General features: G+C 45.3%; 2 protein-coding genes across 3 annotated transcripts in view; both read right to left on the minus strand.

The window, feature by feature from the left end:
* Window positions 1-7785: 7785 nt before the first annotated feature.
* On the minus strand, window positions 7786-27831 carry oprk1 (opioid receptor, kappa 1). The gene is made up of 4 exons (XM_031810442.1): window positions 27562-27831; window positions 23581-23707; window positions 21093-21318; window positions 7786-8790 (listed from the first exon to the last, which is right to left on the minus strand). Exons 1-4 carry the CDS (start codon window positions 27825-27827, stop codon window positions 8192-8194), a joined length of 1218 nt encoding a protein of 405 aa, XP_031666302.1. The 5' UTR covers window positions 27828-27831; the 3' UTR covers window positions 7786-8191.
* Window positions 27832-58295: 30464 nt separating this feature from the next.
* Window positions 58296-72089, minus strand: part of LOC109880601 (V-type proton ATPase subunit H) — a 76973-nt gene continuing 63179 nt past the window's right edge. For both annotated transcript variants that reach the window (XM_031810441.1, XM_031810439.1), the window contains 2 exons: window positions 70953-71066; window positions 58296-58641 (listed from right to left, as the gene is read on the minus strand). In XM_031810441.1, coding sequence (XP_031666301.1) covers window positions 58572-58641; window positions 70953-71066 — 184 coding nt within the window. In that variant the 3' untranslated portion in view covers window positions 58296-58571. The remainder of the gene's footprint in view (window positions 58642-70952; window positions 71067-72089) is intronic.

A 72089-nucleotide genomic window follows, 5' to 3' on the forward strand; every position in this document is an offset into this window, starting at 1 on the left:
CACGAAGTTAAATGACTCTGAATTCCTTAATTTAGGAGATTTGAACTGGGACATGCTTACATCTGTATCGGACTCTTTTATAGAACCGTGTGACTCTCTGAATCTCACTCAATTAATGCGCCTACAAGACCGAATCCCAGAGCACCTAACAAATTAACGCTATTGGACATTATTCTAAGGAATACCCCTCACAAATACACATGGACTGGGATATTCTGTAATGATGTCAGTGATGAAATACACATGGACTGGGATATTCTGTAGTGATGAAATACACATGGACTGGAATATTCTGTAGTGATGAAATACACATGGACTGGGATATTCTGTAATGATGCCAGTGATGAAATACACATGGACTGGGATATTCTGTAATGATGTCAGTGATGAAATACACATGGACTGGGATATTCTGTAATGATGTCAGTGATGAAATACACATGGACTGGGATATTCTGTAATGATCTCAGTGATGAAATACACATGGACTGGGATATTCCGTAATGATGTCAGTCATGAAATACACATGGACTGGGATATTCTGTAATGATGTCAGTGATGAAATACACATGGACTGGGATATTCTGTAATGATCTCAGTGATGAAATACACATGGACTGGGATATTCTGTAGTGATGAAATACACATGGACTGGGATATTCTGTAATGATGTCAGTGATGAAATACACATGGACTGGGATATTCTGTAATGATCTCAGTGATGAAATACACATGGACTGGGATATTCTGTAATGATGTCAGTGATGAAATACACATGGACTGGGATATTCTGTAATGATCTCAGTGATGAAATACACATGGACTGGGATATTCTGTAGTGATGAAATACACATGGACTGGGATATTCTGTAATGATCTCAGTGATGAAATACACATGGACTGGGATATTCTGTAATGATCTCAGTGATGAAATACACATGGACTGGGATATTCTGTAGTGATGAAATACACATGGACTGGGATATTCTGTAATGATGTCAGTGATGAAATACACATGGACTGGGATATTCTGTAATGATGTCAGTGATGAAATACACATGGACTGGGATATTCTGTAATGATGTCAGTGATGAAATACACATGGACTGGGATATTCTGTAATGATCTCAGTGATGAAATACACATGGACTGGGATATTCCGTAATGATGTCAGTCATGAAATACACATGGACTGGGATATTCTGTCATGATGTCAGTGATGAAATACACATGGACTGGGATATTCTGTAATGATCTCAGTGATGAAATACACATGGACTGGGATATTCTGTAGTGATGAAATACACATGGACTGGGATATTCTGTAATGATGTCAGTGATGAAATACACATGGACTGGGATATTCTGTAATGATCTCAGTGATGAAATACACATGGACTGGGATATTCTGTAATGATCTCAGTGATGAAATACACATGGACTGGGATATTCTGTAATGATCTCAGTGATGAAATACACATGGACTGGGATATTCTGTAGTGATGAAATACACATGGACTGGGATATTCTGTAATGATCTCAGTGATGAAATACACATGGACTGGGATATTCTGTAGTGATGAAATACACATGGACTGGGATATTCTGTAATGATGTCAGTGATGAAATACAACAGTTTGGGGAAGGCCCTTTCCTGTTTCAGCATGACAATGCCCCGTGCACAAAGTGAGGTCCATACAGAAAATGTTCATCAAGATCAGTGTTGAAGAACTTGACTGGCCTGACCTCAACTCCAGGGAAGTTGAGGTCAGGGTCTTGGAGTGGCCTAGCCAGTCTCCAGACCTGAACCCAATAGAAAATCTTTGGAGGGAGCTGAAAGTCCGTATTGTCCAGCAACAGCCCCGAAACCTGAAGGATCTGGAGAAGGTCTGTATGGAGGAGTGGGCCAAAATCCCTGCTGCAGTGTGTGTAAACCTGGTCAAGAACTACAGGAAACGTATGATCTCTGTAATTGCAAACAAAGGTTTCTGTACCAAATATTAAGTTCAGCTTTTCTGATGTATCAAATACTTATGTCATGCAATAAAATGCAAATTAATTACTTAAATATCATACAATGTGATTTTCTGGATTTTTGTTTTAGATTCCGTCTCTCATAGTTGAAGTGTACCTATGATAAAAATTACAGACCTCTACATGCTTTGTAAGTAGGAAAACCTGCTAAATCGGCAGTGTAACAAATGCTTGTTCTCCCCACTGTATGTGTCAATTTTAGGGACAGATCAACATATTTATCCCTGTTACTATAGCAATGCTGGTGCAGGTGCAAAGCTCCTGGATGTCCTCTTCTAATACAGAACAAAGAGAACACATGGACAATATCATCACACATGGTGTTTATTGTATCTGTGTGGAAACAGGTCCAGTACAACATAGATAGTAAACATGACAATACACAGCGTTGCTGTTTCTGGACATCCACTTTGTATATTGGACCACAGGAACCATGTGGAAAGACAACTAGTTGTATCCCAAATAGCTGCGTATTCCCTATATAGTGACAGCTAGTTGTATTCCAAATAGCTGCCTCTTCCCCATATAGTGGCAACTAGTTGTATCCCAAATAGCTGCCTATTCCCTATATAGTGACAACTAGTTGTATCCCAAATAGCTGCCTATTCCCTATATAATGACAACTAGTTGTATTCCAAATAACTGCCTATTCCCTATATAGTGACAACTAGTTGTATTCCAAATAGCTGCCTATTCCCTATATAATGACAACTATTCCCTATATAGTGCACTACTTTAGACCAGAGCCCTATATAGTGCACTACTTCTGAACAGAGTGTTTTGGGGCCTGGTCAAAAGTGGTACTATAAAGTCCTATAAAGGGAATGAAGTGCAACTTGGATGCAAAACTAGTGTAGGACACAGTGGTTCCCCAGGTTCAGGACTGAGCCATGATAACACACATACACTGGTTCAAATTCAATAACTTCACTAATATTGAATATGTTAATAGTAGAAACATTCAATGTATTCACCAATATTGACTGAAAGAAATGCATCATATTATTATCATAAAGAGCAGGAACAGAACTAGACAGTATAACCTCTACGGGATCTGTGTCCCTCCACCGAGACATGTCTTATATGGGCAGAAAGCTTAACTTCTTGTTAATCTAACTGCACTGTCCAATTTACAGTAGCTATTACAGTGAAAGAATACCATGGTATTGTTTGAGGAGAGTCCACAACAACACACCCTTTGTCACGGCAGATGGTTTGATACATTCACCTCTGAAGGTAAATCATGTACTTACATTCAGGAATCTGGCTCTGATTTGTCATCCTGAGAGTGCCAGAGATAAAAATTTAGCATAGTTTTGTTTGATAAAATACATTTCTATGTTCAAATGTAGTAACTGGGTTCTCCAGTTTGAACCCCTGCTGTCTCTGGCTCCACACCCACCCCGCGCGGCCATCTAGATGTGTGAATGTTAGCGTATACGCTAATGATCCATCATGTATGACATTCCTGGTAGTGTGTAAACTTACATTTTGTATTACCATATCATTTTGTATGTTCTCTATAGTTATGTACTTTATAGTTCTGTTCACCGGATGTGCTACCTTGTCCCGGACCTGCTGTTTTCGACTCTCTCTCTCTCTCTCTACTGAACCTGTTGTCTCTAACTCTGAATGCTCGGCTATCAAAAGCCAACTGACATTTACTCCTGAGGTGCTGACCTGTTGCACCCTCTACAACCACTGTGATTATTATTATTATTTGACCCTGCTGGTCATCTATGAACGTTTGGACATCTTGAAGAACGATCTGGCTTTAATGGCCATGTTCTGTTATAATCTCCACCTGGCACAGCCAGAAGAGGACTGGCCAACCCTCAGAGTCTGGTTCCTCTCTAGGTTTCTTCCTAGGTTCCTGCCTTTCTAGGGAGTTTTTCCTAGCCACTCCTCATAGCCTGGTTCCTCTCTAGGTTTCTTCCTAGGTTCTGGCCTTTCTAAGGAGTTTTTCCTAGCCACCCCTCATATCCTGGTTTCTCTCTAGGTTTCTTCCTAGGTTCTGGCCTTTCTAGGGAGTTTTTCCTAACCGCCGTGCATCTACATCTGCATTGCTTGCTGTTTGGGGTTTTAGGCTGGATTTTTGTAAAGCCCTTTGTGACAAAGGCTGATGTAAAAAGGGCTTTGTAAATATATTTGATTGATTGATTGAAAAGGTATCAATTGACCAATTCTGCACATTTGGGCAGGCTTGATACAAAATATTGTCCAGGATTGAAATGCTTCACTGGATCAATCTGAAACTTTGCATACACACTGCTGCCATCTAGTGGGCAAAATCTAAATTGCACCTGACCTGCAATAATACATTATGGCCTTTCTCCTGCATTTCAAAAATGCATGTTTTTTTCTTTGTATTATCTTTTGCCAGATCTAATGTGTTATATTCTCCTACATTAATTTCACATTTCCACAAACTTCAAAGTGTTTCTTTCAAATGGTATCAAGAATATGCATATTCTTGCTTCAGGTCCTGAGCTTCAGGCAGTTAGATTTGGATATGTCATTTTAGGCGAAAATTGGAGAGAAAAAAAGGGTCCGATTCTTAAGAAGCTACGTAGTTCATAGTTCTGGTCCGTTAGGCTCTCAGAATTTATAAAAATTGTAATATCAAAAAAATATATATATCAGATAGAACTTCTACACATATTAATATAGACAGTCAAAACAAACATATCTGCTTTCTGTTCATACAATATGTTATATGTAAGGTTGTCTTTTCCTGGTGGGTTAACAGTGGAAACTACGATGGTACACAAGTGAATGATGAGATAGGCAATAATAATTGTTCATGTTCTTAAAAACACCTAATTTTCAGACATCACTGACTGACAACACAACGGGTAGAAACACCAAATATGTTGATTGAAACAAATTTTTAGATGAACAGAAATGTCAATTTAGTTTTTTTTAAGAAACACATTTTCTGTTTACTAAATCCTGTAAGTGTATGTTACATCAAACAGAAACACCTTTATACACTGAATAAAAGATAAGCTCACACTAAATCCTTGTAGTTATCTCAAATGAATGTTTACATTCTGTTACGATTTTAATTAGAATTTCAACAGAAGCTAACAAATACAACTGATCGATCCCATCTAAACTTACAGTTTACAATCCATAGCAGAGCATTACAGTAATGCAAACCCACTGAACGTTGACAACATGAGTATAGATCAGGGCTCCCCATCCCTGTTCCTGGAGAGATACCCTCCTGTGTATCTAGATCAGGGTTCCCCATCCCTGTTCCTGGAGAGATACCCTCCTGTTGGTTTTAACTTCAGCCCTGTTCCTGGAGAGATACCCTGCTGTAGGTTTTCACTCCAACCCCAGTTGTAACTAACCTGATTGAGTTTATCAACCAGCTAATTATTAGAATCAGATGCGCTAGATCAGGGTTGGAGTGAAAAGTTACAGGACGGTATCTCTCCAGGAACAGGGTTGGAGAGCCCTGGTCTAGATGCACAGGATGGTATCTCTCCAGGAACAGGGTTGGAGAGCCCTGGTCTGAATACACAGGATGGTATCTCTCCAGGAACAGGGTTGGAGAGCCCTGGTCTGAATACACAGGATGGTATCTCTCCAGGAACAGGGTTGGAATTCCTTGGTCTGAATACACAGGACGGGCTCTTTCCAGGAACAAGGTTGGAGAGCCCTGGTCTAGATACACAGGATGGTTCCACATTGACCTTGAAATAAAGAATGATCCTTAGAGACTACATTACTTCAACTGGTCAAGGGCTCCCGAGTGGCGCAGTGGTCTAAGGCACTGCATCTCACTATGAGACTCCCAATCACGGCCGGTTGTGATACTCACCGCTTGAGGCATCACTACAGACACCCTGGTTCGAATGTAGGCTGTATCACAACCGGCCGTGATTGGGAGTCCCATAGGGCGGCGCATAATTGGCCCAGCGACGTCCGGGTTCGGCCAGGGTAGGCCGTCATTGTAAATAATAATTTGTTCTTATTAACTGACTAGTTAAATAAAGGTTGCACAAGCGGCCAAACCTTAGAGAGTACAGTATTTCAACTGGTCAAACGCTGTGCTTTTCCCCCCAATGCGGTGTTAGTATCATCACTTCATCAAGCTGGAGAGATTATGCTCTTGGTTGAAGGGGAGTAGAGTCTCTTTCAGAACCCTTCAGATCTAAGGACTAGTAAAGGAACAGAAGACTGGTCTGAACACATTGACTAGTGAAAAACGAATGGTTGACTTTGTCTGCTTTTCACTCTATACTAGCAGGAAGAGAACTAATGTTTAGTCTCAGTTAATAGAGGTGACCTACTCAGATGGCTGTAGAAAATGAGCAGGTTTTCCAGAGATCCCGGTTGGAGATTCTCCGGAATCAGGAGGAAATAAGCAAGAAATGCGAAATCTTCCATCCAGGATTTCTGGAAAACCTGCTAAGTTTCTACAGCCATCTGAGTAGGTCACCTCTATTAAAACCTGTTTGGGATAGGGGGCAGCATTTTCACGTTTGGATGAAAAGCGTGCCCAGAGTAAACTGCCTCCTACTCAGATGCTAATATATGCATATTATTCGTAGTATTGGATAGAAAACAAAACTGTTTGAATGATGTCTGTGAGTATAACAGAACTCATATGGCAGGCAAAAACCTGAGAAAAAACCCAACCCGGAAGTGGGAAATCTGAGGTTTGTAGTTTTTCAACTCAGCCCCTATTGAAGACACAGTGGGATACTGGTCATCTTGCACTTCCTAAGGCTTCCACTAGATGTCAACAGTCTCTAGAACATTGTTTCAGGCTTCTACTGTGAAGGAGGGGGGAATGTCATGGGATTGAGTCAGAGGTCTGGGGCTCGTGACGCGCGGTCATGAGAAAGTTACCTCTCGTTCCATTGCTTTTCTACAGACAATGGAATTCTCCGGTTAGGACATTATTGAACATTTATGATAAAAACATCCTGAAGATTGATTCTATACATTGTTTGATATGTTTCTACGACCAGTAATATAACTTTTTGGAATTTTCATCCGACATTTCCGCTGGACTTGCCCGCGCCTTGTGAGTTTCGATTTGTTTACTAAACGCCCTAACAAAAGGAGGTGTTTGGACATAAATAATGAACTTTATCGAACAAATCAAACATTTATTGTGGAACTGGGATTCCTGGGAGTGCATTCTGATGAAGATCATCAAAGGTAAGTGAATATTTATAATGCTATTTCTGACTAATGTTGACTGCACAATATGGCGGATATTTCTTTGGCTGTTTTGGGCTCTGAGCGCCGTACTCAGATTATGCTTTTTCTGTTAAGTTTCTCAAAAATCTGACACAGCGGTTGCATTAAGGAGAAGTTTATATAAAGTTCCATGTATAATAGTTGTATCTATTATCAATGTTTATTATGGTATTTCTGTGAATTGATGTGGCTCTCTGTAAAATCCCCGCATGTTTTGGAACTACTGAACATAACACGCCAATGTAAAATGAGATTTTTGGATATAAATATTCACTTTATCGAACAAAACATACATGTATTGTGTAACATGAAGTCCTATGAGTGTCATCTGATGAAGATCATCAAAGGTTAGTGATTAATTTTATCTATATTTCTGCGTTTTGTGACAACTCTCTCTGTGTTTTTCTGTGACTTAGTGGTGACCTAACATAATCGTTTGTGGAGCTTTCACTGTAAAGCCTTTTTGAAATCAGACACTGTGGCTGGATTAACGAGAATCTTATCTTTAAAATGGTGCCTAATACTTGTATGTTTGAGAAATTTGATTTATAAGATTTATGTTGATTGAATTTGGCGCCCTGCAATTTCATTGGCTTTTGGCCATTTGAACCCCGTTCCCAGACAGGTTAACTGAGACTGAACATTTGTTAGCAATTGGTGAGGTGAAGGATGTACTGCTGTCCCTCAGTTAGAAGAGAAGACCTGGGTCTCTTTAGGACTGGGTCAGGTTAAGAGAGCGGTGGTGAGGTGAAGGATGTACTGCTGTCCCTCAGTTAGAAGAGAAGACCTGGGTCTCTTTAGGACTGGGTCAGGCTAAGAGAGAGGTGGTGAGGTGAAGGATGTACTGCTCTAGAACACATCAGAAAACGGTGCTGTAATACTCTCCCGGAGATAGACGATGCAATCGGAGTCAACCCGTTCACTGCTGTGGGAGTTAAGGGAGGACTGGTCCAGCTCCACCGCTAGTCATACCGACCTCCCCCTCCCTCTGTCCCCCTTGGCCTCCCCCCTGCCCCCGAGCCCTAGGTGGACAGGTGTAGCTCCTCAACGTGCTCCTCACTCGACTCCCCCCCTGGCTGTCCCCCCCTGCCCCCCTCCCCCCCGGACAGCAGAAGTCCCTGAAGCAGCGTTTGAAGTTCTCATCCAGGAAGGCGTAGAGAATGGGGTTGAGGCTGCTGTTAGTGTAACCCAGGGCAACGCAGAAGAAGTAGGCTGCCATGACGGGCGTGGTCTCGAGGATGCCCCCGGGGGGCGCCAGCATCTTAACCAGGATAAAGATGTGGATAGGCGTCCAGCAGACTATGAACACTGCTACCACCACCAGAACCAGCCGGGTGATCCGCCGCAGGTTCCGGTCCTTCTCCCGGGAGCCAGAGAGCAGCCGCACGCTCTTCAGACGCAGAACCATGAGGGTATAACACACACTGACGATGAGGAGGGGGGCCACGAAGCCGAAGATGAACACACAGATCTTCATCACTGTGTCCCAGTAGAGATAGGGGTCAGGGAACTGGAGGGCACACTCTGTGGTACCTAGAGACATAACAATAACATTATCTCTAACTAACCCTAACCTAGAGATATAGCAATAACATTATCTCTAACTAACCCTAACCTAGAGATATAACAATAACATTATCTCTAACTAACCCTAACCTAGAGATATAACAATAACATTATCTCTAACTAACCCTAACCTAGAGATATAACAATAACATTATCTCTAACTAACCCTAACCTAGAGATATAACAATAACATTATCCATAACTAACCCCAAATAACACAAACTAACCCTAAATCTAACTGGTGTATCAGTTAGACAGTGTTCTGGTGTATAGACAGTGATCTGATGTATAGACAGTGGTCTGGTGTATAGACAGTGGTCTGGTGTATAGACAGTGGTCTGGTGTATAGACAGTGGTCTGGTGTATAGACAGTGATCTGGTGTATAGACAGTGGTCTGGTGTATAGACAGTGGTCTGATGTATAGACAGTGTTCTGGTGTATAGACAGTGTTCTGGTGTATAGACAGTGGTCTGGTGTATAGACAGTGGTCTGGTGTATAGACAGTGGTCTGGTGTATAGACAGTGGTCTGGTGTATAGACAGTGGTCTGGTGTATAGACAGTGATCTGGTGTTTAGACAGTGGTCTGGTGTTTAGACAGTGGTCTGGTGTATAGACAGTGTTCTGGTGTATAGACAGTGGTCTGGTGTATAGACAGTGGTCTGGTGTATAGACAGTGGTCTGGTGTATAGACAGTGGTCGGGTGTATAGACAGTGGTCGGGTGTATAGACAGTGGTCTGATGTATAGACAGTGTTCTGGTGTATAGACAGTGTTCTGGTGTATAGACAGTGGTCTGGTGTATAGACAGTGGTCTGGTGTATAGACAGTGGTCTGGTGTATAGACAGTGGTCTGATGTATAGACAGTGGTCGGGTGTATAGACAATGTTCTGGTGTTTAGACAGTGGTCTGGTGTATAGACAGTGGTCTGGTGTATAGACAGTGGTCTGGTGTATAGACAGTGGTCTGGTGTATAGACAGTGGTCTGATTTATAGACAAGCAACAACCTTGGGATTCATTTTCTTTTAACCATTGTAAACTCTAAAATCGAAATAACTGAACTATCTCTCACTACTGTCTCCTCATTTCAATACATTGTTTGCAAATCATCTTGCTCCATGACCACTCTACTTGTGTACCGTCCTCCTAAAGCTAATGAACCATTCTGTCTGAAATACTCCCACTGTCTGTCCCACTCTCCTCCCGCTGTCTGTTGCTTGGTGATATGAATATTCACATGGACTTATCAAACCCAAAACTTGCCTCTGATTTCAATGTTCACAGTCACATCAAGGGACACATACTAGACCTCATCTGCTCTGTCTGACCTCAACCTAACTCATATTACCCCTCCCTGTTCCCACTGTCTGACCCCTCCCTGTTCCCACTGTCTGACCCCTCCCTGTTCCCACTGTCTGACCCCTCCCTGTTCCCACTATCTGACCCATCCCTGTTCCCACTGTCTGACCCCTCCCTGTTCCCACTGTCTGACCCCTCCCTGTTCCCACTATCTGACCCCTCCCTGTTCCCACTGTCTGACCCCTCCCTGTTCCCACTGTCTGACCCCTCCCTGTTCCCACTGTCTGACCCCTCCCTGTTCCCACTATCTGACCCCTCCCTGTTCCCACTGTCTGACCCCTCCCTGTTCCCACTGTCTGACCCCTCCCTGTTCCCACTGTCTGACCCCTCCCTGTTCCCACTATCTGACCCCTCCCTGTTCCCACTGTCTGACCTCAACCTAACTCATATTACCCCTCCCTGTTCCCACTGTCTGACCTCAACCTAACTCATATTACCCCTCCCTGTTCCCACTGTCTGATCTCAACCTAACTCATATTACTGAAGCCCAACACCTCACCCACACCAAGTTCTGGCACCACTTCCTGACGGGCCGCCCACAGGTGGTGAAGGTAGGAAACATCATCTCCACTCTGCTGATCCTCATCCTGATACTCACATCACTGACAAACTGAAATGGACCACTAACACAGACAGTGTGGTGAAGAAGGAGCAACAGAGGAGGCTGAAGAAATTTGTCTTGTCACCTAAAACCATCACAAACTTTTACAGGTGCACAATTGAAATCATCCTGTCGGGCTATATCACCACCTGGTATGGCAAATGCACCACCTGCAACCTCAAGGCTCTCCAGAGGGTGGTGCGGTCTGCCCAACGCATTACCGGGGGCAAACTACCTGCCCTCCAGGACACCTACAACACCCAATGTCACAGGCAGGCTAGAAAGATTATCAAGGACAACAACCACCCGAGCCACTGCCTGTTTACCCCGCTATCATCCAGAAGGTGAGGTCAGTACAGGTGCATCAAAGCTGTGACTGAGAGACTGAAAAACAGCATCTATCTCAAGGCCATCAGACTGTTAAACAGACATGTCCAGCACATTAGAGTCTGCTGCCTACAGACTCAGACTAGAAATCACTGGCCACTTTAAGGAAGGAAACACAAGTCACTTTAATAATGTTTACATATCTGGCATTACTCATCTCATATGTATATACTGTATTATTCTACGTATCTTAGTCCGCTCTGACATCGCTTGTCCATATGTACAGTGGGGCAAAAATGTATTTAGTCAGCCACCAATTGTGCAGGTTCTCCCATTTAAAAATATGAGAGAGGCCTGTAATTTTCATCATAGGTACACTTCAACTATGATAGACAAAATGAGAGAAAAAAAAATCCAGAAAATCAGTAGGATTTTTAATGAATTTATTTGCAAATTATGGTGGAAAATAAGTATTTGGTCACCTACAAACAAGAAAGATTTCTGGCTCTCACAGACCTGTAACTTCCTCTTTAAGAGGCTCCTCTGTCCTCCACTCGTTACCTGTATTAATGGCACCTGTTTGAACTTGTTATCAGTATAAAAGACACCTGTCCACAACCTCAAACAGTCACACTCCAAACTCCACTATGGCCAAGACCAAAGAGCTGTCAAAGGACACCAGAAACAAAATTGTAGACCTGCACCAGGCTGGGAAGACTGAATCTGCAATAGGTAAGCAGCTTGGTTTGAAGAAATCAACTGTGGGAGCAATTATTAGGAAATGGAAGACATACAAGACCACTGATAATCTCCACGCAAGATCTCACCCCGTGGGGTCAAAATGATCACAAGAACGGTGAGCAAAACTCCCAGAACCACACAGGGGGACCTAGTGAATGACCTGCAGAGAGCTGGGACCAAAGTAACAAAGCCTACCATCAGTAACACACTACGCTGCCAGGGACTCAAATCCTGCAGTGCCAGACGTTTCCCCCGTGCCAGTACATGTCCAGGCCTGTCTGAAATTTGCTAGAGAGAATTTGGATGATCCAGAAGAAGATTGGGACAATGTGATATGGTCAGATGAAACCAAAATATAACTTTTTTGTAAAAACTCAACTCGTCGTGTTTGGAGGACAAAGAATGCTGAGTTGCATCCAAAGAACACCATACCTACTGTGAAGCATGGGGGTGGAAACATCATGCTTTGGGGCTGTTTTTCTGCAAAGGGACCAGGACGGCTGATCCGTGTAAAGGAAAGAATGAATGGGGCCATGTATCATGAGATTTTGAGTGAAAACCTCCTTCCATCAGCAAGGGCATTGAAGATGAAACGTGGATGGGTCTTTCAGCATGACAATGATCCCAAACACACCGCCCGGGCAACGAAGGAGTGGCTTCGTAAGAAGCATTTCAAGGTCCTGGAGTGGCCTAGCCAGTCTCTAGATCTCAACCCCATAGAAAATCTTTGGAGGGAGTTGAAAGTCCGTGTTGCCCAGCAACAGCCCCAAAAGATCACTGCTCTAGAGGAGATCTGCATGGAGGAATGGGATAAAATACCAGCAACACTGTGTGAAAACCTGTGAAGACTTACAGAAAACGTTTGACCTCTGTCATTGCCAACAAAGGGTATATAACAAAGTATTGAGATACACTTTTTGTTATTGACCAAATACTTATTTTCCACCATCTTTTCCAAATTAATTCATAAAAAATCCTACAGATTTTCTGGATTTTTTTTCTCATTTTGTCTGTCATAGTTGAAGTGTACCTATGATGAAAATTACATGCCTCTCTCATCTTTTTAAGTGGGAGAACTTGCACAATTGGTGGCTGACGAAATACTTTTTTGCCCCACTGTATATAGTCTTAATTCATTCCTACATTGTGTGTATTGGGTTTGCTTTGTAATTTGTTAGATATTACTGCACTGTCAGAGCTAGAATCATAAGCATTTTGCTACACCTGCAAAAATATCTGCTAATCACGTTTATGTGAAAATTAAATTTGATTTGACATCGCCCCTGTCCTCCATGAATTACTCCCTGTCTCCTAACGCATTGATTACAAGATCCTTCTTCTGCCCTACAAAGCCCCCCCCTACCTCTCAGACCTTCACCACCTTGCCCCCCCCCCTACCTCTCAGAACTTCACCACCTTGCCCCCCCCCCTACCTCTCAGACCTTCTTCTTCCATATCAACCCTCACTCCGTACCACCACGTCATCCCCAGGTCCAAATCAAATCAAATTGTATTTGTCACATGCGCCGAATACCTCACAGTGAAATGCTGAATACACATGTGCTGAATACAGTGAAATGCTTACAAGCCCTTAACCAACAATGCAGTTTTAAGAAAAATAAGTGTTAAGTAAAAAAAATAGATACATAAAAAATAAAAGTAACAAATAGTTAAAGAGCAAAGAGTAAAATAACAATAGCGAGGCTATATACAGGGGGTACCGGTACAGAGTCAATGTGGAGGCTATATACAGGGGGTACCGGTACAGAGTCAATGTGGAGGCTATATACAGAGGGTACCGGTACAGAGTCAATGTGGAGGCTATATACAGAGGGTACCGGTACAGAGTCAATGTGGAGGCTATATGCAGGGGTACCGGTACAGAGTCAATGTGGAGGCTATATACAGAGGGTACCGGTACAGAGTCAATGTGGAGGCTATATGCAGGGGGTACCGGTACAGAGTCAATGTGGAGGCTATATACAGGGGGTACCGGTACAGAGTCAATGTGGAGGCTATATACAGGGGGTACCGGTACCAGAGTCCAATGTGGAGGCTATATACAGGGGGTACCGGTACAGATTCAATGTGGAGGCTATATACAGGGGGTACCGGTACAGAGTCAATGTGGAGGCTATATGCAGGGGGTACCGGTACAGAGTCAATGTGGAGGCTATATACAGGGGGTACCGGTACAGAGTCAATGTGGAGGCTATATACAGGGGGTACCAGTACAGAGTCAATGTGGAGGCTATATACAGGGGGTACCGGTACAGAGTCAATGTGGAGGCTATATACAGGGGGTACCGGTACAGAGTCAATGTGGAGGCTATATACAGGGGGTACCGGTACAGAGTCAATGTGGAGGCTATATACAGGGTGTACCGGTACAGAGTCAATGTGGAGGCTATATACAGGGGGTACCAGTACAGAGTCAATGTGGAGGCTATATACAGGGGGTACCGGTACAGAGTCAATGTGGAGGCTATATACAGGGTGTACCGGTACAGAGTCAATGTGGAGGCTATATACAGGGGGTACCAGTACAGAGTCAATGTGGAGGCTATATACAGGGGGTACCGGTACAGAGTCAATGTGGAGGCTATATACAGGGTGTTACGGTACAGAGTCAATGTGGAGGCTATATACAGGGGGTACCGGTACAGAGTCAATGTGGAGGCTATATACAGGGGGTACCAATACAGAGTCAATGTGGAGGCTATATACAGGGTATTACGGTACAGAGTCAATGTGGAGGCTATATACAGGGTGTTACGGTACAGAGTCAATGTGGAGGCTATATGCAGGGGGTACTGGTACAGAGTCAATGTGGAGGCTATATACAGGGGGTACTGGTACAGAGTCAATGTGGAGGCTATATACAGGGTATTACGGTACAGAGTCAATGTGGAGGCTATATACAGGGTGTTACGGTACAGAGTCAATGTGGAGGCTATATGCAGGGGGTACTGGTACAGAGTCAATGTGGAGGCTATATACAGGGGGTACCGGTACAGAGTCAATGTGGAGGCTATATACAGGGGGTACCGGTACAGAGTCAATGTGGAGGCTATATACAGGGGGTACTGGTACAGAGTCAATGTGGAGGCTATATACAGGGTATTACGGTACAGAGTCAATGTGGAGGCTATATGCAGGGGGTACTGGTACAGAGTCAATGTGGAGGCTATATGCAGGGGGGTACCGGTACAGAGTCAATGTGGAGGCTATATACAGGGTATTACGGTACAGAGTCAATGTGGAGGCTATATACAGGGGGTACCGGTACAGAGTCAATGTGGAGGCTATATACAGGGGGGTACCGGTACAGAGTCAATGTGGAGGCTATATACAGGGGGTACCGGTACAGAGTCAATGTGGAGGCTATATACAGGGGGTACCGGTACAGAGTCAATGTGGAGGCTATATACAGGGGGTACCGGTACAGAGTCAATGTGGAGGCTATATACAGGGGGTACTGGTACAGAGTCAATGTGGAGGCTATATACAGGGGGTACTGGTACAGAGTCAATGTGGAGGCTATATACAGGGGTACCGGTACAGAGTCAATGTGGAGGCTATATACAGGGGGTACCGGTACAGAGTCAATGTGGAGGCTATATACAGGGGGTACCGGTACAGAGTCAATGTGGAGGCTATATACAGGGGGTACCGGTACAGAGTCAATGTGGAGGCTATATACAGGGGGTACCGGTACAGAGTCAATGTGGAGGCTATATACAGGGGGTACCGGTACAGAGTCAATGTGGAGGCTATATACAGGGGGTGCCGGTACAGAGTCAATGTGGAGGCTATATACAGGGGGTACCGGTACAGAGTCAATGTGGAGGCTATATACAGGGGGTACCGGTACAGAGTCAATGTGGAGGCTATATACAGGGGGTACCGGTACAGAGTCAATGTGGAGGCTATATACAGGGGATACCGGTACAGAGTCAATGTGGAGGCTATATACAGGGGTACCGGTACAGAGTCAATGTGGAGGCTATATACAGGGGGTACCGGTACAGAGTCAATGTGGAGGCTATATACAGGGGATACCGGTACAGAGTCAATGTGGAGGCTATATACAGGGGGTACCGGTACAGAGTCAATGTGGAGGCTATATGCAGGGGGTACCGGTACAGAGTCAATGTGGAGGCTATATACAGGGGGTACTGGTACAGAGTCAATGTGGAGGCTATATACAGGGGTACCGGTACAGAGTCAATGTGGAGGCTATATACAGGGGGTACCGGTACAGAGTCAATGTGGAGGCTATATACAGGTGGTACCGGTACCGAGGCAATGTGGAGGCTATATACAGGGGGTACCGGTACCGAGTCAATGTGGAGACTATATACAGGGGGTACCGGTACAGAGTCAATGTGGAGGCTATATACAGGGGGTACCGGTACAGAGTCAATGTGGAGGCTATATGCAGGGGGTACCGGTACAGAGTCAATGTGGAGGCTATATGCAGGGGGTACCGGTACAGAGTCAATGTGGAGGCTATATACAGGGGGTACCGGTACAGAGTCAATGTGGAGGCTATATACAGGGGGTACCGGTACAGAGTCAATGTGTAGGCTATATGCAGGGGGTACCGGTACAGAGTCAATGTGGAGGCTATATGCAGGGGGTACCGGTACAGAGTCAATGTGGAGGCTATATACAGGGGGTACCGGTACAGAGTCAATGTGGAGGCTATATACAGGGGGTACCGGTACAGAGTCAATGTGGAGGCTATATACAGGGGGTACCGGTACAGAGTCAATGTGGAGGCTATATACAGGGGGTACTGGTACAGAGTCAATGTGGAGGCTATATACAGGGTATTACGGTACAGAGTCAATGTGGAGGCTATATGCAGGGGGTACTGGTACAGAGTCAATGTGGAGGCTATATGCAGGGGGTACCGGTACAGAGTCAATGTGGAGGCTATATACAGGGTATTACGGTACAGAGTCAATGTGGAGGCTATATACAGGGGGTACCGGTACAGAGTCAATGTGGAGGCTATATACAGGGGGTACCGGTACAGAGTCAATGTGGAGGCTATATACAGGGGGTACCGGTACAGAGTCAATGTGGAGGCTATATACAGGGGGTACCGGTACAGAGTCAATGTGGAGGCTATATACAGGGGGTACCGGTACAGAGTCAATGTGGAGGCTATATACAGGGGGTACTGGTACAGAGTCAATGTGGAGGCTATATACAGGGGGTACCGGTACAGAGTCAATGTGGAGGCTATATGCAGGGGGTACCGGTACAGAGTCAATGTGGAGGCTATATGCAGGGGGTACCGGTACAGAGTCAATGTGGAGGCTATATGCAGGGGGTACCGGTACAGAGTCAATGTGGAGGCTATATGCAGGGGGTACCGGTACCGAGTCAATGTGTAGGCTATATGCAGGGGGTACCGGTACAGAGTCAATGTGTAGGCTATATGCAGGGGGTACCGGTACAGAGTCAATGTGTAGGCTATATACAGGGGGTACCGGTACAGAGTCAATGTGGAGGCTATATACAGGGGGTACCGGTACAGAGTCAATGTGGAGGCTATATGCAGGGGGTACCGGTACAGAGTCAATGTGGAGGCTATATACAGGGGGTACCGGTACAGAGTCAATGTGGAGGCTATATACAGGGGGTACCGGTACAGAGTAAATGTGGAGGCTATATGCAGGGGGTACCGGTACAGAGTCAATGTGGAGGCTATATACAGGGGTACCGGTACAGAGTCAATGTGGAGGCTATATACAGGGGGTACCGGTACAGAGTCAATGTGGAGGCTATATACAAGGGGTACCAGTACAGAGTCAATGTGGAGTCTATATACAGGGGTACCGGTACAGAGTCAATGTGGAGGCTATATGCAGGGGGTACCGGTACAGAGTCAATGTGGAGGCTATATACAAGGGGTACCAGTACAGAGTCAATGTGGAGTCTATATACAGGGGTACTGGTACAGAGTCAATGTGGAGGCTATATACAGGGTGTTAGGGTACAGAGTCAATGTGGAGGCTATATACAGGGGGCACCGGTACAGAGTCAATGCGGAGGCTATATACAGGGGGTACTGGTACAGAGTCATTGTGGAGGCTATATACAGGGTGTTACAGTACAGAGTCAATGTGGAGGCTATATACAGGGGGCACCGGTACAGAGTCAATGTGGAGGCTATATACAGGGGGTACTGGTACAGAGTCATTGTGGAGGCTATATACAGGGTGTTACGGTACAGAGTCAATGTGGAGGCTATATACAGGGTGTTATGGTACAGAGTCAATGTGGAGACTATATACAGGGGGTACCGGTACAGAGTCAATGTGGAGGCTATATACAGGGGGTACCGGTACAGAGTCAATGTGCGTGGGCACCGGTTAGTCAAAATAATTGAGGTAATATGTAGCTGTAGGTAGGGTTAAAGTGACTATGCATAGATAATAAACAGAGACTAACAGCAGCGTAAAAGAGGGGGAAGGGGGTAATGCAGATAGTCTGGGTAGCCATTTGATTAGCTGTTCAGGAGTCTTATGGCTTGGGGGTAGAAGCTGTTACGCCTTTTGGACCTAGACTTGGTGCTCCGGTACCGCTTTCTGTGCGGTAGTAGAGAACAATCTATGACTAGGGTGGCTGGGGTCTTTGACCATTTTTTAGGGCCTTCCTCTGATACCGCCAGGTATACAGGTCCTGAATGGCAGGAAACCTGGCCCCAGTGATGTACTAGGCCCAGTGATGTACTACCCTCTAGTGCCTTGCGGTCGGAGACCGAGCTGTTGCCATACCAGGCAGTGATGCAACCAGTCAGGAAGCTCTCGATGGTGCAGTCATATAACGTTTTGAGGATCTGAGGACCCCATGCCAAATCTTTTCAGTCTCTTGAGGGGGAATAGGCTTTGTTGTGCCCTCTTCACAACTATCTTGGTCTGCTTCGACCATGATAGTTTGTTAGTGATGTGGACACCAAGGAACTTGAAGCTCTCAACCTGCTACACTACAGCCCCGTCGATGAGAATGGGGGCATGCTTGGTCCTTATTTTCCTGTAGTCCACAATCATCTCCTTTGTCTTGATCATGTTGAGGGAGAAGTTGTTGTCCTGGCACCACACGGCCAGGTCTCTGACCTCCTCCCTATATACTGTCTAATCATCGTCGGTGGTCACTGTTGTGTCATCGGAAAACTTAATGATGGTGTTGGAGTCGTGCCTGGCCGTGCAGTCATGAGTGCACAGGGAGTACAGGAGGGGACTGAGCACGCACCCCTGAGGGGCCCCCGTGTTGAGTATCAGTGTGGCGGATGTGTTGTTGCCTACCGTTACCACCTGGGGGCGGCCCGTCAGGAAGTCAAGGATCCAGTTGCAGAGGGAAGTGTTTAGTCCCAGGAACCTTAGCTTAGTGATGAGCTTTGAGGGTACTATGGTGTTGAACACTGAGCTGTAGTCAATGAATAGCATTGTCACATAGGTGATCCAGGTGGGAAAGGGCAGTGTGGAGTGATTGAGATTGGATCATCTGTGGATCTATTAGGGCGGTATGCTAATTGGAGTGGGTCTAGGGTTTCTGGGATAATGGTGTTGATGTGAGCTATGATCAGCCTTTCAAAGCACTTCATGGCTACAGACTTGAGTGCCATGGGTCCGTAGTCATCTAGGCAGGAGACTCTTCAAAGTAGCCACCCTTTGCCTTGATGACAGCTTCGCACATTCTTGGCATTCTCTCAACCAGCTTCATGAGGTAGGCACCTGGAATGCATTTCAATTAACGGGTGTGCCTTGTTAAAAGTTCGTTTGTGGAATTTCTTTCCTTCTTAATGCGTTTGAGCCAATCAGTTAAGTTGTGACAAGGTAGGTGTCATGTCTACTCCCTCTCCTCCTCTCTGGCTCTCGTTGTCGCCAGTTTACTTATTATTACACACACCTGCCACCATTGTTACGCGCACTGCACCTCATGAGACTCACCTGGACTCCATCACTTCTATGATTACCTTCCCTATATCTGTCACTCCCTTTGGTTCATTTCACAGGCAGTATTAGTTATGTTTCTCATGTCCAGATGCTACTCATGTTTTGTGTTGTTGCAGGTTTTTTGTACTATTAAATTCACCTCCTGTACTTTTATAAAGGACATCAATAATAAGAAGACACTTGCTTGGGCCAAGAAACACAAGCAATGGACACTAGACTGGTGGAAATTTCCTATGGTCTGATGAGTCCAGATTTGAGTGTAAACTTCTGACCCACTGGGAATGTGTTGAAAGAAAGAAAAGCTGAAATAAATCATTCTCTGTCACGACTCCTACCGAAAGTGGCTCCCCCTCCTGTTCGGGTGGCGCTCGGCGGTCGTCGTCACCGGCCTACTAGCTGCCACTGATCCCTTTTCCCCCTTTTCTGTTTATTAGTTGCACCTGTGTTTAGTTTAGGCTAATTGGTTGGGCTTTATTTACCAGCCGGTCCGCCTGCTGGTTGTGCAGGATTGTTTTCAGTGTACATGTTGTACACGGCTGAAGGTCACGTTGTCTGTGTATTTTGTATTTTGCTGGACTGTTTAAGTTCCCCGTGTTTGGGGCATTTGTTTGGGTTGGCGTCGTTTCAGCATTGTGGTGCAAATAAAGTAGCGCTACCCTGAACTCTCTGCTTCCTGCGCCTGACTTCTTCCTCCACTACACCCCGGGCGTTACATTCTCTTGATTATCATTCTGACATTTCACATTCTTAAAATAAAGTGGTAATCCTAACTGACCTAAGACAGGGAATTTCTACTAGGATTAAATGTCAGGAATGGTGAAAAACTGAGTTTAAATGTATTTGGCAAGGTGTATGTAAACTTCCGACTTCAACTGTATGTACCATGTTATATTATAACAGATGGAAAGAGCTATATAAGTCCCATGTACTTTTATGATCATTTATCAGATTCTGTCTGTCCTGCCTGTGTTCCAGAGCGCAGATTTACCAATCAGAAAGCTTTATACATCTTACTGACCAATCAGCAGCTTTCAGCGGATGAGGTGAACAGATCCATTATATGTATTTGTCTCCCTGAAACTCAAATAACCAATAATGCACTTTTCCTTCTCATACAAAGCCTCTACTCCTCGACAGACATAATCCCACATCGACCCCTAAATCCTAAACCATACACACTGACCGGATTCAATAGGTAATCAATATGACTGTGTGTGTGTGTGTGCTCGTGCGTGTGTCAGTGCATGTGTGTGAGCGGGTGTGTGTACCGTTGTTGTTCTGTGTGCTGCCCAGCACTAGAGCAGGGATGCCGGCAGCGGAGGATGAAACCCAGATGAGAACGTTGATGATCTTCGCTTTCACGGGAGTTCTAAAGTCCAGAGCCTTGACCGGGTGACACACAGCTACATATCGATCCACTGACATCATGGTCAGAGTGAAGATACTGGTGAACATGTTGTAGTAGTCTATACTGATGAACACCTTACACACCACCTGAAGGAGAGAAATATGCTTAATGCCTTTTCAAATCATCTCACCACAGGACAGACAGAGTAGGTAATCTGCCAAACATTATGCTACTGAGGTACAGTAATCTGACAAACATTATGCTACTGAGGTACAGTAATCTGACAAACATTATGCTACTGAGGTACAGTAATCTGACAAACATTATGCTACTGAGGTACAGTAATCTGACAAACATTATGCTACTGAGGTACAGTAATCTGCCAAACATTATGCTACTGAGGTACAGTAATCTGACAAACATTATGCTACTGAGGTACAGTAATCTGCCAAACATTATGCTACTGAGGTACAGTAATCTGCCAAACATTATGCTACTGAGGTACAGTAATCTGACAAACATTATGCTACTGAGGTACAGTAATCTGACAAACATTATGCTACTGAGGAACAGTAATCTGACAAACATTATGCTACTGAGGTACAGTAATCTGACAAACATTATGCTACTGAGGTACAGTAATCTGACAAACATTATGCTACTGAGGTACAGTAATCTGACAAACATTATGCTACTGAGGTACAGTAATCTGACAAACATTATGCTACTGAGGTACAGTAATCTGACAAACATTATGCTACTGAGGTACAGTAATCTGACAAACATTATGCTACTGAGGTATAGTAAACTGACAAACATTATGCTACTGAGGTACAGTAATCTGACAAACATTATGCTACTGAGGTACAGTAATCTGACAAACATTATGCTACTGAGGAACAGTAATCTGACAAACATTATGCTACTGAGGTACAGTAATCTGCCAAACATTATGCTACTGAGGTACAGTAATCTGCCAAACATTATGCTACTGAGGTACAGTAATCTGCCAAACATTATGCTACTGAGGTACAGTAATCTGACAAACATTATGCTACTGAGGTACAGTAATCTGCCAAACATTATGCTACTGAGGAACAGTAATCTGACAAACATTATGCTACTGAGGTACAGTAATCTGACAAACATTATGCTACTGAGGTACAGTAATCTGACAAACATTATGCTACTGAGGTACAGTAATCTGACAAACATTATGCTACTGAGGTACAGTAATCTGCCAAACATTATGCTACTGAGGTACAGTAATCTGACAAACATTATGCTACTGAGGTACAGTAATCTGACAAACATTATGCTACTGAGGTACAGTAATCTGACAAACATTATGCTACTGAGGTACAGTAATCTGACAAACATTATGCTACTGAGGTACAGTAATCTGACAAACATTATGCTACTGAGGAACAGTAATCTGCCACCTCTCCGACAGGCCAAGAGTTCAGCAGGTAGTCAGTACTCTGGAAGGGTTAGGGGTTAGAGGTTAGGGGTTACCTCTCCGACAGACCAAAGGTTCAGCAGGTAGTCAGTACTCTGGAAGTGTTAGGGGTTATAGGTCAGGGGTTAGGGGTTACCTCTCCGACGGGCCAGGAGTTCAGCAGGTAGTCAGTACTCTGGAAGGGTTAGGGGTTAGAGGTTAGGGGTTTCCTCTCCGACGGACCAAGAGTTCAGCAGGTAGTCAGTACTCTGGAAGGGTTAGGGGTTAGAGGTCAGGGGTTAGGGGTTACCTCTCCGATGGGCCAGGAGTTCAGCAGGTAGTCAGTACTCTGGAAGGGTTAGGGGTTAGAGGTCAAGGTTTAGGGTTACCTCTCCGACGGGCCAGGAGTTCAGCAGGTAGTCAGTACTCTGGAAAGGTTAGGGGTTAGAGGTCAGGGGTTACCTCTCCGACGGGCCAGGAGATCAGCAGGTAGTCAGTATTCTGGAAGGGTTAGGGGTTACCTCTCCGACGGGCCAGAAGTTCAGCAGGTAGTCAGTATTCTGGAAGGGTTAGGGGTTAGAGGTCAGGGGTTAGGGGTTACCTCTCCGACGGGCCAGAAGTTCAGCAGGTAGTCAGTACTCTGGAAGGGTTAGGGGTTAGAGGTCAGGGGTTAGGGTTACCTCTCCGACAGGCCAGGAGTTGATCAGGTAGTCAGTACTCTGGAAGGGTTAGGGGTTAGAGGTCAGGGGTTAGGGTTACCTCTCCGACAGGCCAGGAGTTGATCAGGTAGTCAGTACTCTGGAAGGGTTAGGGGTTAGAGGTGAGGGGTTACCTCTCCGACGGACCAAGAGTTCAGCAGGTAGTCAGTATTCTGGAAGGGTTAGGGGTTACCTCTCCGATGGGCCAGGAGTTGATCAGGTAGTCAGTACTCTGGAAGGGTTAGGGGTTAGAGGTCAGGGGTTAGGGTTACCTCTCCGAAGGGCCAGGAGTTGATCAGGTAGTCAGTACTCTGGAAAGGCATTGTGGTGGTCACTAAGGCGTCGCCTACAGCCAGATTAAAGATGTAGATGTTGGTGGCTGTATTCATCTTAGTGTACCTGGAAAGACAGAGATAATAGGACTTTATTAGCCATATACCTGACCAGACAGAGATAGTAGGACTGTATTAGTCATATACTGGACCAGACAGAGATAATAGGACTGTATTAGTCATATACCTGACCAGACAGAGATAGTAGGACTGTATTAGTCATATACCTGACCAGACAGAGATAATAGGACTGTATTAGTCATATACCGGACCAGACAGAGATAATAGGACTGTATTAGTCATATACCTGACCAGACAGAGATAGTAGGACTGTATTAGTCATATACCTGACCAGACAGAGATAATAGGACTGTATTAGTCATATACCGGACCAGACAGAGATAATAGGACTGTATTAGTCATATACCTGACCAGACAGAGATAGTAGGACTGTATTAGTCATATACCTGACCAGACAGAGATATTAGGACTGTATTAGTCATATACCGGACCAGACAGAGATAATAGGACTGTATTAGTCATATACCTGACCAGACAGAGATAGTAGGACTGTATTAGTCATATACCTGACCAGACAGAGATAGTAGGACTGTATTAGTCATATACCTGACCAGACAGAGATAATAGGACTGTATTAGTCATATACCTGACCAGACAGAGATAGTAGGACTGTATTAGTCATATACCTGACCAGACAGAGATAACAGGACCTTATTAGTGGTATACCTGGTCAGACAGAGATAACAGGACCTTATTAGTGGTATACCTGGTCAGAAAGAGATAATTTGACTTTATTACATGGGCATTCAACCTGCAGGGGTCTGTGAAAATTTGAATAAAATAAAAAAGTGGAAAAAATATTGTGTTTTTTAGGAATATCGCTAGCAACAACAGAACACATTAATTACATACCCACGGAAAAGAGGAGAATATCTTATTTCTAATGATTTCAAATGCACATTATTTCTCAACTTCTAATATTGAGCAAATTACACTAATTGGAGCTGATTATACTCACTGTCTGACATAGGCTTTGAAAAAAGCATCTGCTAATAGGCTACCAGCCTCACTCACTGGAGAGACCTTCTTGGCCTTCCTATGACACCGGACTGGAGGGCAGGTCGTGTGCCGCTGGTGATGCGTTGGGGTAGACCGCACTAACCTCTGGCGAGCCCTGTGGATGCGGACGGTGCAGTTGGCGTACCAGGCGGTGATACAGTCCGACAGGATGCTCTCAACCGTGCATCTGTAAAGGTTTGTGAGGGTCTTATGGACCAAGCCAAATTTCTTCAGCCTCCTGAGGTTAAAGAGGTGCTGTTGTGCCTTCTTCACCACATTATCTGTGTGGATGGACCATTTCAGATTGTCAGTGATGCGTATGGAGGAACTTTAAGCTTTTCACATTCTCCACTGCGGTCCCGTCGATGTGGATGGGGTTGTACTCCCTCTGTCTCCTGAAGTCCACGATTAGCTCCTTCGTTTTGTTGACATTGAGGGAGAGATTATGTGGCACCACTCTGACAGGGCCCTCACCACCTCTCTGTAGTCTGGCTCATCGTTGTTGGTAATCAGGCCTTTGTTGTGTCATCTGCAAACTGGATGATTGAGCTGTAGACGTGTGTGGCAATGCAGTCATGGGTAAACAGGGAGTAGAGAAGGGGGCTGAGTATGCACCCTTGTGGGGGGAGCGTAGTGGAGGTGTTGTTGCCTACCTTTACCACCTGGGGGCGGCCCATCAGGAAGTCCAGGGACCAGTTGCACAGGTTGGGGTTCAGACCCCCTTGCGAGGGTTAACACGTTTGAAATGTTTTAATCACATTGGCTACAGTGAAGGAGAGCCCGCATGTTTTGGTAGTGGCCCGTGTCAGTGGCACTGTATTGTCCTCAAAGCGAGCAAAAGGTTTTTCTAAAAAAAAGGCATCAAGGATCCAGAGAACCACATTATCATAGCCATTTCACACACACACACAAGCTCGCACCCCACACATGCACATGCACACATACTGACAGTGAACAATTATTACATTTGAAATTAATCGGAATCTAAATCTGTATTTTGACAAAGGAACGTCCACAATGTTCACTGGTCACGATGGCAACACCCACCCGTAGCACGCGCTCCAGCAGGTGTATCTCACTGATCATCCCTAAAGCCAACACCTCATTTGGCCGCCTTTCGTTCCAGTACTCTGCTGCCTGTGACTGGAACGAATTGCAAAAATCGCTGAAGTTGGAGACTTTTATCTCCCTCACCAACTTCAAACATCTGCTATCTGAGCAGCTAACCGATCGCTGCAGCTGTACATAGTCTATCGGTAAATAGCCCACCCATTTTTACCTACCTCATCCCCATACTGTTTTTATTTATTTACTTTTCTGCTCTTTTGCACACCAATATCTCTACCTGTACATGTCCATCTGATCATTTATCACTCCAGTGTTAATCTGCAAAATTGTAATTATTCGCCTACCTCCTCATGCCTTTTGCACACAATGTATATAGACTCCCCTTTTTTTTCTACTGTGTTATTGACTTGTTAATTGTTTACTCCATGTGTAACTCTGTGTTGTCTGTTCACACTGCTATGCTTTATCTTGGCCAGGTCGCAGTTGCAAATTAGAACTTGTTCTCAACTAGCCTACCTAGTTAAATAAAGGTGTTCTCAACTAGCCTACCTGGTTAAATAAAGGTGAAAAAAAAAACTTCTGTGTTGCGCACGAAACTCAGACAACTCCCTGGCATGTCATCGAATCACTGGAGCAGTTGAAAGTTAAACCAGAACAAACAGTCATAATCCTCACAATAATGCAGCATAGTAGGGTCCTAGTCGTTTATTTATGAATTGTTTCAATAGTTGATCGATTCCTAGAGATTACACCTAACCACGGTCTAGATTACACCTAACCACAGTCTAGATTACACCTAACCACAGTCTAGATTACACCTAACCACAGTCTAGATTACACCTAACCACAGTCTAGATTACACCTAACCACGGTCTAGATTACACCTAACCACAGTCCAGATTACACCTAACCACGGTCTAGATTACACCTAACCACGGTCTAGATTACACCTAACCACGGTCTAGATTACACCTAACCACAGTCTAGATTACACCTAACCACAGTCTAGATTACACCTAACCACAGTCTAGATTACATCTAACCACAGTCTAGATTACACCTAACCACAGTCTAGATTACACCTAACCACAGTCTAGATTACACCTAACCACAGTCTAGATTACACCTAACCACAGTCTAGATTACACCTAACCACGGTCTAGATTACACCTAACCACGGTCTAGATTACACCTAACCACGGTCTAGATTACACCTAACCACAGTCTAGATTACACCGAACCACAGTCCAGATTACACCTAACCACGGTCCAGATTACACCTAAACACAGTCTATATTACACCATAACCACAGTCTAGATTACACCTAACCACAGTCTAGATTACACCTAACCACAGTCTAGATTACACCTAACCATGGTCCAGATTACACCTAACCATAGTCCAGATTACACCTAACCACAGGCTTGATTACACCTAAATACGGTCTAGATTACACCGAACCACAGTCTAGATTACACCTAACCACGGTCTAGATTACACCGAACCACAGTCTAGATTACACCTAACCACGGTCTAGATTACACCGAACCACAGTCTAGATTACACCTAACCACAGTCTAGATTACACCTAACCATGGTCCAGCGCTGGGGAAAAAAACTCCCAAGGCTGCATGCTTGGATCTTTGCTAAAGTAGTGATGCCTTCATCTATGCATCACATAGCCTACAACCCCTAGTTTACTCCCCATGGACCATACGGACAAGGGACAGGAGTAGACTAACCTAGTCAGAACATGACTATCCCAGACTCACCTGATGATGACAAACATGACCAGACAGTTTCCAACCAGTCCGACCACAAACACTACGGAGTACATCGCTGCTATGATAAGGATGATTGGCGACATGGGCTCCGGTTCCCCCAGCCAGCTGCCATTAGCTGTGTAGTTGAACAGCTCTGGGAAACCTGGCTGCCAGGTGAAGTTGAGGAGGCAGTCCTCGAGCCTACCGGATGGGCACCGGTCCTCCTTGAAGATCTGCACAACGCCGTTACTGTCCCGGGAACCGGCGCTGGCCATAGTGCTGAAACCAACTGGGCCAGCGGAGAGACACGAACTGAATGTTACACTGACGATTATAGTGTTACTCTCAAACGGTGCGTTGTTGCAATAATTAACATGACATTTGCATGTTGAGGTGTTTGTACAAGTTTCAATATAGGCTATAGGATAAATATCTGAAGATAATATTTTAAACAGAACAATAACATTCACATAACCTTTGATAACTGCCTCTTTTAAAGTTGACTGGAGTGAAAAGTGTCCACAGTTAAACAGGATATTTTACCATCAACAAACCTTGATCATCCATCCTTTCCAGAAAGTAACTACCCTTGTAGTGCGAGCTATCACGGTTTCACGCGCTCTCAATCAGATTTCCCCGCATGAACTAGCCACTGACTTCCCTGGTGGCGCACGCTCCAAGCCTAAGGCGCTTGCAGTGAGTGACATCAGAGCTGAGAGAAGACCGAGCCCACCTACACACAGAAACACACGGCTATATGCAGCAAGCAAAACTGAAAAGATGGTCGTTTCCAATATGTAGTCTAAATCTGCATTCCTTCTTTCCCAATGCAATTTTTTTGTATGAGTTATTAATACTTCCTCAATTAAATGTATATTAATTCCAAGCCATAAGTAGACGGCAAGCAGAATAACATATCTCTTTTCTATACCCAATTAAACTATGTAGCTATACTGTTTTGTCATTGATAATAGCCTACACGTCTGTATACTTCTCCAGTGATATTTAATGACTAATTCAATATTCCGTAATCTTCTCATCAACCAACCAGCCTGTGTTTGCAAACTAAGGCTGAGTAAAGACAGAGAAAGAGTACATATTCAGGTTGCCAGGCTTTCCTCACCATGCAGCCCCACACTTTCTGTAACATATAACGTGTGTCTTTACCATGTGGGCCTCACTCAGTAACTAAGCAACTATGTGATATCTAGATACTAGAAGACTGTATGGAGGAGTGGATTAGTTGATTCTAGAAGACAGTATGGAGGAGTGGGGGTGTTGATTCGAGTCAACAGTATGTAGGAGTGAAGGAGTGGAGGTGTTGATTCTAGAAGACAGTATGGAGGAGTGGATTAGTTGATTCTAGAAGACAGTATGGAGGAGTGGAGGTGTTGATTCTAGAAGACAGTATGGAGGAGTGGAGGTGTTGATTATAGAAGACAGTATGGAGGAGTGGAGGTGATGATTATAGAAGACAGTATGGAGGAGTGGAGGTGTTGATTATAGAAGACAGTATGGAGGAGTGGAGGTGTTGATTCTAGACGACAGTATGGAGGAGTGGAGGTGTTGATTCTAGAAGACAGTATGGAGGAGTAGAGGTGTTGATTCTGAAGACAGTATGGAGGAGTGGAGAAGATGATTCTAGATGACAGTATGGAGGAGTGGAGGTGTTGATTATAGAAGACAGTATGGAGGAGTGGAGGTGATGATTATAGAAGACAGTATGGAGGAGTGGAGGTGATGATTCTAGATGACAGTATGGAGGAGTGGAGGTGTTGATTCTAGAAGACAGTATGGAGGAGTGGCGGTGATGATTATAGAAGACAGTATGGAAGAGTGGAGGTGTTGATTATAGAAGACAGTATGGAGGAGTGGAGGTGATGATTCTAGATGACAGTATGGAGGAGTGGTGTTGATTCGGAAGACAGTATGGAGGTGTGGAGGTGATGATTCTAGATGACAGTATGGAGGAGTGGAGGTGATGATTCTAGATGACAGTATGGAGGAGTGGAGGTGTTGATTCTAGAAGACAGTATGGAGGAGTGGAGGTGATGATTCTAGAAGACAGTATGGAGGAGTGGAGGTGATGATTATAGAAGACAGTATGGAGGAGTGGAGGTGTTGATTATAGAAGACAGTATGGAGGAGTGGAGGTGATGATTCTAGATGACAGTATGGAGGAGTGGTGGTGTTGATTCTAGAAGACAGTATTGTTAAGTGGAGGTGTTGATTCTAGAAGACAGTATGGAGGAGTGGAGGTGTTGATTCTAGAAGACAGTATGGAGGAGTGGAGGTGTTGATTATAGAAGACAGTATGGAGGAGTGGAGGTGTTGATTATAGAAGACAGTATGGAGGAGTGGAGGTGTTGATTATAGAAGACAGTATGGAGGAGTGGAGGTGATGATTCTAGATGACAGTATGGAGGAGTGGTGGTGTTGATTCTGAAGACAGTATGGAGGAGTGGAGGTGTTGATTCTGAAGACAGTATGGAGGAGTGGAGGTGATGATTCTAGATGACAGTATGGAGGAGTGGAGGTGTTGATTATAGAAGACAGTATGGAGGAGTGGAGGTGTTGATTATAGAAGACAGTATGGAGGAGTGGAGGTGTTGATTATAGAAGACAGTATGGAGGAGTGGAGGTGTTGATTATAGAAGACAGTATGGAGGAGTGGAGGTGATGATTCTAGATGACAGTATGGAGGAGTGGTGGTGTTGATTCTGAAGACAGTATGGAGGAGTGGAGGTGTTGATTCTGAAGACAGTATGGAGGAGTGGAGGTGATGATTATAGAAGACAGTATGGAGGAGTGGAGGTGATGATTCTAGATGACAGTATGGAGGAGTGGAGGTGTTGATTCTAGAAGACAGTATGGAGGAGTGGAGGTGTTGATTCTAGAAGACAGTATGGAGGAGTGGAGGTGTTGATTCTAGAAGACAGTATGGAGGAGTGGAGGTAATGATTCTAGATGACAGTATGGAGGAGTGGAGGTGATGATTCTGAAGACAGTATGGAGAAGGGGAAATGTTGATTCTAGTCAACAGTATTGTTAAGTGGAGATGTTGATTCCAACAGACCAGATGGAGTAGTGAAAAGTGGAAAGGAGGATTTTAGAAGACAGTATGGAGGAGTGTAGGAGTCGACATTTCCATTAAGAAGGTGGCATATCTATGAGAAAAAATAGTATAGGTTTTACGTTCTGAGATCTTTTGTATCTCAATAGTGAAACCTCTTCGCTTTTTAGTCGTAGATATGGCTAGCTACTAAACAGCAAGCTACAACGTTACAAAAAGACCCCTAAAGCTAGGTTTACTAGCAAAAGTTAGCACAAGACATGAGTTGGCTATGTAGTTAGCCTAGCAAATGCTAACTTGTTATACGCAACACCTAGCTATCGTAACTTGTTAGCAAATGTGTTACATCAGCAACTGTAAATAATTTTACTAGCGCGCTATGTAGCATAATTGACAAGGGTTGACATTGTGTAACGGCTGTTGGAAGGAGAGGACCAAGGTGCAGCGTGGTATGTGTCCATATTTATTTATTTAATGAACACTGAAATCACAAAAATAACAAAGCGAATGACCGAAACAGTTCTGGCTGGTGCAGACACACAACAGAAAATAACTACCCACAACTCAAGGGCGAAACCAGGTTACCTAAGTATGGTTCTCAGTCAGAGACAACGATTGCCAGCTGCCTCTGATTGGGAACCATACCAGGACAAACACATAGAAATACAAGATAAGATTCCAAACAGATGTAAATCACAAGTATTACATATCCAGCTAGCTTGCAAAGTTTACTAGCAAACAGTAAATCTCCACAACTGAAGCTGGTTAGTAACATTATGAATTGGGATTAACTAACTACATGTCTAAACTGAAGACTCCACTATGCAGGTAACCATTTCAATAGAATGTTCATGATGCCACTGCGAAAACTGACAATAGACGTAGCTGGTAAATTTGCTCTGGCTAGCTACTCTGATTTCAGAACACTCGTCTGAGTGTTTCAGAGTGCAGAATAATTTATGAATTTACAAACGTGCAACACATGCTGTATATGGCCAGTGTCAGTAAACGCTGGCAAAAAAATCCCAGTTGCAGTCACCAACGCTCTGGACAACATAAAAACGTTAAACGCTAACGTTAAACGTTAGCCAATTAGCAAGCTAGCCAACATTAGCCAGTTAGCTTTGGTGCTTGACTGTTAAGTCAGAACACTCGGATCAACACTACTCCTCGCACAGAGCGTCCAGTGTCCGCTCCGAGAGAATCTGACAACTCTGAGTTTACAAATGCCCAGAGCTCACTCTGAGCACACTCTGGCACTCCAGATTGAATTTATTAACACACCTGCAGTATAAACCAGCCTTTAGTCTTGAATTCTTTGGTTGTTTAGTACATGGCCTCAAATGTGAATCCTTAAAGAGCTGGGTGGGGCTAAAGCATATGAGAGGGTGTGAACGATGCTGAATGGGTGTAGACAAAAAAGAGCTCTCCAGTTGGTGTACCAAACATTCAAGGGACATTTTCTCAAAAGTGAGATTACAAGTTTACTTTCAAAGCAGAATTACTTTCCCATTGTTCCTCACTTGTAGTGTATGATATTGTTCCTCACATGCAGTGTATGATATTGTTCCTCACCTGTAGTGTATGATATTGTTCCTCACCTGTAGTGTATGATATTGTTCCTCACCTGTAGTGTATGATATTGTTCCTCATCTGTAGTGTATGATATACAATCTACTTTTAACCAATGTAAAAAACACAATTTAAAATTTTGCTACACAAGACCGATTCGAGCCGGTCGGTCACATTTTGAGAAAAATAAGTCCTGGATGCTTTGCTAGCAATAGACAGCAAGAAATCCATAGGGACCGACTAGACAGCAAGAAATCCATAGGGACTGACTAGACAGCAAGAAATCCATAGGGACTAGACAGCAAGAAATCCATAGGGACTGACTAGACAGCAAGAAATCCATAGGGACTGGACTAGACAGCAAGAAATCCATAGGGACCGACTAGACAGCAAGAAATCCATAGGGACCGACTAGACAGCAAGAAATCCATAGGGACTAATTGGTTCCTGGTCTGCTTAAGTATGCAGCCCCCATCATTGTTGGCACAATAACGCACGTTTTTTTACTCAACATTGTTCCCAGGAAATATTCCAAAAGTCTGGAAATCATCTCTTGTGCTGCCGCTCCATAAGGACAGGGAAGTGCTGCCGCTCCATAAGGACAGGGAGGTGCTGCCGCTCCCTCGGGGTGGGGAGGTGCTGCCGCTCCTTCAGGGTGGGGAGGTGCTGCCGCTCCATCAGGACAGGGAGGTGCTGCCGCTCCATAAGGTGGGGAGGTGCTGCCGCTCCATAAGGTGGGGAGGTGCTGCCGCTCAATCAGGACAGGGAGGTGCTGCCGCTCCATAAGGTGGGGAGGTGCTGCCGCTCCATAAGGACAGGGAGGTGCTGCTGGTCCATAAGGTGGGGAGGTGCTGCCGCTCCATCAGGACAGGGAGGTGCTGCCACTCCATAAGGACGGGGAGGTGCTGCCGCTCCATCAGGATGGGGAGGTGCTGCCGCTTCATCAGGACGTGGAGGTGCTGCCGCTCCATAAGGACAGGGAGGTGCTGCCTCTCCATAAGGACAGGGAGGTGCTGCCTCACCATTAAGGTGGGGAGGTGCTGCCGCTCCATCATGATGTGGAGGTGCTGCCGCTCCATAAGGACAGGGAGGTGCTGCCGCTCCATCAGGATGTGGAGGTGCTGCCGCTCCATAAGGACAGGGAGGTGCTGCCTCTCCATTAAGGTGGGGAGGTGCTGCCGCTCCATCAGGGTGGGGAGGTGCTGCCGCTCCATAAGATCAGGGAGGTGCTGCCGCTCCATTAAGGTGGGGAGGTGCTGCCACTCCATCAGGACGGGGAGGTGCTGCCGCTCCATCAGGACGGGGAGGTGCTGCCGCTCCATCAGGACGGGGAGGTGCTGCCGCTCCATTAAGGTGGGGAGGTGCTGCCGCTCCATAAGGACAGGGAGGTGCTGCCGCTCCATAAGGTGGGGAGGTGCTGCCGCTCCATAAGGTGGGGAGGTGCTGCCGCTCCATCAGGACGGGGATGTGCTGCTGCTCCTTCAGGGTGGGGAGGTGCTGCCGCTCTATTAAGGTGGGGAGGTGCTGCCGCTCCATCATGATGTGGAGGTGCTGCCGCTCCATAAGGACAGGGAGGTGCTGCCGCTCCATCAGGACGTGGAGGTGCTGCCGCTCCATAAGGTGGGGAGGTGCTGCCGCTCCATAAGGTGGGGAGGTGCTGCCGCTCCATCAGGACGGGGATGTGCTGCTGCTCCTTCAGGGTGGGGAGGTGCTGCCGCTCTATTAAGGTGGGGAGGTGCTGCCGCTCCATTAAGGTGGGGAGGTGCTGCCGCTCCATTAAGGTGGGGAGGTGCTGCCGCTCCATTAAGGTGGGGAGGTGCTGCCGCTCCATTAAGGTGGGGAGGTGCTGCCGCTCCATCAGGGTGGGAGGTGCTGCCGCTCTATCAGGAGAGGGAGGTGCTGCCGCTCCTTCAGGGTGGGGAGGTGCTGCCGCTCCATCAGGACGGGGAGGTGCTGCCGCTCCATAAGGACGGGGAGGTGCTGCCGCTCCATAAGGACAGGGAGGTGCTGCCGCTCCATCAGGACAGGGAGGTGCTGCCGCTCCATCAGGACAGGGAGGTGCTGCCGCTCCATCAGGACGGGGAGGTGCTGCCACTCCATCAGGATGGTGAGGTGCTGCCGCTCCATCAGGACGTGGAGGTGCTGCCGCTCCATTAAGGTGGGGAGGTGCTGCCGCTCCATTAAGGTGGGGAGGTGCTGCCGCTCCATTAAGGTGGGGAGGTGCTGCCGCTCCTTTCAGGGTGGGGAGGTGTTGCCGCTCAATCAGGGCAGGGAGGTGCTGCAGCTCTATCAGGACAGGGAGGTGCTGCCGCTCCTTCAGGGTGGGGAGGTGCTGCCGCTCCATCAGGACAGGGAGGTGCTGCCGCTCCATAAGGTGGGGAGGTGCTGCCGCTCCATAAGGTGGGGAGGTGCTGGCCGCTCCATAAGGACAGGGAGGTGCTGCCGCTCCATCAGGACGTGGAGGTGCTGCCGCTCCATAAGGTGGGGAGGTGCTGCCGCTCCATAAGGTGGGGAGGTGCTGCCGCTCCATCAGGACGGGGATGTGCTGCTGCTCCTTCAGGGTGGGGAGGTGCTGCCGCTCTATTAAGGTGGGGAGGTGCTGCCGCTCCATTAAGGTGGGGAGGTGCTGCCGCTCCATCAGGGTGGGAGGTGCTGCCGCTCTATCAGGACAGGGAGGTGCTGCCGCTCCTTCAGGGTGGGGAGGTGCTGCCGCTCCATCAGGACGGGGAGGTGCTGCCGCTCCATAAGGACGGGGAGGTGCTGCCGCTCCATAAGGACAGGGAGGTGCTGCCGCTCCATCAGGACGGGGAGGTGCTGCCGCTCCATCAGGACAGGGAGGTGCTGCCGCTCCATCAGGACGGGGAGGTGCTGCCACTCCATCAGGATGGTGAGGTGCTGCCGCTCCATCAGGACGTGGAGGTGCTGCCGCTCCATAAGGACAGGGAAACGATTGGTTTACATTCAAAATGCTTGGCTATGAAAAGCCAACTGACATTTACTCCTGAGGTACTGACCTGTTGCACCCTCTACAACAACTGTTATTATTATTTGACCCTGCTGGTCATGAAGAATCTAGCCTTAATGGCCATGTTTAGGGTTTAGTCCTGGTTATAGTACTATTACAACAACCACTACAGTCAGGGTTTAGTCCTGGTCAACAACCACTACAGTCAGGGTTTAGTCCTGATCAACAACCACTACAGTCAGGGTTTAGTCCTGATCAACAACCACTACAGTCAGGGTTTAGTCCTGGTCAACAACCACTACAGTCAGGGTTTAGTCCTGGTCAACAACCACTACAGTCAGGGTTTAGCCCTGGTCAACAACCACTACAGTCAGGGTTTAGCCCTGGACAACAACCACTACAGTCAGGGTTTAGCCCTGGACAACAACCACTACAGTCAGGGTTTAGTCCTGGTCAACAACCACTACAGTCAGGGTTTAGTCCTCGATAACAACCACTACAGTCAGGGTTTAGTCCTGGACAACAACCACTACAGTCAGGGTTTAGTCCTGGACAACAACAACTACAGTCAGGGTTTAGTCCTCAACAACAACCACCATAGTCAGGGTTTAGTCCTGAACAACAACCACCACAGTCAGGGTTTAGTCCTGGACAACAACCACTACAGTCAGGGTTTAGTCCTGGACAACAACCACTACGGTCAGGGTTTAGTCCTGGTCAACAACCACTACAGTCAGGGTTTAGTCCTCAACAACAACCACCACAGTCAGGGTTTAGTCCTGGACAACAACCACTACAGTCAGGGTTTAGTCCTCAACAACAACCACCACAGTCAGGGTTTAGTCCTGGACAACAACCACTACAGTCAGGGTTTAGTCCTGGACATAGTACTATTACAACAACCACTACAGTTGTTAAAGATCAATGCTGTAGACACTACAACGAAATGTGCTGCTTTGTTTGTGGACCAATCAAAAGCTTTTGATACTCTTGATCATTCTATTTTATTGATTAAGTTGTCCTCGATAGGCCTGAGCTCTGACGCCTGTTTATGGTTTCATGATTACACAACTCAGGCCATTGGTGATTGATGGGGTTGAGTATGAATTTCTTGAAGTACATAAAGTTGCACCACAGGTCGATTTTGGGAAATGTTCTCTTCCCTATTTATATAAACACCATTGGTCAATCTGTTAAATGTGTACACTTCACCTACATGTGAATGATACTATTATGTATGATATTACCCTGACTGTTGATCTGGCTGTGTCAAAACTACAATCACATTTTATTGCTATGAGGGAATCCCTTGCTAATTTAAAACGTATGCTTAATATGGGCAAAACTAAATACATGTTGTTTTTAAACTCTCGTAAGAATGTTTCATATTAACTACATGTTCACTCATTAGATGGTTCTCCAATTGAACTTTTTCCCGTAAACTTGAATTTATATTTGATGTTTAAAAAACATATGAGCTGGTTAAGAAGCAAAGATTTAAAGTTGGCTTTTCTACAGAAACAGATTGTGTCTTTCTCTAAGCAGTAGGAAGCATTCAGTCAACCTTTTCATCTGTTCTAGATTATGGTGATATTATTTATCAGAGTGCTGCTACTCTTAAAGCTTTGGATGTCATCTCCCATAGTGCCTTTTGTTTTGAGGTGACTGCATCCTGTATCGAAAGGTTGGCCGTAGACATCTACAGTGATATATGTGCATGCAAAGAGCAAACAACAAGCTGCACAAGAACTCACAACTGTAATGGTCCAGGTTACAAAGTGGCTCAGTGACTCATGTTTGCATCTCAATGTGAAAAAAACTGTTTGCATGTTCTTCACAAAGAGGGCAACAGATGCTACTGAGCCAGACGTCTATGTGTCAGGGGAGAAGCTCCAGGTGGTATCTGATTTTAAGTACCTTGGCATCATACTTGATTCCAAACTCTCTTTTAAAAGGCATGTGAAAAAGGTCATTCAGATAACCAAATTAAACCTAGCTCATTTCCAATTAATATGAAATTGTTTGACTACAGAGGTAGCAAAACTGTACTTCAAATCTATGATACTCCCCACTTAACATTCTGCTTGACTAGTTGGGCCCAAGCTTGCTGTACAACATTAAAACTTATTCAGTCTGTCTCTACAAACAGGCTCTCAAAGTGCTTGATAGGAAGCTCAATAGCCATCATCATTGTTACATCCTCAGAAAGCATGAACTCCTGAGTTGGGAAAATCTTGTGCAATACACCGACGCATGTCTTGTATTCAAGATCCTAAATGGCCTGGCCTGTTTTGTTAAACAGAAAACCCAAACATATGGCAGCAGATCCACAAGGTCTGCCATAAGAGGTGACTGTATAGTTCCCTTAAGGAAAAGCACCTTTAGTAAATCCATTTTCTCTGTGAGAGCTTCCCATGTCTGGAATACACTGCCATCAGACACACATAACTGCACCACCTATCACACTTTCACAAAATGCATGAAGACATGGCTAAAGGTCAATCAGATTTGTGAACATAATCCCTAGTTGTGTATTGCTGCTTTCCATGTTGTCTGTTGTCTGTAGCTTGTGATGTGTGGAAACTACTTTGTTGCTTTTATGAATTTTGTCTTGCTGCCTTTTGTTCTATGTTTCTCTGTCTGTATGCTACGTCTTGCTTGTCCTATGTTGTTCTGTCTGTATGCTACGTCTTGCTTGTCCTATGTTGCTCTGCGTGTGCTCACTGCTCAATGATTGTCTATATTGTAATTGTTTTTAATAACCTGTCCAGGGACTGCGGTTGAAAATGAGCCGGCTGGCTAAAACCGTCACTTTTACTGACACGTTGATTAATGTCCCTGTAAAAACAAAATAAACTCAACTCAAACATGACCTTTTTGTTACAAGGCTTCTATCTAACTTTGTTGTTGAAGATACCTTTTAGTTTTAATGCTGGAACAAAATTCTACATACATTATGTATACAAAAGTATGTGGACACCCCTTCAAATTTGTGGATTCTGATATTTGCTGACGGGTATATAAAATCGAGCACATAGCCATGCAATCTCCACAGACAAACATTGACAGCAAAATGGCCTTACTGAAGAGCTCAGTGACTTTCAACGTGGCACAGTTATAGGATGCCACCTTTCCAACAAGTCAGTTCGTCAAATTTCTTCCCTGTTAGAGTTGCCCCAGTCAACTAAGTGCTGTTATTGTGAAGTGGAAGTGTCTAGGAGCAACAGCAGCTTAGCCGTGAAGTGACAGGCCACACAAGCTCACAGAAAGGGACCCCTGAGTGCTTAAGCGCATAGTGCATCAAAATGATCTGTCCTCAGTTGCAACACTCACTACCGAGTTCCAAACTGCCTCTGGATGCAACATCAGCACAAGAACTGTTCGTCGGGAGCTTCATAAAATGGGTTTCCATGGCCAAGCAGCCACACACAAGCCGAAGATCACCAATACCAAGCATCGGCTGGAGTGGTGTAAAGCTCACCGACATTGGACTCTGGAGGCTGACCCAAACAATGGCGCTGGAGAAGAGGTAGATGGAGCAGTCTTCTGGTCAGACTTTGGATGTGCGCACACCACCCAACGCTTCCGAGTACATTACTCGCTAATGTCCACTCTCTTGACAACAAGGTAGATGTGATTAGGGCAAGGGTTGCTTTCCAGAGAGACATCAGGGATTGTAACATACTCTGTTTCATGGAAACATGGCTCTATCGGGATATGCTGTCAGAGTCGGTACAGCCACCTGGATACTTTGTGTGTCGCGCCGACAGGAATCTTTCTGGGAAGAAAAAGGGAGGCAGAGGTGTTTCATGATTAACGTCTCATGGTGTAATTGTAACAGCATGCAGGAACTCAAGCCCTTTTGTTCACTTGATCTATTGTTTCCTCTCAAATGCGACCGTATTATCTCTCAAGGGAATTCTTTTTGGTTATTGTCACAGCCGTGTACAACCACCTCCCCCCCTCAAGTCGATACCGTGACGGCCCTCAAGGAACTTCACTGGACTTTATGCAAACTGGAAACCATATATCATGAGGCTGCATTTATTGGAGCTGGGGATTTTTAAAACTGCTCTGGGATATGTGACATGCTAGCGTCCACTGTTTCAGATTTCAAAAAGGCTTTACTGCGAAAGCACACCTTGCGGTTATGTTAGGTCAGCGCCTAGTCACAGAAAAACATACAGCCATTTTACAAAGAAGGAGAGGTGTCAGAAAAGTCAGAGATAGCGTTATAAATATTCACTTACCTTTGATGATCTTCATCGGAATGCACTCCCAGGAATCCCAGTTCCACAATAAATGTTTGTTTTGTTCGATAAAGTCCATCATTTATGTCCAAATACCTCCTTTTTGTTCGCGCATTTTGCCCAGTAATCCAAATGCTCAATGCCCGATTGCTTAGTTCAGACGAAAAGTCAAAAAAGTTATATCACAGTTCGTAGAAACATGTCAAACGATGTATGGAATCAATCTTTAGGATGTTTTTATCATAAATCTTCAATAATGTTTCAACCGGACAATTCCTTTGTCTTTAGAAATGAAAAGGAACGCAGCTCGTTCTCACGGCCACGCACATGATGTAGCTCATGGCATTCTGCCAGACACCTTGTTGAAACAGCTCTTTTTCGCTCCCCCTTCACAGTAGAAGCCTGAAGCAAGGTTCTAAAGACTGTTGACATCTAGTGGAAGCCTTAGGATGTGCAATATGACCCCATAGACACTGCATATTGGGTAGGCAAAGACTTGAAAACCTACAAACCTCAGATTTACCACTTCCTGTTTGGATTTTTTCTCAGGTTCTTGCCTGCCATATGAGTTCTGTTATACTCACAGACATTATTCAAACAGTTTTAGAAACATCAGAGTGTTTTATATCCAGATCTACTAATTATTTGCATATTCTAGCTTTTGGGCCTGAGTAGCAGGCAGTTTACTCTGGAAACTTTATTCATCCAAGCTACTCAATACTGCCCCCAGTCCCAAAGAAGTTAATTAACAAAGCAAATTTGAGAACAAGGCTACCTAAATTCTATCAGTATATCGACTGTAGCACTTGCGCTGGAAAAACACTGGATCACTGCTACTCTAACTTACACAAAGCGTAAAAGACTCTCTCCCACCCTCCTTTCGGCAAATCTGACCACAACTCCATTTTGCTCCTCCCTTCCTACAGACAGAAGCTCAAACAGGAAGAACCCGTGCTTAGGACTATTCAATGCTGACCAATTGGAATCCACGCTTCAAGATTGTTTTGATCACGTGGACTGGGACATGTTCCGGGTAGCCTCAGAGAATAATATAGATTTATACGCTGATTCTGTGAGTGAGTTTATAATGAAGTGTATAAGAGATGTTGTACCTACTGTGACTATTAAAACCTTTCCTAAACAGAAACCGTGGATAGAAGGCAGCATTCAAAACTGAAAGCTTGAATCACCGCATGTAACTATGGAAAGAGAATATGTCCGAATACAAACAGCATAGTTATTCCCTCTGCAAAGCAATCAAACAAACGAAATGTCAGTATAGAGACAAAGTGGAGTCACAATTCAACGGATCAGACACGAGACGTATGTGGCAGGGTAACAGACAATCACAGACTACGAAAGGAAAACCAGCCACGTCACGGACAACAACATCTTGCTTCCACACAAACTAAACACCTTATTTTCCTGCTTTGATGATTATACAGTGCCATCGACACGGCCCGCTACCAAGGACTGTGGGCTCTCCTTTGCCGTGGCCGACGTGAGTAAGACATTTAAACGTGTTAACCTTCTCAAGGCTGCCGGCCCAGACGGCATCCCAGATCCCTCACTTCCAAGGCAGTTATAGTCAACTTGATGTGATTAGCTTGATTGAAATATGGCTTAAGCCTGATGAATTTACTGTGTTAAATGAGGCCTCACCTCCTGGTTACACTAGTGACCATATCCCCCGCGAAAGCAAAATACGCATTCCTTGTCACGACTCCTACCGAAGGTGGCTCCCCTTCCTGTACGGGTGGCGCTCGGCAGTCGTCGTCACTGGCCTACTAGCTGCCACTGATCCCTTTTCCCCCTTTCTGTTTATTGGTTTCATCTGTGTTCATTTTAGGCTGATTGGTCAGGCTTTATTTACCAGTAGGCCTGCCTGTACGCGTGTACACGTCTGTGTGTCTCGGTTTTCCCATGTTCTTGGGTTTTGCTGGACTGTTTAAGTCCCCCGTGTTTGGGGCATTTGTGTTCCGTGGGGTTGGTGTATATTCACCGTTTTTGTACATTAAACGATATAGCACTACCCTGAACTCTCTGCTTCCTGCGCCTGACTTCGCACCCACTACACTCTTTAAATCTGCATATTCCTCCAAAGCTCAGTTGTTCTGAGTCTGCACAACTCTGCCAGGACCGAGGATCAAGGGAGACACTCAAGTGTTTCAGTACTATATATATTGACACACTGATGAACATAATCATGGCCTCTAAACCTCCAAGCTGCATACTGGACCCTATTCCAACTAAACTACTGAAAGAGCTGTTTCCTGTGCTTGGCCCTCCTATGTTGAACATAATAAACAGCTCTCTATCCATTGTACCAAACTCACTAAAGGTGGCAGTAATAAAGCCTCTCTTGAAAAAGCCAAACATTGACCCAGAATTGGAAACCCAAATTAGTCTTCAAGGACAAGTTCTGGACTGGTTAAGATTTAATCTGTCGGAAAAATATCAGTTTGTCTCTGTAGATGGTTTGTCCTCTGATAAATCAACTGTACATTTTGGTGTTCCTCAAGGCTCTGTTTCAGAACCACTATTGTTTTCACTACATATTTTACTTCTTAGTGATGTCATTCAGAAACACAATGTCAAATTTCACCGCTATGCGGACGTAGCCCCAAAATTGCCCTTCCTGGAAGCCTGTGTTTCAGACATAAGGAAGTGGATGGCGGCAAAAGTTTTACTTACGGACAAAACAGAGATGGTTGTTCTAGGTCCCAAAAAACCAAGAGATCTTCTGTTGAATCTGACAATTAATCTTGATGGTTGTACAGTCGTCTCAAATAAAACTGAAGGACCTCAGCGTTACTCTGGACCCTGATCTCTCTGTTGACGAACATACGTAACATTCCATCTACGGAACATTGCAAAAATCTGAAACTTTCTGTCCAAAAATGCTGCAGAAAAATGTATCTATACTTTTGTCACTTCTAGGTTAGACTACTGCAATGCTCTACTTTCCGGCTACCCGGATAAAGCACTAAATAAACTTCAGTTAGTGCTAAATACGGCTGCTAGAATCTTGACTAGAACCAAAACATTTGACCATATTACTCCTACACTGGCTTCCTGTTAAGGCTAGAGCTGATTTCAAGGTTTTACTGCTAACCTACAAATCATTACATGGGCTTGCTCCTACTTCCCTCTCTGATTTGGTCCTGCCGTACATGCCTGCAAGTACCCTACTGTCACAAGATGCAGGCATCCATATTGTCCCTAGAATTTCTAAGCAAACAGCTGGAGGCAGGGCTTTCTCCTATAGAGCTACATTTTTATGGAATGGTCTGCCCACCCATGTGAGAGACGCAGATTCGGTCTCGACCTTAAAGTCTTTATTGAAGACTCATCTCTTCAGTAGGTCCTATGATTGAGTGTAGTCTGGCCCAGGAGTGGGAAGGTGAACGGAAAGGCACTGGAGCAACGAACCACCCTTGCTGTCTCTGCCTGGCCGGTTCCCCTCTCTCCACTGGGATTCTCTGCCTCCAACCCTATTACAGGGGCTGAGTCACTGGCTTACTGGTGCTCTTCCATGCCGTCCCTAGGAGGGGTGCGTCACTTGAGTGGGTTGAGTCACTGACGTGATCTTCCTGTCTGGGTTGGTGCCCCCCCTTGGGTTGTGCAGTGGGGGAGATCTTCGTGGGCTATACTCGGACTTGTTTCAGAATAGTTGGTGGTTGAAGGTATCCCTCTAGTGGTGTGGGGGCTGTGCTTTGGCAAAGTGGGTGGGGTTATATCCTGCCTGTTTGGCCCTGTCCGGGGGTGTCCTCGGATGGGGCCACAGTGTCTCCTGACCCCTCCTGTCTCAGCCTCCAGTATTTATGCTGCAATAGTTTATGTGTCAGGGGGCTAGGGTCAGTCTGTAATATCTGGAGTATTTCTCCTGTCTTATCCGGTGTCCTGTGTGAATTTAAGTATGCTCTCTCTAATACTCGCTCTCTCTCTTTTTCGCTCTCTCAGAGGACCTGAGCCCTAGGACCCTGCCTCAGGCCTGATGGCCTGATGACTCCTTGCTGTCCCCAGTCCACCTGGTCGTGCTGCTGCTCCAGTTTCAATTATTCTGTCTGCGGCTATGGAACCCTGACCTGTTCACCGGACGTGCTACCTGTCCCAGACCTACTGTTTTCAACTCTCTAGAGACAGCAGGAGCGGTAGAAATGCTCTGAATGATCGGCTATGAAAAGCCAACTGACAATTACTCCTGAGATGCTGACTTGCTGACTTGTTGCACCCTCGACAACTACTGTGATTATTATTATTTGACCCTGCTGGTCATCTACGATCATTTGAACATGTTTGCCATGTTCTGTTATAATCTCCACCCAGCACAGCCAGAAGAGGACTGGTCACCCCTCATAGCTTGGTTCCTCTCTAGGTTTCTTCCTTGGTCCCGGCATTTCTAAGGAGTTTTTCCTAGCCACCGTGCTTCTACACCTGCATTGCTTGCAGTTTGGGGTTTTAGGCTGGGTTTCTGTACAGCACTTTGAGATATCAGCTGATGTAAAAGGGCGTTGTAAATTAATTTGATTGAAATTTGACTGACGAGCAAGATGAGAGAATGAAAGGGAACGAGAGACCGTGAGCGTGAGAGATGAAGAGAGAGAGAGGGAGTGAAACAGAGAAAGAAGAGAGAGAGAGAGAGAGAGGGAGTGAAACAGAGAAAGATGAGAGAGAGAGAGAGGGAGTGAAACAGAGAAAGACGAGAGAGAGAGAGAGAGAGTGAAACAGAGAAAGATGAGAGAGAGAGAGAGGGAGTGAAACAGAGAAAGACGAGAGAGAGAGAGAGAGAGAGAGGGAGTGAAACAGAGAAAGACAAGAGAGAGAGAGAGAGAGGGAGGGAGTGAAACAGAGAAAGACGAGAGAGAGAGAGAGAGAGGGAGTGAAACAGAGAAAGACGAGAGAGAGAGAGGGAGTGAAACAGAGAAAGACGAGAGAGAGAGAGAGGGAGTGAAACAGAGAAAGATGAGAGAGAGAGGGAGTGAAACAGAGAAAGACGAGAGAGAGAGAGGGAGTGAAACAGAGAAAGACGAGAGAGAGAGAGGGAGTGAAACAGAGAAAGAAGAGAGAGAGAGGGAGTGAAACAGAGAAAGACGAGAGAGAGAGAGGGAGTGAAACAGAGAGAGAAGAGAGAGAGAGAGAGAGAGAGAGAGTGAAACAGAGAAAGAAGAGAGAGAGGGAGGGAGTGAAACAGAGAAAGAAGAGAGAGAGAGGGAGTGAAACAGAGAAAGACGAGAGAGAGAGAGGGAGTGAAACAGAGAGAGAAGAGAGAGAGAGAGAGAGTGAAACAGAGAAAGAAGAGAGAGAGAGGGAGTGAAACAGAGAAAGACGAGAGAGAGGGAGTGAAACAGAGAAAGACGAGAGAGAGGGAGTGAAACAGAGAGAGAAGAGAGAGAGAGAGGGAGGGAGTGAAACAGAGAAAGACGAGAGAGAGAGGGAGTGAAACAGAGAGAGAAGAGAGAGAGGGAGTGAAACAGAGAAAGACGAGAGAGAGAGAGGGAGTGAAACAGAGAGAGAAGAGAGAGAGAGAGAGTGAAACAGAGAGAGAAGAGAGAGAGAGGGAGTGAAACAGAGAGAGAAGAGAGAGAGGGAGTGAAAGAGAAAGACGAGAGAGAAAGAGAGGGAATGAAACAGAAAGAAGAGAGAGAAGAGAGAGGGAGTGAAACAGAGAAAGAAGAGAGAGAGGGAGGGAGTGAAACAGAGAAAGACGAGAGAGAGAGAGAGGGAGTGAAACAGAGAAAGACGAGAGAGAGAGAGGGAGTGAAACAGAGAGAGAAGAGAGAGAGAGGGAGTGAAACAGAGAGAGAAGAGAGAGAGAGGGAGTGAAACAGAGGAAGACGAGAGAGAGAGAGAGAGGGAGTGAAACAGAGAAAGACGAGAGAGAGAGAGAGAGGGAGTGAAACAGAGAAAGAAGAGAGAGAGGGAGTGAAACAGAGAAAGACGAGAGAGAGAGAGGGAGGGAGTGAAACAGAGAAAGATGAGAGAGAGAGAGAGTGAAACAGAGAGAGAAGAGAGAGAGAGAGGGAGTGAAACAGAGAGAGAAGAGAGAGAGAGAGAGTGAAACAGAGAGAGAAGAGAGAGAGAGGGAGTGAAACAGAGAGAGAAGAGAGAGAGAGAGGGAGTGAAAGAGAAAGACGAGAGAGAAAGAGAGGGAATGAAACAGAAAGAAGAGAGAGAAGAGAGAGGGAGGGAGTGATTCAGAGAAAGAAGAGAGAGAGAGGGAGTGAAACAGAGAAAGAGAAGAGAGAGAGAGAGAGAGAGAGAGAGGGAGTGAAACAGAGAAAGAAGAGAGAGAAGAGAACATTAAAGTTCGAGACAATAGAGAGGAAGTAGGAGGTTTGATTTGGCCTTGAAGAGTGAGTAGGATACCAACCCATCTTAGCAACACTTTGTTTCTCCAGTTTCCATGGTAACACAAGGTCCTCGGAGACATGTGAGGTGGGTTCTAGAATACCAGGTGGAAAAACAGTTTATGGTTAATCAGTGACTTAATTGCATTGGATTAAAGTGTTTATTCTACCAGCTATGAAGTCATATTCTCTGTGGGGAAGGAAAATCAAATCAAATGTAATTAGTCACATGCGCCGAATACGACACGACCTTACAGTGAAATGCTTACTTACGAGCCCCTAACCAACAGTGAAATGCTTACTTACGAGCCCCTAACCAACAGTGAAATGCTTACTTACGAGCCCCTAACCAACAGTGAAATGCTTACTTACGAGCCCCTCACCAACAGTGAAATGCTTACTTACGAGCCCCTAACCAACAGTGAAATGCTTACTTACGAGCCCCTCACCAACAGTGAAATGCTTACTTACGAGCCCCTCACCAACAGTGAAATGCTTACTTACGAGCCCCTAACCAACAGTGAAATGCTTACTTACGAGCCCCTAACCAACAGTGAAATGCTTACTTACGAGCCCCTCACCAACAGTGAAATGCTTACTTACGAGCCCCTAACCAACAGTGCAGTTTTAAAAAATATGGATAAAAATAAGAGATAAAAGTAACAAGTAATTAAAGAGAGGCAGTGAAATAACAATAGCAAGACTATATACAGGGGGGTACCGGTACAGAGTCAATGTGCGGGGGCACCGGTTAGAACTTGTTTTTTCAACCACTCCACAAATTTCTTGTTAACAAACTATAGTTTTGGCAAGTCGGTTAGGACATCTACTTTATGCATGACTGTCACAATCATCGTCGTAATGAGCGGACCAAGGCGCAGCGTGATTGAAGTTCCACATCTTTATTACGGTGAAACTTTAAACAAAAACAATAAACCAATAACGAACCGTGAAAGTAGTGGTGCACAAACACAAAACAATATCCCACAAACACAGGTGGGAAAAATGGCTACCTAAATATGATCCCTAATTAGAGGCAACATTTACCAGCTGCCTCTAATTGGGAACCACACAAAACACCAACATAGAAATATTGAGCTAGAACACCCCCTAGTCACGCCCTGACCTACTACACCATAGAGAACCAAGGGCTCTCTATGGTCAGAGCGTGACAATGACAAAAGTCATTTTTCCAACAATTGTTTACAGACTGATTATTTCACTTATAATTCACTGTATCACAATTCCAGTGGGTCAGAAGTTTACATACACTAAGTTGACTGTGCCTTTAAACAGCTTGGACAATTCCTGAAAATGATGCCATGGCTTTAGAAGCTTCTGATAGGGTAATTCACATCATTTGAGTCAATTGGAGGTGTACCTGTGGATGCATTTCAAGGCCTACCTTCAATCTCTATGACGCTTTGCTTCACATCATGGGAAAATCAAAAGAAATCAGCCAAGACCTCTGCTTCATCCTTGGGAGCATTTTCCAAACGCCTGAAGGTACCATGTTCGTATGTAAAAACAATAGTACGCAAGTATAAACACCATGGGAGCACGCAGCTGTCATACCGCTCAGGAAGGAGACGCGTTCTGTCTCCTAGAGATGAATGTACTTTGGTGCAAAAAGTGCAAATCAATCCCAGAATAACAGCAAAGGACCTTGTGAAGATGCTGGAGGAAACAGGTACAAAAGTATTTATATCCACAGTAAAACCAGTCCTATATCGACATAACCTGAAAGGCCACTCAGCAAGGAAGAAGCCACTGCTCCAAAACCGCCATAAAAAAGCCAGACTATGGTTTGCAACTGCACATGGGGACAAAGATCGTACTTTTTGGAGAAATGTCCTCTGGTCTGATGAAGCAAAAATAGAACTGTTTGGCCATAATGACCATCGTTATGTTTGGAGGAAAAAGGGGGTGGCTTGCAAGCCGAAGAACACCATCCCAACCATGAAGTACGGCGGTGGCAGCATCATGTTGTGGGGTTGCTTTGCTGCACGAGGGACTGGTGCACTTCACAAAATGGATGGCATGATGAGAAAGGAAAATGATGTGGATATATTGAAGCAACAACTCAAGACATCAGTCAGGAAGTTAAAGCTTGCTCGCAAATGGGTCTTCCAAATGGACAATGACCCCAAGCATACTTCCAAAGTTGTGGAAAATGGCTTAAGGACAACAAAGTCAAGGTCGGCAGGGTAGCCTAGTGGTTAGAGCGTTGGGCTAGTAACCGGAAGGTTGCAAGTTCAAATCCCCGAGCTGACAAGGTACAAATCTGTCGTTCTGCCCCTGAACAGGCAGATAACCCACTGTTCCCAGGCCGTCATTGAAAATAAGAATTTGTTCTTAACTGACTTGCCTGGTTAAATAAAGATAAAATAAAAAATAAATATTGGAGTGGCCATTACAAAGCCCTGACCTCATTCCTATAGAACATTTGTGGGCAGAACTGAAAAAGCGTGTGCGAGCAAGGAGGCCTACAAACCTGACTCAGTTATACCAGCTCTGTCAGGAGGAATGGGCCAAAATTCACCCAACTTATTGTGAGAAGCTTGTGGAAGGCTTCCCGAAACGTTTGACTCGAGTTAAACAATTTAAAGCTAATGCTACAAAATACTAATTGAGTATGTAAACTTCTGACCCACTGGGAATGTGATGAAAGAAATAAAAGCTGAAATAAATCATTCTCTACTATTATTCTGACATTTCACATTCTCAACTCAAATTTCCTTATGGTCCGTGAGGCCCTTGAAAAGCTCCCCAGAGACCCGCAAACATATAGGCTACCTTCATTTGTATAGTAAACAGCATACAATTCAAGTTATATTTTACCTTGTCTCATTTTGTCTATCTAGGCTAAACACCCCCCCTACTCGCTCTAATTTCTCTGCCTCCACGTTGTCCTTGAAAATCATTTTCTTTTCCTTCCAAGTAAAGAGCCTGACGTTCTTCTCGTGTAATTGTTTCTTCGCCGTTGCAAACTTCTTCGTCTTCATTGCCAGTTCCTTGGACAGGGAGAAAACAGACTGCCGGCAGTCTTCCCATTGAACATCCCTCTTTTCTTTCGCTGCTTTAAGTACCGTGTCCCGGGCTGTAGATCATAAGAAGCGGATGAGGGGAGCCTATTCTCGTCGGATATGGTTAAACTGCGATGGGTTCATTCAATTTCGAATTCGTGCCTGTCGTCAAACCCAAATCCTTATGCGATGATTTTCTGCACAAGATTAGTTCACCACCAGCCTCACTCTGCTCTTTGAACCAATCTCTTCGTATTTCTCCTACTTCTGTTCTCAAGTTCTTCGACACGATTCCACATGCTGGAAAACACTTGGTTTATTATATTTGAATAAAACAAAACCCTTATTCATTAAATACGAATACCGAACTTGTTTTTGTGTAGTTTAAATGAACGGTTCCAGCTTCTGTAGGAGCTGTATCTACTTCTCTTCTATAGGAGCTGTATCTACTTCGGTTCTGTTTCGGGACAAACCGGACCACACGGAGTTCCATTGCCGAGGATTACAGGCTTGAGGTTTTCTTCCTTGATCATGCAGGTCGCCAGCCTACGTAAGAAACTGGGGAAAACATAGAGTGGAATGTTTACATGTTATACGCCGGGGGCTAGACGGCGTTCGCGCTTATTGAATGCATCTCTGCCTTTTTGTTTGTCGTTACCCGACTGGCTGGTGTTGCTCGGAGCTGATAGTCGAAGGAGCAAGAGGATCAAGTCACGAGCCGTGGAAGCCGAAGACAGCGGCCTCTCGCAAAGCCGTCTACACTCCCAACGAGAGGCCCAGAGCGGATAAAAACAATGAATAGATTCAACGTCCTGGAGGCTGATCTTCCTGCACCTCTGTCGCTGGGGCTGCCTGTGTCTGCTGCCTGTGTCTGCGGCCTGTGTCTGCGGCCTGTGTCTGCGGCCTGTGTCTGCTGCCTGTGTCTGCTGCCTGTGTCTGCTGCCTGTGTCTGCTGCCTGTGTCTGCGGCCTGTGTCTGCTGCCTGTGTCTGCGGCCTGTGTCTGCGGCCTGTGTCTGCGGCCTGTGTCTGCTGCCTGTGTCTGCGGCCTGTGTCTGCTGCCTGTGTCTGCTGCCTGTGTCTGCTGTCTGTGTCTGCGGCCTGTGTCTGCTGCCTGTGTCTGCGGCCTGTGTCTGCTGCCTGTGTCTGCTGCCTGTGTCTGCGGCCTGTGTCTGCGGCCTGTGTGTGCTGCCTGTGTCTGCTGCCTGTGTCTGCTGCTTGTGTCTGCTGCCTGTGTCTGCGGCCTGTGTGTGCTGCCTGTGTCTGCTGCCTGTGTCTGCTGCCTGTGTCTGCTGCTTGTGTCTGCTGCCTGTGTCTGCAGCCTGTGTGTGCTGCCTGTGTCTGCTGCCTGTGTCTGCTGCCTGTGTCTGCTGCCTGTGTCTGCTGCCTGTGTCTGCGGCCTGTGTCTGCGGCCTGTGTCTGCTGCCTGTGTCTGCTGCCTGTGTCTGCTGCCTGTGTCTGCTGCCTGTGTCTGCGGCCTGTGTCTGCGGCCTGTGTGTGCTGCCTGTGTCTGCTGCCTGAACACATTAAACACTGTAGCTCTCTCTCTTAGTTGACAATGTCGATACCTTTTGGAAACAAAACACATTTTATAAGGAGGATGGGAACCACCCAAATCATTTGGGTTCCTGGATCCTTTCACAGCATTATAAGGAGGATGGGATCCACCCAAATCATTTGGGTTCCTGGATCCTTTCACAGCATTATAAGGAGGATGGGATCCACCCAAATCATTTGGGTTCCTGGATCCTTTCACAGCATTATCAGGAGGATGGGAACCACCCAAATCATGTGGGTTCCTGGATCCTTTCACAGCATTATCAGGAGGATGGGATCCACCCAAATCATTTGGGTTCCTGGATCCTTTCACAGCATTATGAGGAGGATGGGATCCACCCAAATCATTTGGGTTCCTGGATCCTTTCACAGCATTATAAGGAGGATGGGAACCACCCAAATCATTTGGGTTCCTGGATCCTTTCACAGCATTATAAGGAGGATGGGATCCACCCAAATCATTTGGGTTCCTGGATCCTTTCACAGCATTATCAGGAGGATGGGAACCACCCAAATCATGTGGGTTCCTGGATCCTTTCACAGCATTATCAGGAGGATGGGATCCACCCAAATCATTTGGGTTCCTGGATCCTTTCACAGCATTATGAGGAGGATGGGATCCACCCAAATCATTTGGGTTCCTGGATCCTTTCACAGCATTATAAGGAGGATGGGATCCACCCAAATCATTTGGGTTCCAGGATCCTTTCACAGCACTATAAGGAGGATGGGAACCACCCAAATCATTTGGGTTCCTGGATCCTTTCACAGCATTATCAGGAGGATGGGAACCACCCAAATCATTTGGGTTCCTGGATCCTTTCACAGCATTATAAGGAGGATGGGATCCACCCAAATCATTTGGGTTCCTGGATCCTTTCACAGCATTATCAGGAGGATGGGAACCACCCAAATCATGTGGGTTCCTGGATCCTTTCACAGCATTATCAGGAGGATGGGATCCACCCAAATCATTTGGGTTCCTGGATCCTTTCACAGCATTATAAGGAGGATGGGATCCACCCAAATCATTTGGGTTCCTGGATCCTTTCACAGCATTATCAGGAGGATGGGAACCACCCAAATCATTTGGGTTCCTGGATCCTTTCACAGCACTATAAGGAGGATGGGAACCACCCAAATCATTTGGGTTCCTGGATCCTTTCACAGCATTACAAGGTTGCGTTGAGACAATGACTTAATGACCCAAGCCCAGCTCATTTAATCCCTACCATTGTGTCGCTGAATTGTCATAATGCTTCAGCAAATGTACATCATAACAGGGGCAGAATGCTTCTGCTGATCCTACAGCTATTGTATGCAGTAATCATGTGCCTATGAACCAGATTTATACTGTTATCACTGAGGCGGTGTGCCCTAGTAGGAAGTCCACTCTGTGCAGCTCACCCTGCACTAACATAAATAACATGAGTACATCTACTGCTGCTAAGCTTCACAGTAAAGCAATGAAAACAGTAAGCATCCCGGAAGAAAAATGCTCAAAATAGCCCACGTTAACATATGTAGCTTAAGAAACAAGGTTCATGAAATCAATAATTTGCTAGTAACAGATTACATTCATATTCTGAGTAGCTCTGAAACTCACTTAGATAATACCTTTGATGATACAGTGGTAGCAATACAAGGTTATAACATTTACAGAACATACAGAAATGCCAATAGTGGAGGTGTTGATGTTTATATTCAGAACAACATTCCTGTAAAGATTAGAGAGGATCTCATATTAAATACTGTTGAAGTAATATGGCTACAGGTTCATCTGCCTCACCTAAAGCCATTCTGGTGGGAAGCTGCTATAGACCACCAAGTGCAAACAGTCGGTATCTGGATGACAAGTGTGAAATGCTTGGTAATGTATGTGATATCAACATTTTCTGGGTGACCTTAATACTGACTGGTTTTTATCAAGCTGCCCACTAAAGAAAAAGTTTCAAACTGTAACCACTGCCTGCAACCTGGTTCAGGTTATCAGTCAACCTACCAGGGTATTTACAAACAGCAGAGGAATGAAATCATCTAGATGTATTGATGTATTCATCTATTGATCACATCTTTACCGATGCTGCAGAAATGTGCTTTAAAGCAGAATCCAGATCCATCAGATGTAGTGATCACAATATAGTAGCCATATATAGGAAAAGCAAAGATCCAAAGGCTAGGCCTAATATAGTGTATAAGAGGTCAGGCTGGGCCTAATATAGTGTATAAGAGGTCAGGCTGGGCCTAATATAGTGTATAAGAGGTCAGGCTGGGCCTAATATAGTGTATAAGAGGTCAGGCTGGGCCTAATATAGTGTATAAGAGGTCAGGCTGGGCCTAATATAGTGTATAAGAGGTCAGGCTGGGCCTAATATAGTGTATAAGAGGTCAGGCTGGGCCTAATATAGTGTATAAGAGGTCAGGCTGGGCCTAATATAGTGTATAAGAGGTCAGGCTGGGCCTAATATAGTGTATAAGAGGTCAGGCTGGGCCTAATATAGTGTATAAGAGGTCAGGCTGGGCCTAATATAGTGTATAAGAGGTCAGGCTGGGCCTAATATAGTGTATAAGAGGTCAGGCTGGGCCTAATATAGTGTATAAGAGGTCAGGCTGGGCCTAATATAGTGTATAAGAGGTCAGGCTGGGCCTAATATAGTGTATAAGAGGTCAGGCTGGGCCTAATATAGTGTATAAGAGGTCATACAATACGTTTTGTAGTGATTCCTATGTTGTTGATGTAAATAATAAGTGTTGGTCCGTGGAGTGTAATGAGGAGCAGCCAGATGCTCCACTTGACACATTTATGAATTGTTTTATCCCAGTTACTAATAAGCACACACCCATTAAGAAAATGACTGTAACAACTGGTAAATCCCCTTAGATTAATGAGGAATTGAAAATGTTTTATGGTTGAGAGGGATGAGGCAAAAGGTATGGCAAATAAGTCTGTCTGAACAACCCATTGTTAAACGTACTGAGAAATCATGTGACTAAACTGAATAAAACAGAAGAAAAAGAAGAAACTACGAAACAAAGATAAATGAAATAAAGAACGATAGTAAAAATCTTTGAGCACCTTAAATGAAATGTTTGGGGAAAAAGATAACTCAGCTCCATCATTCATTGAATCAGATGGTTCATTCATTACAAAACCCACTGATATTGCCAACTACTTTAATGACTTTTTCATTGTCAAGATAAGCAAACTTAGGGATGACATGCCAGCAACAAACGCTGACACTACACATCCAAGTATATCTGACCAAATTATGAAAGACTAGAATTATACTTTTGAATTCCGTAAAGTCAGTGTGGAAGAGGTGAAAAAAAGATTGTTGATAAACACTGACAAACCACCGGGGTCTGACAACTTGGATGGAAAATTACTGAGGATGATAGGGGACGATATTGCCACTCCTATTTGCCATATTTTCAATTTAAGCCTACTAGAAAGTGTGCGCCCCCAGGCCTGGAGGGAACCAAGTCATTCTGCTACCCAAGAATAGTAAAGCCCCCATTGCTGGATAAAATAGCTGACCAATCAGGCTGTTACCAACACATTGTAAACTGTAGGGAAAAAATGGTGTTTGACCAGATACAATGCTATTTTACAGTAAACAAATAGACAAACAGACTTTCAGCATGCTGGGACCGTACATTTCCAATATGGACTTTCTCACTAACCATACGGCACCTGCCGAAATCTTCCCTTATGTATGGAAGGACACTCAACAAGCACAGCACTTACACACATGTAGAAGCACAAGCATTATGCTACACTCGCAATAACATCTGCTAACCATGTGTATGTGAACAATACAATTTGATTTGATTTGAATGACTGATGATTGGCTAAGAGAAATTGACGGTTAAACTATTGTGGGGGCTGTTTTGTTAGACTTTCGACATTATCCATCATAGTCTGCTGCTGGAAAAACGTATGTTGTGGCTTGACACCCTGCCCTTAACCTTGTTCTGAACACCTCCAAAACAAAGGTCATGTGGTTTGGTAAGAAGAATGCACCTCTCCCCACAGGTGTGATTACTACCTCTGAGGGTTTAGAGCTTGAGGTCATCACCTCATACAAGCACTTGGGAGTATGGCTAGATGGTAAGTACACTGTCCTTCTCTCAGCACATATCAAAGCTGCAGGCTAAAGTTAAATCTAGACTTGGTTTCCTCTTTCACCCCAGCTGCCAAACTAACCCTGATTCAGATGACCATCCTACCCATGCTAGATTATGGATAATTTATAGATAGGCAGGTAAGGGTGCTCTCTCGCGGCTAGATGTTCTTTACCATTTGGCCATCACTGCACTCTATACTCCTCTGTAAACTGGTCATCTCTGTATACCCGTCGCAAGACCACAGGTTGATGCTTATTTATAAAACCCTCTTAGGCCTCGCTCCCCCCTACCTGAGATATCTACTGCATACAACACCCGCTCTGCCAGTCACATTCTGTTAAAGGTCCCCAAAGCACACATCCCTGGGTCGCTCCTCTTTTCAGTTCTCTGCAGCTGGCGACTGGAACGAGCTGCAACAAATACTCAAACTGGACAGTTTTATCTCCATCTCTTCATTCAAAGACTCAATCAATGACACTCTTACTGACAGTTGTGGCTGCTTTGCCTGATGTATTGTTGTCTCTACCTTCTTGACCTTTGTGCTGTTGTCTGTGCCCAATAATGTTTGTACGATGTTTGGTGCTGCTGCCATGTTGTGTTGCTACCATGTTGTCATGTGTTGCTGCCATGCTATGTTGTCATGTTGTGTTGCTGCCATGTTGTGTTGCTACCATGTTGTCATGTGTTGCTGCCATGTTGTGTTGCTACCATGTTGTCATGTTTTGCTACCATGTTGTTGTCATGTGTTGCTGCCATGCTGTGTTGTCATGTGTTGCTGCCATGCTATGTTGTCATCTTAGGTCTCTCTTTATGTAGTGTTGTGATGCCTCTCTTGTTGTGATGTGTTTTGTCCTGTAAATATATTTTTTAATACTGATCCCCAGTAGTACAGACAGCCCCTGACAACAGACAAGTGGCATTATACTGGTCCTCAGCAGTACAGACAGCCCCTCACAACAGACCAGTGGCGTTATACTGGTCCCCAGCAGTACAGACAGCCCCTCACAACAGACCAGTGGCGTTATACTAGTCCCCAGCAGTACAGACAGCCCCTCACAACAGACCAGTGGCGTTATACTGGTCCTCAGCAGTACAGACAGCCCCTCACAACAGACCAGTGGCGTTATACTGGTCCTCAGCAGTACAGACAGCCCCTCACAACAGACCAGTGGCGTTATACTGGTCCCCAGCAGTACAGACAGCCTCCAATTCTCTAATGGAGAGAACTCCGTCCTGAAAGAACTTGCTCCTCTGAGGCTTATAGATAGGCTTTGTATATAGACGTTTGATCACAGTTGTGGTTGCTGTACAATATTACTTGTCACCTGCTCTCAGGTCTCCTGCATGGGTGTGAGTTGTAATGTCTGTTTCAGACTCGTATAGGTTTACTCCCAGATGTGGTCCGTTTCTGTTCAGCGGGGATTTTCTTGTAGACGCTCTTCACCGACTGTTTCCGATAGACGGTGTTAACCACACACACAGCTGAGGTTGCCATGGGGATGCCTTCCCAGTCGTCCAATGTTTGACAGAATGTTGAGGACCTTCAGGTTTCAATGGCCTACAGATGTATATACACATCTTAAACTAACCAAGACACGTCATAAAATAATGTCCTTTAACTGTAAATGAGCCATGCCTGCAGTCAACAAACAGAACCAGTAAAGAAACAGAGCCAACCAGACCTTCTAGATTACACTTTATTGGAATGCATACTCATGTTTAACAACACATAAGTAACTTTATCACTTTTACATTTATCCCAACATCAAGACCAGAGGAGAAGAGACCAGAGGAGAAGAAAGAGACCAGAGGAGAAGAGACCAGAGGAGAAGAGACCAGAGGAGAAGAAAGAGACCAGAGGAGAAGAGACCAGAGGAGAAGAAAGAGACCAGAGGAGAAGAGACCAGAGAAAAGGAGGAGACCAGAGAAAAGGAGGAGACCAGAGGAGAGGAGGAGACCAGAGAAAAGGAGAGGAGAGGAGGAGACCAGAGAAAAGGAGAGGAGAGGAGGAGACCAGAGGAGAGGAGGAGACCAGAGAAAAGGAAAGGAGGAGACCAGAGAAAAGGAGAGGAGGAGACCAGAGGAGAGGAGGAGACCAGAGAAAAGGAGAGGAGGAGACCAGAGAAAAGGAGAGGAGGAGACCAGAGAAAAGGAGAGGAGGAGACCAGAGAAAAGGAGAGGAGGAGACCAGAGAAAAGGAGAGGAGAGGAGGAGACCAGAGGAGAGGAGGAGACCAGAGAAAAGGAGAGGAGAGGAGGAGACCAGAGGAGAGGAGGAGACCAGAGAAAAGGAGAGGAGGAGACCAGAGGAGAGGAGGAGACCAGAGAAAAGGAGAGGAGAGGAGGAGACCAGAGGAGAGGAGGAGACCAGAGAAAAGGAGAGGAGGAGACCAGAGAAAAGGAGAGGAGAGGAGGAGACCAGAGAAAAGGAGAGGAGAGGAGGAGACCAGAGGAGAGGAGGAGACCAGAGAAAAGGAGAGGAGAGGAGGAGACCAGAGGAGAGGAGGAGACCAGAGAAAAGGAGAGGAGAGGAGGAGACCAGAGGAGAGGAGGAGACCAGAGAAAAGGAGAGGAGGAGACCAGAGGAGAGGAGGAGACCAGAGAAAAGGAGAGGAGAGGAGGTGACCAGAGAACAGGAGAGGAGAGGAGGAGACCAGAGGAGAGGAGGAGACCAGAGAAAAGGAGAGGAGAGGAGGAGACCAGAGGAGAGGAGGAGACCAGAGAAAAGGAGAGGAGAGGAGGAGACCAGAGGAGAGGAGGAGACCAGAGAGGAGGAGACCAGAGAGGAGGAGACCAGAGGAGAGGAGGAGACCAGAGAAGGAGACCAGAGGAGAGGAGGAGAGGAGACCAGAGGAGAGGAGACCAGAGGAGAGGAGGAGAGGAGACCAGAGGAGAGGAGGAGACCAGAGAAGAGGAGGAGACCAGAGGAGAGGAGGAGACCAGAGAAAAGGAGGAGACCAGAGAAAAGGAGAGGAGAGGAGGAGACCAGAGGAGAGGAGGAGACCAGAGAAAAGGAGAGGAGAGGAGGAGACCAGAGGAGAGGAGGAGACCAGAGAAAAGGAGAGGAGAGGAGGAGACCAGAGGAGAGGAGGAGACCAGAGAAAAGGAGAGGAGGAGACCAGAGGAGAGGAGGAGACCAGAGAAAAGGAGAGGAGAGGAGGAGACCAGAGAAAAGGAGACCAGAGGAGAGGAGGAGACCAGAGGAGAGGAGGAGACCAGAGAAAAGGAGAGGAGAGGAGGAGACCAGAGGAGAGGAGGAGACCAGAGGAGAGGAGGAGACCAGAGAAAAGGAGAGGAGAGGAGGAGACCAGAGGAGAGGAGGAGACCAGAGAGGAGGAGACCAGAGGAGAGGAGGAGACCAGAGAAGAGGAGGAGACCAGAGGAGAGGAGGAGAGGAGACCAGAGGAGAGGAGACCAGAGGAGAGGAGGAGAGGAGACCAGAGGAGAGGAGGAGAGGAGACCAGAGGAGAGGAGGAGATGAGACCAGAGGAGAGGAGGAGATGAGACCAGAGGAGAGGAGGAGACCAGAGGAGAGGAGGAGACCAGAGGAGAGGAGGAGACCAGAGGAGACCAGAGGAGAGGAGGAGACCAGAGGAGAGGAGGAGACCAGAGGAGAGAAGGAGACCAGAGGAGAGGAGACCAGAGGAGACCAGAGGAGAGGAGGAGAGGAGACCAGAGGAGAAGAGGAGACCAGAGGAGAGAAGGAGAGGAGACCAGAGGAGAGAAGGAGACCAGAGGAGAGGAGGAGACCAGAGGAGAGGCGGAGACCAGAGGAGAGGAGGAGACCAGAGGAGAGAAGGAGACCAGAGGAGAGAAGGAGACCAGAGGAGACGAGACCAGAGAAAAGAAGAGGAGACCAGAGGACACACAGTCAGCCAGTAACACACACAGTCAGCCAGTAACACACACAGTCAGCCAGTAACACACACAGTCAGCCAGTAACACACACAGTCAGCCAGTAACACACACAGTCAGCCAGTAACACAAACAGTCAGCCCACTACATGTCTGTATGACCCAGACACCCAATAGGTTTCATACAGGGTTCAGGGGTTAAGAGTTCAGCTTCTGGCGGCCATGGCCTGTTGTCAGGGGTTAGAGTTCAGGTCATAACGGCCACAGCCTGTTGCTGCTGCTGGTCAGATGACTGGAGCTGCTTCCCCAGGTACTCCCTGCAGAGGACAGGAGAACATTCAATCACACACAATGTAGCTTCCAGGTACTCCCTGGAGAGGAGAGGGCAGAGGTCAATCAATAAGGCATTCTAAACTGAACAAAAACATGACATTTAAATTCCTCATTCTTTTATTATTACACCTTTATTTAACCAAGTAGGCTACTTGAGAACTAGTTCTCATTTACAACTGAGACCTGGCCAAGATAAAGCAAAGCAGTGCGACATAAACAACAACACAGAGTTACACATGGAATAAACAAACATACAGTCAATAACACAATAGAAAAGTCTATATACAGTGTGTGCAAATGAGGTAGGATAAGGGAGGTAAGGCAATAAATAGGCCATAGTGGATTATTAATTTAGCAATTAAACACTAGAGTGATAGATGTGCAGAAGAGTAATGTACAAGTAGAGGTACTGGGGTGCAAAGAAGCAAATAAATAGATAAACAACAATATAGGGATGAGGTAGCTGGGTGGGCTATTTACAGATGGGCTGTGTACAGGTGCAGTGATCTGTAAACTGCTCTGACAGCTGATGCTTAAAGTTAGTGAAGGAGATATAAGTCTCCAGCTTCAGTGATTTCTGCAATTCGTTCCAGTCATTGGCAGCAGAGAACTGGAAGGAAAGGCAGCCAAAGGATGAGTTGGCTTTGGGGATGACCAGTGAGATATACCTGCTGGAGCGCGTGCTACGGGTGTGTGCTGCTATGGTGACCAGTGAGCTGAGATAAGGCGGGGCTTTACCTAGTGTTGGATTCGGGGTAAACTTTAAACATTGAGATATTAAAGACATGATAGATCAGAAGCATAGAATATAAGGAGAGAAAGAGACTGGGTTTTATGTCAGAAGTTAATGGTTTTCTGTGGAAAGACAGATGCTTTGGAATGTGTTGGATGGAGATCTTGGAAACTAACAATGTCACTGAGGGAGAGAGGGTAATGTATAACGTTTACATTATGTCAGGATATGTCACTGAGGGAGAGAGGGTAATGTATCACATTTACATTATGTCAGGATATGTCACTGAGGGAGAGAGGGTAATGTAAAACGTTTACATAGTCAGATCATGTTATTGTTAGCCATCAGGGATCCTCTGGGAGGAGAAGAGACACCGTCTGGTATCAATAACGAGGACAGCCTTGAGTTGGGGAGGAGTGAGCACTTTGGGGCAGAGGTCAGGTTAGATGAAGTGAGGAAGAACAGTGGCAAACAGAAGGGCCAGCAAAACAAATCAAAGTGTATTTGTCACGTGCACCGAATACAACAGGTGAAATGCTTACTTACAGGCTCTAACCAACAGTGCGAAAAAAAGGTGTGTGTGTGTGTGTGTGTGTGTGTGTGTGTGTGTAGGTAAGTAAAGAAATAAAACAGTAAAAAGACATTTGAAATAAGACTAGCAAGGCTACATACAGACACCTGTTAGTAGCAAGGCTACATACAGACACCTGTTAGTAGCAAGGCTACATACAGACACCTGTTAGTAGCAAGGCTACATACAGACACCTGTTAGTAGCAAGGCTACATACAGACACCTGTTAGTAGCAAGGCTACATACAGACACCTGTTAGTAGCAAGGCTACATACAGACACCTGTTAGTAGCAAGGCTACATACAGACACCTGTTAGTAGCAAGGCTACATACAGACACCTGTTAGTAGCAAGGCTACATACAGACACCTGTTAGTAGCAAGGCTATATACAGACACCTGTTAGTAGCAAGGCTATATACAGACACCTGTTAGTAGCAAGGCTATATACAGACACCTGTTAGTAGCAAGGCTATATACAGACACCTGTTAGTAGCAAGGCTACATACAGACACCTGTTAGTAGCAAGGCTATATACAGACACCTGTTAGTAGCAAGGCTATATACAGACACCTGTTAGTAGCAAGGCTACATACAGACACCTGTTAGTAGCAAGGCTATATACAGACACCTGTTAGTAGCAAGGCTACATACAGACACCTGTTAGTAGCAAGGCTATATACAGACACCTGTTAGTAGCAAGGCTATATACAGACACCTGTTAGTAGCAAGGCTATATACAGACACCTGTTAGTAGCAAGGCTATATACAGACACCTGTTAGTAGCAAGGCTACATACAGACACCTGTTAGTAGCAAGGCTATATACAGACACCTGTTAGTAGCAAGGCTATATACAGACACCTGTTAGTAGCAAGGCTACATACAGACACCTGTTAGTAGCAAGGCTACATACAGACACCTGTTAGTAGCAAGGCTATATACAGACACCTGTTAGTAGCAAGGCTATATACAGACACCTGTTAGTAGCAAGGCTATATACAGACACCTGTTAGTAGCAAGGCTACATACAGACACCTGTTAGTAGCAAGGCTATATACAGACACCTGTTAGTAGCAAGGCTACATACAGACACCTGTTAGTAGCAAGGCTATATACAGACACCTGTTAGTAGCAAGGCTATATACAGACACCTGTTAGTAGCAAGGCTACATACAGACACCTGTTAGTAGCAAGGCTATATACAGACACCTGTTAGTAGCAAGGCTATATACAGACACCTGTTAGTAGCAAGGCTATATACAGACACCTGTTAGTAGCAAGGCTATATACAGACACCTGTTAGTAGCAAGGCTACATACAGACACCTGTTAGTAGCAAGGCTATATACAGACACCTGTTAGTAGCAAGGCTATATACAGACACCTGTTAGTAGCAAGGCTATATACAGACACCTGTTAGTAGCAAGGCTATATACAGACACCTGTTAGTAGCAAGGCTACATACAGACACCTGTTAGTAGCAAGGCTATATACAGACACCTGTTAGTAGCAAGGCTATATACAGACACCTGTTAGTAGCAAGGCTATATACAGACACCTGTTAGTAGCAAGGCTATATACAGACACCTGTTAGTAGCAAGGCTATATACAGACACCTGTTAGTAGCAAGGCTATATACAGACACCTGTTAGTAGCAAGGCTATATACAGACACCTGTTAGTAGCAAAGCTATATACAGACACCTGTTAGTAGCAAGGCTATATACAGACACCTGTTAGTAGCAAGGCTCTATACAGACACCTGTTAGTAGCAAGGCTATATACAGACACCTGTTAGTAGCAAGGCTCTATACAGAGACCTGTTAGTAGCAAGGCTACATACAGACACCTGTTAGTAGCAAGGCTATATACAGACACCTGTTAGTAGCAAGGCTATATACAGACACCTGTTAGTAGCAAGGCTATATACAGACACCTGTTAGTAGCAAGGCTATATACAGACACCTGTTAGTAGCAAGGCTACATACAGACACCTGTTAGTAGCAAGGCTATATACAGACACCTGTTAGTAGCAAGGCTACATACAGACACCTGTTAGTAGCAAGGCTATATACAGACACCTGTTAGTAGCAAGGCTATATACAGACACCTGTTAGTAGCAAGGCTACATACAGACACCTGTTAGTAGCAAGGCTACATACAGACACCTGTTAGTAGCAAGGCTACATACAGACACCTGTTAGTAGCAAGGCTATATACAGACACCTGTTAGTAGCAAGGCTATATACAGACACCTGTTAGTAGCAAGGCTATATACAGACACCTGTTAGTACCAAGGCTACATACAGACACCTGTTAGTAGCAAGGCTACATACAGACACCTGTTAGTAGCAAGGCTATATACAGACACCTGTTAGTAGCAAGGCTATATACAGACACCTGTTAGTAGCAAGGCTATATACAGACACCTGTTAGTAGCAAGGCTATATACAGACACCTGTTACTAGCAAGGCTATATACAGACACCTGTTAGTAGCAAGGCTATATACAGACACCTGTTAGTAGCAAGGCTACATGCAGACACCTGTTAGTAGCAAGGCTATATACAGACACCTGTTAGTAGCAAGGCTACATACAGACACCTGTTAGTAGCAAGGCTATATACAGACACCTGTTAGTAGCAAGGCTACATGCAGACACCTGTTAGTAGCAAGGCTACATGCAGACACCTGTTAGTAGCAAGGCTACATACAGACACCTGTTAGTAGCAAGGCTACATACAGACACCTGTTAGTCAGGCTTATTGAGGTAGTATGTACATGTAGGTATTGTTAAAGTGACGATGCATATATGATAAACAGAGAGTAGCAGCAGCGTAAGAGAGAGGTTTGGGGGGAGGGAACCCAATGCAAATAGTCCGGGTAATCATCGGTTACCTGTTCAGGAGTCTTATGGCTTTGAGTTAAAAATATTGAGAAGCCTTTCTGTCCTAGACTTGGCACTCCGGTACCGCTTGCCATGCGGTAGTAAAGAGAAAAGTCTATGACTGGGGTGGCTGGGGTCTTTGACAATTTTTAGGGCCTTCCTCTGACACCGCCTGGTGTAGAGGTCCTGGATGGCAGGCAGCTTTGCCCCAGTGATGTACTGTGCCGTACGCACTACCCTCTTAAGTGCCTTGCGGTCGGAGGCCGAGCAATTGCCCTACCAGGCAGTGATTCAACCAGTCAGGATATTTTGATGTTGTAGCTGTAGAACATTTTGAGGATCTCAGGACCCATGCCAAACCTTTTTAGTTTCCTGAGGGGGAATAGGCTTTGTCGTGCCCTCTTCACGACTGTCTTGGTGTGTTTGGACCATTCTAGTTTGTTGGTGATGTGGACACCAAGGAATTTGAAGCTCTCAACCTGCTCCACTACAGCCCCATTGATGAGAATGGTCGTCCTTTTCCTGTAGTCCAGGATCCAGTTGCAGAGGGAGGTGTTTAGTCCCAGGTTCCTTATCTTAGTGGTGAGCTTTGAGGGGAATATGGTGTTGAACGCTGAGCTGTAGTCAATGAATAGCATTGTCACATAGGTGTTCCTTTGTCCAGGTGGGAAAGGGCAGTGTGGAGTGCAATAGAGATTGCATCATCTGTTGATCTGTTTGGGCGGTATGCAAATTGGAGTGGGTCTAGGGTTCCTCGGATAATGGTGTTGATGTGAGCCATTACCAGCCTTTCAAAGCACTTCATGGCTACGGATGTGAGTGCTACGGGTCTGTAGTCATTTAGGCAGGTTGCCTTTGTGTACGTGGGCACAGGGACTATGGTGGTCTGCTTGAAGCATGTTGGTATTACAGACTGAATCAGGGACATGTTGAACATATCAGTGAAGACACCTGCCAGTTGGTCAGCACATGCCTGGAGCACACGTCCTGGTAATCCGTCTGGCCCCGCAGCCTTGTGTATGTTGACCTGTTTAAAGGTCTTACTCACGTCGGCTACGGAGAGCGTGATCACAGAGTTGTCCGGAAGAGCTGATGCTCTCATGCATGCCACAGTGTTGCTTGCCTCGAAGCGAGCATAGAAGTGATTTAGCTCATCTGGTAGGCTTGGGTCACTGGGCAGCTCGCGGCTGTGCTTCCCTTTGTAGTCTGTAATAGTTTGCACGCGCTGCCACATAAGACGAGCGTTGTAGTATGATTCAATCTTAGCCCTGTATTGACGCTTTGCCTGTTCGATGGATCGTCGCATGGCATAGTGTGATTTCTTGTAAGCTTCCGGGTTAGAGTCCCGCACCTTGGAATTGGCAGCTTTACCCTTAAGCTCAGTGCGAATGTTGCCTGTAATCTATGGCTTCTGGTTGGGGTATGTACGTACAGTCACTGTGGGGACGACGTCCTCAATGCACTTATTGATAAAGCCAGTGACTGATGTGGTGTACTCCTCAATATCATCTGAAGAATCCCGGAACATGTTCCAGTCTGTGATAGCAAAACAGTACTGTGGTTTAGCATCTGCTTCATCTGACCATTTTTTATAGACCGAATCACTGGTGCTTCCTGCTTTAATTTTTGCTTGTAAGCAGGAATCAGGAGGATAGAGTTGTGGTCAGATTTACCAAATGGAGGGCGAGGGAGAGCTTTGTACACGTCTCTGTGTGTGGAGTACAGGTGATCTAAAATGATTTCCCTCTGGTTGCACATTTAACATGTTGATGGAAATGAACTGATTTAAGATTCCCTGCATTAAAGTCTCCGGCCACTAGGAGCGTCGTCTCTGGGTGAGTGGTTCCTGTTTGCTTATTTCCTTACACAGCTGACTGAGTGCGGTCTTAGTGCCAGCATCTGTCTGTGGTGGTAAATAAACAGCCATGAATAGTATAGCTGAAAACTCTGTAGGCAAGTAGTGTGGTCTGCAATTTATCACAATATACTCTACTTCAGGCGAGCAAAATTTAGAGACTTCCTTAGATTTCGTGCACCAGCTGTTGTTTACAAATATGCACAGACCGCCCCCCTCGTCTTACTGGAGTGTGCTGTTCTATCCTGCCGGTGCAGCGTATATCCTGCTAGCTGAATATCCATGTTGTCATTCAGCCATGATTCCGTGAAACATAGGATATTACAGTTTGGTGTCCCGTTGGTAGGATATTCGTGATCGTACCTCGTCTAGTTTATTGTCCAATGATTGCACGTTGGCGAATAGTATTGACGGTAACGGCAGCTTTCCTACTCGCCTTCTGCGGGTCCTGACCAGGCATCCTGCTCTGTGTCCTCTGTACCTGCGTCTCTTTCTATTGCCAATGAAGGGGATATCGGCTTTGTCGGGTGTCTGAAGTACATCCTGTGCATCCTGCTTGTTGAAGAAAAAATCTTTGTCTAATCCGAGGTGACTGATCGTTGTCCTGATATCCAGAAGCTCTTTTTTTGCAGTAAAATTCGGTGGCAGAAACATGTACAAAATAAGTTACAAATAACGGGAAACCCCCCCACATAATAGCACAATTGGTTAGACGCCCGTAAAACAGCTGCCATTTTTTCCGGCGCCATTTTAGTTTAGTGTTGTCTCTCTTGTCGTGTGTTTTGTCCTATATTTCTATTAAATGTATTTTTAATCCCCACAGGAGGCCTTTTGCCTTTTGGTAAGCTGTCATTGTAAATGTAAACTGGACATTCAAAGACTTGTCCCGAAGCCACTCCTGTGTTGTCTTGGCTGTGTCATCGCCCCCAGTCTGAGGTTCTGAGGGCTCTGGAGCAGGTTTTTAAACCAATGATCTCTGTGTACTTTGCTCCATTCATCTTTCCCTCGATCCTGACTGGTCTCCCAGTCCCTGCCGCTGAAAAACATCCCCACAGCATGATGATGCCACCACCACGTCTCACCGTAGGGATGCTGCCATGTTTCCTCCAGAAGGGACGCTTAGCATTCATGCCAAAGAGTTCAATCTTGGTTTCATCAGACCAGAGAAACTTGTTTCTCATGGTCTGAGTCCTTTAGGTGACTTTTGGCAAATACCAAGCCAGTTGTCATGTGCCTTTTACTGAGGAGTGGTTTCCGTCTGGCCACTCTACCATAAAGGCCTGATCCTTGCAGTAAAACCTTCCAGAAGGACAACCATCTCCACAGAGGAACTCTGGAGTTCTGTCAGAGTAACCATTGGGTTCTTGGTTACATCCCAGACCAAGGCCCTCCTCCCTCGATTACTCAGTTTGGCCGGGTGGCCAGCTCTAGGAAGAGTCTTAGAGCCACACTTCTTGCATTTAAGAATGATGGAGGCCACTGTGTTCTTGAGGACCTTCAATGCTGCAGACATTTGTTGGTACCCTTCCCCAGATCTGTGCCTCGACACAATCCTGTCTCGGAGCTCTAAGGACAATTCCTTCCACCTCATGGCTTGGTTTTTGCTCTGACATGTACTGTCAACTGTGGGACCTTATATAGACAAGTGTGTGCCTTTCCAAATCATGTAAAATCAACCACAGGTGGACTCCAATCAATTTGTAGAAACATCTCAAGGATGATCAATGGAAACAGGATACATCTGAGCTCAATTTCGAGTCTCATAGCAAATTGTCTGAATACTTATGTAAATAAGGTGTCTTTTTTATTTTCAATTAATTTGCAAACATTTCTAAAAACCTGTTTTCGCTTCGTCATTATGGGGCATTGTGAGTAGATTGACGGGGAAAGCATTTAATTTAATACATTTTAGAATGTGGTTGTAATGTAACAAACGGTAGAAAAAGTCCTGGGGTCTGAATACTTTCCGAATGCCCTGTACAGTCAGTGCTGCAGACAGACCAAGGAAGAACAACTCCGACTGCTGGTTTGAGTTATTTCTGTTTAAATCAGAAACTAATTTAGATCTGTGAAACCAGGTGTACAATCAGTGAATGGATAAAGTGACAGCCTCCTCTTCCTGCCCTCTTCTTCTCCATGGCATTTCCTCCATCATCCTCCTCTCCCTCTCCCCCTCCCCCCACTTCCCTCTCCTCCTCTGCCTCGCTCTCCCCCTCCCCCCACTTCCCTCTCCTCCTCCGCCTCGCTTTCCCCCTCCCCCCACTTCCCTCTCCTCCTCCGCCTCGCTTTCCCCCTCCCCCCACTTCCCTCTCCTCCTCCGCCTCGCTCTCCCCCTCCCCCCACTCCCCTCTCCTCCTCCGCCTCGCTCTCCCCCCACTCCCCTCTCCTCCTTCGTCTCGCTCTCCCCCTCCCCCCACTTCCCTCTCCTCCTCCGCCTCACTCTCCCCCCTCCTCCACCGCCTTGCCCTCCCCCTCCCCCCTCTCCTCCTCCGCCTCGCTCTCCCCCTCCCCCCACTTCCCTCTCCTCCTCTGCCTCACTCTCCCCCCTCCTCCTCCGCCTCACTCTCCCCCTCCCCCCACTCCCCACTCCCCTCTCCTCCTCCGCCTCCGCCTCGCTCTCCCCTACTCCCCTCTCCTCCTCCGCCTCACTCTCCCCCCTCCTCCACCGCCTTGCCCTCCCCTCCCTGCAGTATTGTGTACAAGTCCACGTTTCCTATGAGAAAGACAGAAGTCTGTACAGAGTGAGTCAATAGCCATTCAGTCAATCAGACAAAGCAGCGGCCTAGAGATGCTGAGGTTTCTCCTAACAGACAGAGGAAGAAGAGAATATTAAACCTGAAGACCCTGACACAGAGGATGTCTATACTTTCAGCTCTGAAACATTCCTAAAGACATTCCTAATTCTCTGTTTCAGCAGCAGAGCCATATCAACCCCCTACCACACTGAAGCCTTACACTCTCATAAAACCAGCAGCAGAGCCATACCACTACCAAACACACTAAAACCTTATATCAATTCATACAACCTAACAGCATCACTAAGACTAGTGTTGACATAGGGGAGTGTATGTATTTATTTGGACAGTGAAGCTAAAACTTTTAATTTGGTTCTATACTCCATTTTGGAGATCAAATGTTTCATATGAGGCGAAATTCCAGAATGTCACCTTTGTTTGAGGGTATTTTTTATAAATATATGTTCTACCACTTTTACTGAAACGTTGATTAATGTGCACTGTCCCTGTAAAAATAAAAATAAACTCAAACTCAAACCATTTAGAAATGAAATCACTTTGTATCTAGTCCCTCCATATGTTTTAAGTGAGACGACATGTTCAAATAATGTCTATACACACCATTCACAAAGATATAGATTTATATTCTGGACTTGGATAAGGAAGCTAAATTCCTGCAATTCTATCCATTGTACCATGGGGTTTGTACTGTGTATTTAAATACTGGATTCTCAATGTAGCTCATTCTAATATTTCTACTACTGAACAATGCCTTTAGTTACAGTGCAGACAGTATTCACACCCCTAGACTTTTTCCACATTTGGTTGCGTTACAAGCTGGCATTAAATGGATTTGTAATTTTTTTGTCAACAATCTACACAAATACTCTGTCAAAGTGGAAGAAAAATCCTGACATTTGTAAAAAACAAACAAAAAACAACAACACATATCTTGATTAGATAAGTATTCAACCCCCTGAGTGAATATGAGCAGCAGTAGTAGTAATAGCAGCAGTAGTAGTAATAGCAGCGGTAGTAGTAATAGCAGCGGTAGTAGTAATAGCAGTAGTAGTAATAGCAGCAGTAGTAATAGCAGTAGTAGTAGTAATAGCAGCGGTAGTAGTAATAGCAGTAGTAGTAATAGCAGCGGTAGTAGTAATAGCAGTAGTAGTAATAGCAGCGGTAGTAGTAATAGCAGCAGTAGTAATAGCAGTGGTAGTAGTAATAGCAGCGGTAGTAGTAATAGCAGTAGTAGTAATAGCAGCAGTAGTAGTAATAGCAGCAGTAGTAGTAATAGCAGCAGTAGTAATAGCAGCAGTAGTAGTAATAGCAGCAGTAGTAGTAATAGCAGTAGTAGTAATAGCAGCAGTAGTAGTAATAGCAGCGGTAGTAGTAATAGCAGCGGTAGTAGTAATAGCAGTAGTAGTAATAGCAGCAGTAGTAGTAATAGCAGCAGTAGTAGTAATAGCAGCAGTAGTAATAGCAGCAGTAGTAGTAATAGCAGCAGTAGTAGTAATAGCAGTAGTAGTAATAGCAGCAGTAGTAGTAATAGCAGCGGTAGTAGTAATAGCAGCAGTAGTAATAGCAGCGGTAGTAGTAATAGCAGTAGTAGTAATAGCAGCAGTAGTAGTAATAGCAGTAGTAGTAATAGCAGCGGCAGTAGTAATAGCAGCAGTAGTAGTAATAGCAGCGGTAGTAGTAATAGCAGAAGTAGTAATAGCAGCAGTAGTAGTAATAGCAGCAGTAGTAGTAATAGCAGCAGTAGTAGTAATAGCAGTAGTAGTAATAGCAGCGGTAGTAATAGCAGCAGTAGTAATAGCAGCGGTAGTAGTAATAGCAGTAGTAATAGCAGCAGTAGTAGTAATAGCAGCAGTAGTAGTAATAGCAGCAGTAGTAGTAATAGCAGCAGTAGTAATAGCAGCAGTAGTAATAGCAGCAGTAGTAATAGCAGCAGTAGTAGTAATAGCAGCAGTAGTAATAGCAGCAGTAGTAATAGCAGCAGTAATAGCAGCAGTAGTAGTAGTAATAGCAGCAGTAGTAATAGCAGCAGTAGTAGTAATAGCAGCAGTAGTAATAGCAGCAGTAGTTGTAATAGCAGCAGCAGTAGTAATAGCAGCGGTAGTAGTAATAGCAGTAGTAGTAATAGCAGCAGTAATAGCAGCAGTAGTAATAGCAGCAGTAGTAGTAATAGCAGCAGTAGTAATAGCAGTAGTAGTAGTAATAGCAGCGGTAGTAGTAATAGCAGTAGTAGTAATAGCAGTAGTAGTAATAGCAGCGGCAGTAGTAATAGCAGCAGTAGTAGTAATAGCAGCGGTAGTAGTAATAGCAGCAGTAGTAGTAATAGCAGCGGTAGTAGTAATAGCAGTAGTAGTAATAGCAGTAGTAGTAATAGCAGCGGCAGTAGTAATAGCAGCAGTAGTAATAGCAGCAGTAGTAGTAATAGCAGCAGTAGTAGTAATAGCAGCGGTAGTAGTAATAGCAGTAGTAGTAATAGCAGTAGTAGTAATAGCAGCGGCAGTAGTAATAGCAGCAGTAGTAGTAATAGCAGCGGTAGTAGTAATAGCAGAAGTAGTAATAGCAGCAGTAGTAGTAATAGCAGCAGTAGTAGTAATAGCAGCGGTAGTAGTAATAGCAGTAGTAGTAATAGCAGTAGTAGTAATAGCAGCGGTAGTAGTAATAGCAGTAGTAATAGCAGCAGTAGTAGTAATAGCAGCAGTAGTAGTAATAGCAGCAGTAGTAGTAATAGCAGCAGTAGTAGTAATAGCAGCAGTAGTAATAGCAGCAGTAGTAATAGCAGCAGTAATAGCAGCAGTAGTAATAGCAGCAGTAGTAGTAATAGCAGCAGTAGTAATAGCAGCAGTAGTAATAGCAGCAGTAGTAATAGCAGCAGTAGTAGTAATAGCAGCAGTAGTAGTAATAGCAGCAGTAGTAGTAATAGCAGCAGTAGTAGTAATAGCAGCAGTAGTAGTAATAGCAGCAGTAGTAATAGCAGCAGTAGTTGTAATAGCAGCAGCAGTAGTAATAGCAGCAGTAGTAGTAATAGCAGTAGTAGTAATAGCGGTAGTAGTAATAGCAGCGGTAGTAGTAATAGCAGCAGTAGTAGCAGCAGTAGTAATAGCAGCAGCAGTAATAGCAGCAGTAGTAGTAATAGCAGTAGTAGTAATAGCAGCAGTAGTAATAGCAGCAGTAGTAATAGCAGCAGTAGTAGTAATAGCAGCAGTAGTAATAGCAGCAGTAGTAGTAATAGCAGCAGTAGTAATAGCAGCAGTAGTAGTAATAGCAGCGGCAGTAGTAATAGCAGCGGCAGTAGTAATAGCAGCGGTAGTAGTAATAGCAGCGGTAGTAGTACGTACCGGTTGGGGACCATGAGTTTAAACTAGTACCTAGTAGTATAGTAGTAGTACGTACCAGTTGTGGACCATGAGTTTAAACTAGTACCTAGTAGTATAGTAGTAGTAGTACCAGTTGTGGACCATGAGTTTAAACTAATAGCTAGTAGTATAGTAGTAGTACGTACCAGTTGTGGACCATGAGTTTCTGCACGGCCAGCAGGGCGTTGTAGCGGACCAGCTGATCGTCATGGTGCATGTGGTTCATCACCAGCTGTTTACCTCCAAGCTGCTCTATCACCCTGACAGAGAGATAAACACTGGTTAGACCCACAGACAGACAATATAGGTAGAGGTAACCATTTAATACCTTAGGAAATGAGAACCTTTCTGGTGAACAGAACAGATGCAGACAGTTTATCCATTCACATTAATCGGTGGGAGGGAGATGGAGAGCTGTGTTAGAGTGGTCTAATTGCAGTGCATTTGTATTCAGACCCCTTGACTTTTCCTACATTTTGCTACGTTACAGCCTTATTCTTTTCAAATGTATTATAAAGAAAATACTGAAATATCACATTTACATAAGTATTCAGACCCTTTACTCAGTACTTTGTTGAAACACCTATGGCAGCGATTACAGCCTTCAAGTTTGCCAGTCCCTGCCGCTGAAAAACATCCCCACAGCATGATGCTGCCACCACCATGATTCCCTGTAGGGATGGTGTCAGGTTTCCTCCAGAAGGGAAGCTTGGCATTCAGGCAAAAATAGTTCAATCTTGATTTCATCAACCCAGATAATCTTGTTTCTCATGGTCTGAGTCCTTTAGGTGCCTTTTGGCAAACTCCAAGTGGGCTGTCATGTGCCTTTTACTGAGGAGTGGCTTTCGTCTGGCCAATCTACAATAGAGGCCTGATTGGTGGAGTGCTTCTCCCCAGATTGCTCAGTTTGGCCGGGCAGCCAGCTCTAGGAAGAGTCTTGGTGGTTCCAAACTTTTTCCATTTAAGAATGATGGAGGCCACTGTGTTCTCGGGGACCTTTAATGCTGTAGACATTTTTTAGTACCCTTCCCCAGATCGGTGCCTCGACACAATCCTGTCTTGGAGCTCAATGGACAATTCCTTCCAACTCATGGCTTGGTTTCTGCTCTGACACGCACTGTCAACATCCAACATCAAGGATGATCATTGAAAACAGAATGTACTAGAGCTCAATTTCTAAACCTGTTGATCCTTTGTCATTATGGGGTATTGTGGAGATTGAAGAGTAAAAAATGACACTTCATCCATTTTTAGAAAAAGGCTGTAACGTAATTGTTTGTTGT

This window comes from Oncorhynchus kisutch, linkage group LG30, assembly GCF_002021735.2.
Source record: "Oncorhynchus kisutch isolate 150728-3 linkage group LG30, Okis_V2, whole genome shotgun sequence".
NCBI lineage: Eukaryota > Metazoa > Chordata > Actinopteri > Salmoniformes > Salmonidae > Oncorhynchus > Oncorhynchus kisutch.

Bases quoted from the DNA above. Each gene is read 5' to 3' on its own strand.
- oprk1 (XM_031810442.1), bottom strand. From the start codon at position 27,827: ATGGCCAGCGCCGGTTCCCGGGACAGTAACGGCGTTGTGCAGATCTTC. The intron at 21,319-23,580 runs GTAACCCTAACC...TCTCTCCTTCAG, and splicing joins ACTCCTGGCCCTTCGGAGAG to GTGGTGTGTAAGGTGTTCAT. The intron at 8,791-21,092 runs GTACACACACCC...TTATGTCTCTAG, and splicing joins CAGCACACAGAACAACAACG to GTACCACAGAGTGTGCCCTC.